Here is a 72,089-nt window from a genome sequence, read left to right as displayed (position 1 = left end):
ATGCATCGAGGGCTGAAATCTATCAAGTGGACGTCTGTCTCTAGCAGACCGTCTCACGGCAGGCTCTGTTGCCTGTTCAGTTACCTGTCTAACACCCTGACCATGAGCATCTGCAGCTGTAGGCTGTCCAACTGGCTGTGCGGATCCCTCAGCTCCTCCTGAAATATGACCCTGTGGATCTCAACAACTCTCTCAGGCTGCCTATGCATCTTGTCTTCATGGAAAACTACATCATGACTGCATATGACTTTCCGCGCCTCTGGATCCCAAAGACGGTAACCCATCTTGCATACATCCCCATAACCAAGGAAAATGCATTTGACACTCTTAGGATCCAGCTTACTTCACTTGTCCCTGGGCACATGGCAAAATGCCTCACATCCAAAGACACGAAGATGCACATATAAGCGGGAGGTTTTCCAGTCCATACCTCCTCTGCAACCTGGAAATCCAAACCACTAGAAGGTGATCTGTTTATGATATGCACAGCTGTACTAACTGCCTCAGCCCAAAAGCTTTGTGGTAGGCTTGCATGGCTGAGCATACTGCGTACACGCTCTTGGATGGTTCTATTCATCCGCTCAACCAAACCATTCTGGGGGGGTGTAAGGGGCGGTCAACTGACGCTTAATACCCCTCTCATACTCACCCCCATTATCTGTCGTCCTTAGGCATTTTAGCCTATACCTAGACTGGTTCTCAACCAATGCAAGCCATCTCTGAAACACAGCCAAGACATCGAATTTCAGCTGAAAATGGGAAAAACCCAAACTTTCCGTGAAAAATCATCTATGAAAGTAACAAAATACTTTGCACCACCCATAGATGGACAAGGCATGGGCCCACAAACATCCGAATGTACCAATGCCAAGGGCTCGCTCATGCGGGGCCTACCAGACTTCTTGTGCATAGCATAGACCTAGTCTACCTGCCATAAAGACAATGCTCACATGAATCAAAACATGCATAATCAAGGGGCGATAAGTATTGCAAAGCAGAAAGCATTTTCATTCCCTTCAAAGACATATGGCCCAAACGGGCATGCCAAAGAGATACATGTGGGATAGAACCCACAGACAAAACATGATCAAGGGAAGAAGCAGATACAATTAAGGGATAGAGGCTGCCAGCCTTGGCACCTCTCGCAATCACAAGTCTGCCACCAGTGATCTTCCATGTAGAGTCTCCAAAAGATACATGATAACCTGCGTCATCAAGCTGTCCAACTCACATGAGACTATGTCAAAGCAGGTACATGACGTACATCCTACATAACAAAACTACTGCCAGAAGGAAATTGCAGCCTAACATCACCAATGCCCACAATATCAAGAGAGCTGTCATCACCCAAGCACACAGAACCCGAAACAGTACGTTATGAATGAAACCACTCTCGGTAAGGTGTCACATGAAAGGATGCACCTGAGTCCAAGAGCCAACACTGTGCATACATAGAGTGTATCTCCATCATCTGCGAAGCACTAGAAGAAGCTGCAAGGATATAATCATCATCAACATCCTCAGGCTGCATAACATTGATCTCTTCAATTTTAACACTGGACTTTGTAGGCACTATGCTGCAATCAAAAGACTTATCCTGCACTTTGTCTTTTCCCTTATCTTTGCGCCTTTCGTTGCGCAGTTCATGGCATTGTGGCCTAATATGGCCCTTTCTTCCACAGTGGTGACAAGTAACATCTGCATTCCTGCCACAGGATTTGCTATGTGACTTCCCACGAGACTTGGACCGAGATTTCTGAGAATCTTGTCCACGGCCATTGCCATTATCGTGCTTTCTATACCCATCATTCCTGCCTCTAACTGTCATAGCATGCGACACACGAGAGGCATCCAAATTCTTACGATTAACCTCTTCCTACAGCAGAAGAGCACTCTCAACATCAGATAATTTCAAGGTAGCAGTAGAGGCACATAATGCAATGCGGAATACATCTTAAGAGTACCAACCAAGAAAAGAGGAGTGACATTCTCTGTAAAAGTGATGTCCTGCGGAGTCAAGTTCTTGAATATAGCATGAAACTACCTCAAGTGAGCAGACATAGTCACATTCTCCTTCATGCGCAGATCCATAAGCTGCTTCAACCAATACATCTGACTCGCTGGACTTTTCTTGTCATAGAGATTCTTGATTTTATCCCACAACTGCCATGCACTCTGTTCTTCCTCAAATACATTGTAATGAACATGTTCTGTGAGAGATAATACAATAGTGGACTTGCATAACTCATCAAGCTCAAGACATTCCTCATCTGGCATAGTTGCAGGCGAATGCCCGCTCAACCTCAATGGTTTGATCTGCGATTTCTGCACCAACACCTGCCAAATCTAGCTCTTCCAATAAGAGTAATTTGTACCATCAAGCTTAGTGATTTTGAAAATAGCATGATCAGTGGACGAACTTGCCATAATGCAGGCTAGAAGACTATAGACAGTTCAAAACTGCTTGCTGTTTACTGTAGAAAATGACCAAAAATCACCAAAATCGAGAGAAAATGGCGAGAAAAGTATAACCAAAACTGTTGTCCACCAAGTACTAGTGAAAATACATCATTTCAGAATATTTTAGCATGAAAAGTCCATGTCAATCCGGAGTTATATGCTTGCTGTAATAAATGACAGCAGGGTACTGTGAGAGGCAATTGATGACCAAATCACTGCACCAAGTCAATAAATGACAACCAAGACATGACCAGCCATAAGCGGGCATAAATCAGCACCAAACTGTCATCAAGACCTTGAGCAAACACCCAAACATGTCACCAAAGCATCCATCGGTGAGAGTAGGCGTACCCCCTGGACAGTAGGGCAAAGTATACATAACACCGGCAAGACCTGACACTAGTAAGTGTATACTCACTAGAGTGCAAAGCCCAAGCTCAGGTCAAAAGCAATTCCAAGATATGAATGCATGATTCATGCAACATGTAAGTGTAAGAGATCCCAAAGTCTCAAGTATCTACAAAATGCTCAAATAGCATAAACCTCCTACTTAATGTCGGTCAACCATACAAGATGCTCCCACTAACTCAAAAGGTGGATAAACGAGCCCAACAACTCAAGCAAACCAAGTCAAAGTACCAAAGACATGTAACCAAGACAATGCCTCAATAGCATCCAAGGTCATAATGGAAAAAGCCAAGTCGTAACGGAAAAATCCAAGTCAATGTCCAACTGTTCAAGGGAATACTCAAATGAATGTCAAGACGAGCTCAAACAACTGCCATCCACAGCCAAAGCATAAAGCATTCACCAAGACATCATAACCCGTACTGGGTAGCCTAGGCATAAACCATGTCATAGATGAAATGCCAGCTGCAAAGAAGTGGCAGTCAAACCCAAATCAAGCTCTGATCTCAGCTCAAAAGTATTCCGAAGCATAAACAAGACATGCGGCATAGTCCAAATACATCATGACATCATACCGAGTAGCCGAGAGCACCCCGTGACCAATAGGCATAACCCAACTGTAGCATAAATAGCTTCAGCCCTGAAGTTTCTAGTAGCATATAACCTCTGTAAACTGAGCAAATCAGTGCTCAATCCAAGCTCAAATCCATAGGCAAACTATAGGCATACATTCCCCTATGTATAGGCACCAACCGGGCATAATGGGGTATCAAATGCCAAGACCTATAAGCATAAAATTGAAGTAATAGGTGGCTACCCTATTTTGGACGGATTTGGGATTGTTCAAAGCAGTCAATGGCTGAGCTAAATCAGCTCCAAATGCATCTCACATAAGAGGCATAACATCCACAAGTGATCCGATATCAATAGACATCAGTAGAAGCATCACATAAGCCATAGGCATACAAATACATGTCGTCTCAGACCTGAAATCTATTGCAGAATATTCTATCCTTAGAATTTGGCAAATCTGACATCACCATCACGCCCAGAGTGTGACAAAACCCCAACTTAGAATCTTACCTTGCCTGAATCGGGTTTCGAATGCCCGAGATATGACAAAAAGAGTGATTTTTGGGCCACATTTTGAAACAGACGCGAAAAAAAAGTGAGCTGGCTAGGGGGGTCTGCTGTCCCACGTGTCAACAATGGGGCCCAAAGGGGGCACAAATGGGGGCACAAATGGGGGCTAAAGAAGACCTACACCAAGCCTCAGTAAGCCTTGATAGGCTGGAAGCAAGATCCACGTGAAGGAAGCTCCAAGAGGTGTGAGCTATGGCTGCCCACAACCTGTGAAAACCCTGTTTACCTAGACCTATGGATTGAAGTAAAACTCTGAAATAATGAAGCAATACCTCAATGACAATGCCTTGATGATGCCTCAATAGGCCAGGAAGAAGCTCAGGAAGTCGGGGAGTGATGGGAGCTCAAGAGAATGAGCTATGGCTACCGGGAAGGAGACCCAATGCGAGTGGGGAGTCGATGGGAAGCTGAGAATACCACAAGCCAAGCTCAAGAGTCGGAAGCCGTGCTCTGATACTAGTTGAAAGGTGAGAAGGATCAAAGCTTGCACTCGAGAGCTATGGCGAGAGAGCAAGAGAAAAGAAGAGAGAGACAAGAAATGAGAACTCCAACAGTCACAATGTGTGACCGAGCCTTCCTTTATTCAAACTGTCACTAAAAGAATAAAGAATAAAGTGACAGCGACGGGCGCCCGTCACCTGCAGTGTGCAGTGACGGTGACTGTCAGTGTAGTAATACACGGGCGGCTAGGCGGAGGCATCTTTACCCCCAACACGAAAAGGACAGGTGTCCCTGTCAACTTCTCGCACAAGGAATCCACCTTGTGTACGAGCCCTGGCAAATAAATATAATTTTGCGAAATCCACCATAAAACCTCACGGAATCCACCATGGAATAAAAACCTCACGGAATCCACCGTGGTCTCACTAAATCTACCATGTAATATGCCTCCTAGCATTATTTCTAGAAGGTGCAATGCTCCAAAAGTATTGGCATGTCCTAATAGGACATCAATATAGTACACTTGTTTCTACTAAGTTTGTGCCAACTATAATTCCTAGGTTTCAACCTTGGAGTTTGTTATCAACCTTGATGGATATCAAATTATAAAGGGATGCAAGTTGAAGAGGGTGGCTCTTACATTGATGAATTATGCCATGGCCTATATGAAAGATAGCATGCTTGTCTGACCATTTAGTGCACAATTGAAAAAGGACATTTGGTAGCTACTAGCATTCAAAGTGCCCAAGAAGATCCATAATGTTCTCTCTTGGATCTTCCAATGTACTCCATATCCAAATATAATTTCCAGGTAAACAAATAGCGAGAAGCTCATATAATTGAACATTAATTGGCACTTGGGCAACAATCTCAAGACTCTAAAGTATATGTTCAATTGTGACATTAAGGCATCAACTTCATTGCCTTGTTTATTTTGCATGAAAATAAACAATTCTTTTGAGGCCATAGATAATGTTGCATGGAAGGGAGGAGCACTAGCCTACAATAGAAAGGCACCAGCAAATAGGTCATGCCTTGATGAGAATGGAAATTCCATATTTTTAATTAACATTAAGAATTTCCATTCTTTCACTTTACATTGCCTCATGCACATATTTGACAAGCTGTTGAAATTGCATATTAATTATATATACACAATGAAGTCTCCCATCTAACATGAATCAACTATTAAGAAATTCGAGGAGTTATTAGATTCATTAGGTGTACATCGAGGCAAGGTTAAGATAAAAAGGACCAAAAAATGTTAGGCTTATGACATAGTACAAAAAATATCCATGAGTGGGATGAAGACATTGAGCAATATGACTAGCAAGTTATTGAAGTGAAATTGGGAGCCGCGAAAAGATGTATTCAAATATAGTACAGATTTGAAAAGAGGCCCTAGTCTTAAGAATATTCGAGTGAAAGTTTGCTATTCTTTTGATAAGCTAGTGTTTATAATGCTAAGATTGTCAATAGATCGTACCACTCAAGTTGAATTTTATATAGTATTCAATGATTTTACAAAGCTAGTTGTCAATGCATGAGCAGAAACAAACATCCTCTACTACATGTTACCCCTTCAACTCTACTACTTGTATGTTCTTTTATATTTGTACAATTTTATTTTCCAAATCTAATACCAATGCTTCATACCTTTGCAGCACATATTATATACTCATGGATAATATTTTTTGGAGAAGTATAGGCCTTTGGAATTATGAAGCATCCAAGGTATGGAAAAGTCTCATTACCAAGCTTGTGGTGCATATTTCAAGCATGCTTCCCACATGAAGGTGGTTGCATCAAGAAAAGCTACCTCGTAGAAATGTTTGATTGGTTTTATAGACGTACCTTTGATCACTCCATCACATTGAAGAATGATAAGGCTACTAGATTTGTCCAATATCTCAAGCAAGAAATTCAAGCACATAATGAAGGAAAAGTGGCAAAACACATTTGCGGTGAATACACATGCAGCATGGTGCATGACAAGGTAAAGAGAAGGGTTAAATAAGACATGTATTTAAAATCGTGTGTGAATCCACCCTAAGACTAGGTTTCGTATAAATAGAGATCTTTTAGTTCACTTTTTATTTCATACTTCTATTTTTTTCTTCTATTCTCCTCTTCTAATCGACCTCATGGCCTACACTAAGCAAGTTTTATAATGGCATCCCCACTAGGCAGGCCAAGACTAAGGGCAAGTATTCACTTGTCTATCATGGCAAGGCAAAGGGATCCCTAATTTTAGTTAGTGGGATGACTACAATAGCACTACAACCTTATCATCCGGTAGTCCCCCCTCCCTAATCCATCCAAAGGCTCAAAGACCCTCCCAATTTGGCTCTTGGAAACCTAGAAAATAGCTTACGAGCAAGGAGACCATTTTGAAGAGAAAAAAGCAAGCAAACATGTGGAAGGCAACAACAACCAAAAGAGAACAATGAGAGTAGTGTATCTACAAATGAAAAAGGTGGTAACAATGATATTGAGGGCAACATTGACAATGATATCAATAGGCCCCATGTCCCAAGGCTTGTGCAAATGTAACTAAGGGACACGCAACTAGTGGGGCAAAGGTCCCATCATGTGACCAATCAAGTGACCAAGAGCACATTTTCCTTCTCCTTTAGTACCCTCCTCCCTGCTCCATAACCAGCCCCCACTGAGCGACATGCATATAAGCCCAAACCTCAACCCCAACCAAGCATAGAGATGGCAAACATGGCAAGGTTCAACCGGATGAGTCCTAGGGAAAAAGTGAAAGTGGAGGAAGAACTATGATCTAGTAGCTCTCAAAGAGATCCACAAATACTAGAAAAGCACAAACTTACTAATCAAGAAAGTGCCCTTTGCGCACTTAGTGAAGGAAATGATTCACTCTTACATATATTAATTCTTGTTGCAAGGGATTGCAATGAACACTATCTAGAAGTCGCAAAATTATATCTTGTTGCCCTTTTTGAGGATGCATATCTATGTGCAATTCATGCCAAGCATGTGACTATCATGTAGAGAGACATGCAATTAGCTAGAAGGATAAGAGGGGAGAGAGATTAGCGATGCCAAGGGCCTAGAGTTTTTGTAATACACATTGTAATGCAATGTACTTTTTGTAAACTTTGATATGTAATGAAAAATATTTATGATAAGCAAAGTCCTGCTTCATAGATATATTGGTTGAAAAAGCTCATGGATCTTCACATGAAGGAAGAGACTAGTGTGTTCACACAGTTGAATGAGTTTCACTCAATTTTCAACCAATTAATTTCACAAGGCATTGATTTTAAGGATAATCTTCCTCCATTGTTTTGCTTGTGATACTTTTTGAGTCATGGGACACTTTCTATATTGCCATGCACACTAATATGCCTAAGGATGGTTTGAAACAACAAGATATTGAGGATGCCTTACTCATAAAGGAGATAAGCAAAAAGAATGTAGATGCAACTCATACTTCTCATGCATTAACAGGTAGGAACAAACATGATGATAAGAGTGGTAATATCACCATGGTAGAGGCTCATAGAGGTCTCAGTCTCACGGGCAGTCTGGTAGTAAGTATTGTGGTTGTAAGGCCTCTTTTACATGTTATTACTGTGGGAGAGACAGAGTTATATTAGACCATAATGCTATAAGATACATGATGATAAGTGCAAGGGAAAAGGCAAAGGCAAAGTGCAAGATAAGTCTAATGATTGTAGCATTGTTCTTAAACAAATCTTGCATGAAAATTGAGGAGAAAAATGTCTTGGAGCCTAAGTCTAATGATGATTACATCTTAACATCTTCTTCTCTTGATACTACTCAGTTGGTTGATGCCTCATCCAGTTTTTCTTAGCCTTGGATGCTTGATTCGGGGGCTTCTTTTCATGTTACCTTGCATAAGGATCAGCTTTATTCCTATCACAACATGATAGGTCCTGTGAGGCTAGAAAATAACTTTCCTTTAGATATTATTGGAATTGGTGATGTTAGACTGGACAAAGCAACACTTTTGTTTTGAATGATGTATGCCATGATCCAGCTTTGGATAAAAGCCTACTCTCTATTGCATAGTTGGATGATGCAAGGTATCATTCTAGTGATTCCACGTGGAAAATTCCCCATAAAAATCTTATCTTTGCTCGAGGTGCCAAGATTGGTAGCCTCTATTCCTTACTTGTATATGGATCTATTGACCGTGTTTTGGCTATGGTGGCTAATATACCATATGTATCTTTATGGCATCATCACCTTGGGTACATGTTCTTAAAAGAAATGAAAATATTTTCTCATTTGCAATATCTTCTGCCCCCCTTGATTACAAATGTTTTGATTCATGTGATCATTATCTTTATGGCGATCAGACATGTAGTTCTCATAAGAAGTCTAGTATCACGTGCATGGGTGAGCCTTTAGCTCTTGTTCATTTTGATGTATGTGGTCCCATGCCCTATCAATCTCTAGATGGCATGAAGTGCTTTGTGACTTTCATTTTTTATTATTTACATAAGGTCTAGGCATATCCTATAAAGCATAAATCTAATATAGTGGCGATCTTTCAGCATTGTCTTGCTCTTGTTGAGAACCAGTCTCAATATAGGCTGAAATACCTAAGGTTAGATAATTGGGATGAATATGTCTTTGAAGCATTTGAGCAGTTTTGTGATGAGTGGGGAATTAAGCATCAGTTGATCACCCCTTACACCCTACCCCAAAATGGTATTACAAAGCATATGAATAGGACAATTCAAGAGAGAGTCTATATTATGCTTAGCCATGTAGGCTTACCATATCATTTTTGGATTGAGGCACTTACTATTGTTGTACACTTGATAAACAAATCCCCATACATTGCTATTGGTTATCAAGTTGCAAAGGTGGTATGTTTCAGAAAACCTCCATCATATGCTCATTTACGTGTCTTTGGATGTAAGGCTTTTTACCATGTTTCCAAGAATAAATGAAGTAAGCTAAATTCTAAATCAGGGAATGGTACCACATATTTGATACTTTCTTGCATTCAAAAGAATATACACATAGTGAGATGGATCTATGTCTCTATACAAAGGAGGCTCGTGATGGCAGCCTTATTATCTTGGCAATTTATATGGATGATATGTTGATTGCTAGGAGAGCTCATGATGAGTTGGATGCCTTGAAAATTTAGCTCAAGAAGGGCTTTGAGATGAAGAATTATGAGACAAACCTCACATATTCTTTGCATGTGCATCATGCGTGATTGCTCTAAGGGGCTCCTTTACTTGTCATTGAAGGATTACATATAAAAGGTTCTTGAGCGCTTCCATATGCAGGATGTTAGGCCTATTGTCTGTCCCTTACCTTTCCATGTGAAGGTCAGCCAAGTAGATTATTCCCTGTCAAATGAGTAGAAGGCCAAGATGGCCAAGGTCCCTTATACATCTACAGTGGGCAGTTTGATATATGCTATGATAGCCACTCGTCCAGACATATCATTTGCAGTGAGAGTTATAGCATGATATATGGCTACACCTAACTGGCAACATTGGGATGTCGTGAAGGATATCATGAGGTACTTGAAAGGCACTATAGATATGAGTATTTGCTATGGTATTTAGGATACTATAATCATGGGTTACACTGACTCCAACTATGAAAGGACATGCATATAGTAGGAAGTCCACCTCTGGGTATGTCTTAACTTTTAATGGAGGTACTATTTCTTGGATGTCATGGGTGAAAAAATTTAGGGCCTTGTCTACTACTAAGGTAGAGTATGCCGCATCAACTAAGGCTTGCAAAAGAGGCCTTGTGGTTAGGCTATCTAGTGATAGACCTTGGTATTACTATTACTCTACACCACATTTGGATTTCTATGAGTGCCATTCAACTAGCCTAGAATCCATTTTTCCATGTGAAGGTGAAGCACATTAAGGTGCACTATCACTTCATCAAGAAACACGAAGAAAGAAAGAGTATTAGATGTTTAGATGAAGTGAAAGACAATTATAGAGGCACAATCCAATGATTCCATTCCATATATAGTCTAATAGTGCAAATAAAAATAACCATATAAGATGCCTTGATCCTAGGCATGCAAACACACTTGGGATGATTTCCCAACACAAAATTTGAGAGTATAGCTCAAAAAACCTCTAATCTGCATCAAGAACTCTGTTATAAATAGAAACTATACAATACATAGGCCGATTTCCTTAGGTAACACCTCAAATTCTCATCCATACATCAAGATGTTGATGGTAGATGATTAATAACATTGACTATACACAAAATCAATCAATGGATTGCTTCAAAACCGATGTTTAACCTCTATGGGTCTTCAAAGTCCACTTTATCCCTATAAAACAATTTTATTACAACAAGAAGAAAACATAGTCTTGTTTTCATAAATCCGATAAAAACTCAATCTTTGATGTCTATATAATGTTTATCAATGGTAGGGAGCAGGAATCAAGCATTTGAGCACTTGGGATCCCTATTTGAGCCTCCAAAAGCCATGAAAGGCTTACTACCATGTTTCTTCCTACTTACACCTCTCTTCTTCCTCTAATGCATGAATCACAATACCCCTTACTACTATCCCTAGATGTTGGAGTCCTTTTCCCTCTTGTCTTTCTCTAGTTGCATGCTCCCCATATCTAGCAAATAGGCCATGATTTGTAGTAGACCAATCATCCCTAGTTTGCACAAAAAATGCATTGCCTCCTCCTCTTGCACCACACACTTCATTCCCCTTCACACTCTTCATTTAGTCACAACTCAACTCATTATTCCAACTCTCACACAAAGATGACTTCCCAGACTCTGTCTTGCTTGACTTACATAACTCTTCCCAGTTCTCAAGAAGATCAACACCACGTGTCCTATAGTGTATTCAAGTACAACTATCATGCTAAACAAACCAAAACATATAGAAGTGACACTAACTTTATTATTCCAATAAACATGCTCCTTGAAATATTTTTCAAGAGTGAACGTGCAATGTCACGACATCCACCCCCTCCAAACTTGTGCATCCTTTGGATGTGCCAACATTTAGTCATCCACATGTTTAGAGTCTTCATTTCCATCCTCTATTTCAACCTCATTATCAATACTATCATGGGTGGCCATCTCTAGATCCTCCACCTCATATATGTCAGATTCACACTCATAAAGAGCTTGATCTGCTTGCCTTCTATAGGAATCCATAATGTAGTCCTATCCAACTCATTGAGTTGAGAGGTAGCCTCTTCTCCCCTTTATTGTTATGATCCATCTATGCACATTAAAGGAAATATGAACTCAAAAAGGACCTCGTAAGAAATTAATTAGAAATCCTTAATATTGGACTAGTCTGTCTTTAATGGTTATCATTACATGCCTTTTTGTCCCCTAGCCCCCCTACATTACTAGGCTCCAATTACTTATTGTGGTGGACCCTATCTAGAAAGGAGAGGGATCTCCCTTTCTTTTCACCCTACTAACTAGTCTTTTTCATCCTCCAAGATTGCACCACCACTCTTCCAAAAGTGCCACATCAACAACTTGCCCCATAAGATGACTTTTATTTTTTTTAATGGATTTTTTTCAAAAGGTACCCAATCATATTGCAAGTTGAAATACTTATTTTTTATACATTTTTTATTGTTAAATGTACCCCAAATTAGTTAGTCGTCCACAATGGGACCACCAATCTTCCACAAGTACCACATCAATAACTCGTTTTTTTTTTTCAATTTTTGTCCCTTCTACCTTACATTTTCTAATGCAACCACTTAGAGACATAAGCAATTGTAAGAGGAAGGTGGATTTGCATGTTCATGTAGATAAAGAGTATGTTATTACAAAGTCCGCTTATAGCAAGTGTGGCTTAGATATAAAAATTGTTTTCCAATATTTTTTAGAGAGAAATAAAAACATTGATATTTGGGTAGTTAGTTCCTTGTATCCTAATGACCCTAGCACTAGGCTAAAAAGGTGTGTTGCAAAAAGCCACAAGGTCAAGAAATCAAAGTGTAGAAGCTTGAGGAAGAACTAAAGCAATGTAAAGACAAGGGACAAGAGATGATAGAGCACACACAAAAAAATTGAACCTTGAAGGAAGGATGCTTCACTAAAATCATTTTTGGAGCAAATGGAGAAGAATAAGAATATTGTAGAAACAAAGTTTCAAAGGTGCAAGAAAACTCCCATGGGTTTTAAGGAAAAGATTTCTTATGGCTATGATAACTTTAACAATATTTTTTTAGACTTGGTTAAGTTGCAACGTGCCATGGCTCATTTCTAGAAGGCACGATGCTCGAAAGGTATTGACTTGTCCTAATATGACATCAATATAGTACACTCAAAGTTTGTGCCAACTATAATTCCTAGGTTTCAACCTTCGAGTTTGTTTATCAACCTTGATAGATGACAAATTGTAAAGGGATGCAAGTTGGAGAGAGTGGCTCTTACATTGATGAATTATGCCATGGCCTATATGAAAGATAGCATGCTTGTTTCTACTTTGTTCCAACTATCGTAGGTTTCAACCTTGGAGTTTGTTATCAACATTAATAGATGACAAATTGTAAAGGGATGAAAGTTGAAGAGGGTGTTTCTTACATTGATGAATTATGCCATGGCCTATATGAAAGATAGCATGCTTGTTTGACCATTTAGTGTGCAGTCGAAAAAGGACATTTGGTACTCCTAACAATCAAAGTGCCCAAGAAGATCCATAATGTTCTCTCTTGGATCTTCCAATGTACTCCATATTCAAATATAATTTCTAGGCAAACAAATGATGAGAAGCTTAGATAATTCAATATTAATTGGCACTTGGGTGGCAATCTCAAGACTCTGAAGTATATGTTCAATCGTGACACTAAGGCATCAACTTCATTCCCCCCCCCCCCCCCGGTGCTTCCTCATCTTCGTCCACAATATCTATAACTGTGGCAACTCATACATTCAGGGGATTCTAGCATCATCAGAGGCTCATGTAGTGGATGTGTGGGAGGGTAGTACTTCTTTATGTGGCTACTATTGAAGAAGTCTATGCCCTCTCCGTCTAGGGTCTCAAGCTTTACATTGCAGATTTGACTGATGATGCAGACTCTGAAAGTCCCTAGTCCCCTAAACTTCATCTTTTGTTTATGGCCTTTCACTAAATATAACAATATTAGGTTACCCTGGTTGAAGTCTCACTGCTTGACATGCTTGTCAAACTAGCTCTTACGTCGTGCCTTTTCGCAAATTAGCACATGGGTAGCCAGAAGTCCAAATCTCCAATAGGCATTCTAGCTCAACTAAGCATTCCATCCATGCCTTCTTTCCATCCCATCTCTCTTCAACAACAACTACTCTCAGGCTAGGGACAAAGAATTTCACTTGTAAAATGGCTTCAGTGCCATAGGTTAGCTTAAAGGGAGTCTGCCCCACATCTGTTTTATAGGCTATTCGATAGGCCCATAAGGCTACCATCAACTTGTTGTCCCAGTCACTATGCGAAGCAATGACTACCTTGGTTAGAACGTTCACTAAGATCTTATTTGTGGATTCATCCAAGCCATTTTCCTGAGGGTAGTAGGGTGAAGATTTCATATGGATGATCAGGAAGGTAGACAGGAGGTGGGCAATCACTTCATTGATGAAGTGCGTGCCTTGGTCACTAACTAGTTCAATGGGGCAACCAAATCGTGAGATCACCTGCTCCCAAAGGAACTTGGGCCATAGTTCTAGCGTCATTTTTTCTAGTGCCTTGTGCTTCTACCCACTTTGTGAGATAGTCTATGGTGACTATGATATACTTGGCTTTGTGAGTACTATGCTGTAGGACTAATCGGCCGAATGAAGTCAATCCCCCATTTTTCGAATGGTTTCTTTGCGATGATTTGGGGTTAACTCCATCCTATCCTTGTTGCAAACAGAGACCTCAGTCCGTTGGCACTCATCACAGTGCTTCACAAATTCTACATCATAGAAAAGTGTGGGCCACCACAGTTGAGACTACAACACCTTGCGCACCGTCATGTCTCCACTGCTGAAGTGTCCTCCAGTGATTTTGTCATGTGCCTCCACAAGTACGTCATGCACCTCATGTTCACACACACATTATCGTAGCAAGCCATCTTTCCCTAATCTATAGAGTTGATCAGTTCTATCAATTGATAGGGTTGTATCTTGAGGATAAGTCGCCTAAGCTAGGCCTTCTCTCAATAGGTCTTTCAAGTAGTCCATGCTCTAGCACTTGGACTATGTCATTTGCCCACCAGTAGTATGGCATCAAGTTGGCTCTAAATAAATCCTTCTCGCTAGACAAGTTCAAAAGATGTGTGTCTGGTAAGTCACCTACGATACCCTATTCAGTGGCTTCTCCTGTGGATATGCGGGACATGTGATTGGCTATGAAGTGCTGCTTTCCTCTGTGTACAACCACGGAGAAGTCGAATTCTAGCAAAAGTAGTAGCCACTTGGCTATGCATCCAATAGCGCAAGGTTTTTTTACGAGATACAACAGAGCTTGATGGTTTACGAAGAAAGTGAAAGGCATAGCTAAAAGATAATGCCGAAATTTCTTCACAGCAAACACCATGGGTAGCCCTTCTCTCTCAGTTATGGAATAGTTCATCTTGGTATCTATGAGTTGTTTGCTAGCAAATCTTACTAGATGGTCTAGGTTGTGTTCACCAGACTGGCACAAAACAACTCCCATCAAAAACTTCGAGGCGTCAATATATACATGGAAGATCGTCAATATATACATGGAAGATTATGGTCCAGTTTAGGGCTCTTAGGGGATTGGCGTGGTTGTCAGAACCTTCTTTAACTCTTCATATGCGCATTGGCATTCCTTACTATCAACAGTTTGTAGAGTGCGATTAGTGCATAGTTCAACACAAATCGTCGATAGTACCCTGTATGTCCTAGGAAAGCACTGAACTCCCTTGTAGTTGGTTGGTGGTGGAAGATCGACAATAACCTTGACTTTTGAGAAGTTGGTGGCAATGCCATTCTTGGACACCACATGCCCCAAGATGTATCCATGTTTTACCCATAATAACTGGTACTTAAGGGGGTTCAATGAGAGACGATACAATCTGCATCATTCAAAGACTGCGCGGAGTTTGTCTAGGTGTTTCCTCCAACTTAAGTAGATGCACGAATCATCAACGAACACTTCTAGCTCGTGCCTAAGCATGTCCTTGAAGATGGCACATATGAGCCATTGGAATGTGGCCGATACGTTCATCAGCCTGAAGGGCATGACTATGTAGGCAAAGACCCCCCACTCAATAGCAAACACAGTCTTATGCCTATCATCAGGATGCACTTGCACCTGATTGTAACTTGAGAAGCCATCCAGGAAACTGTAGGCTTATTTTCCAACCACTCTCTCCAGCATATGCTCACTGTACAGTAGTGGACAGTTGTCTCTCTTCATTAGCAACATTGACTTTCTTATAATTGACGCACACTTTGATTTTTTTATTCTTCTTCAAGACAATTATGATGGGTGAAACCCAATCCGTGTGCTCAATTTCAAATATGAATCTAGCTCTTAACAGCTTGTCTATCTCCCCTCCTTAACTACATGAGCATGCTTGGGATTCATCAGATATGGTCGCTACTTGACTGGCGTTGCATCTGGTGTCATGGAAATATTATGAGTCACTACACTCGGATCTACCCCTTTCAGCTCATCAAGGTTGTATTTTCTCAATTATGTGTCTATCAATGTCATAATCTATTGTGTTAATTTTTCTTTGCTTTCTCTACTGAGAGAATAGCAGTCTTTGTACTCATCATCCGAATCATCCTCTTCCTTGTATCCCCTTTTGTGGTTTCCCCTTCTCCCATTACCTCTATTTTTCTCCCTAGATATGAAAAAATCCACTTTCTTTCTTCCCATGTTTCCTTGTTCCCTAGTTATCCCCCACAGAGTTATCTTTTTCCTTATTTCTCCAACCTTAGCGCCTCAAATCTGATACAAAACACACAACTCCTTTTCTACCAATGCACAGAAAGCTTCTTACACCTAAATAATCTGCAAAAGAGATTAAATGGCCTCTGACTCCCTTGTTTCCTACTTAAAACCAAGTGTCATTTCAAAGTTGAACTCCTACTTCGTCACCCGATTTGAAGCACACAAGAACGCAAGCTTAAATTCGTTGGTCACGGCACAACAGAACCAAAATGTGGGAGCTCACACTTGATTGCGAAGACCCATAGACCGCTTATTGTTTCAAGTGTTTTAAGCCAAATGCTATGGCTACCTCTCACATGGCCATATGCTCTTTCAACCCTACGAGTGTAGCGAGCTTACATTGATGCCCGATTAAGTAGCCTCCTCCCTCAAGCACTCCGATAGCTCCATGATCCGAGATGCGAGCTCAAGCAAGCTCAATCCTCTACCTCCAAGCTCCATCCTCCATAGCCGCACGCACGAAACAAGAGAAGAGAATAGAAGAGAAAAGAGAGGAGAAGATGGAGAGCTTCTCCATGATGGTTTCTCACCCTCACACTCTCACACTCCCTCTCTCAAACACAAGCATAAGCACAAGCAAGGAGAAGAGAAATAGAGAGCCACTTTTGCCACACATCAAGAATTAGCTTTATTCTTTTTTTGCCTTTTATACATGCCCTCATCCCCTTGGGCCCCCAACCCCTTTTTTACATGACCAGTCGTTTTAGCCAAGGTCTTCTTTCCTAATGTATTTCTTCTTCTCACTGTTCTTTTGTTCGTTCCCTTCTACATTTACAATTTGCATAGGAGGGAGCTTGGCGCTTTTACAAAATGAATTACATTATGCCCTCCACTTTCTTTGCTAGAATATTCAGTGCGCCTTGCTAGAATATTCGATGCACCCTTGCTAGAATATTTGATGCACTCATTGTTTGCACTTCTTACATTTTTTCTAAGCTTGCCTTCTTTTCCATCATTCTCGCCTCCGAGGTGGTCTTTCATTTCCAACTTGGGCTTCCTTTGTCTTCCTTTTTGGGTTGTATGGGCTGTAACACTTGCAGTGTACAAGTGTGTAGATATGCAAGTACTATCAATGTAACTAATACACGTGCAGTTAGGCACAGGTATCTTTACCCCCAACAACCTCCCATTTAAAGAGAAATGTGTCCCTAGTGAGAAGAGAACAAGAAAAAAGTGACAAAGTATAAATGTGTGTAAGTACAACATGATGAGGAAAGACGTCATCTCATCCAACACCCATCAACTTTCTAAGGAAGAAAAAATGCTCCGCTGAGAGACTTTTAGTGAGCAGATCTGTAGGATTTTGATAAGTTGAGAACTTGACAAGCTCAATGGACTTGTCCTCAACGACCTCTCGAATAAAGTGATAATGCACCTCAATGTGCTTCATCTTTGCATGAAAGATCAGATTATTGGCCAACTAAATAGCATTCATAGAATCTGGATGTAGTATAGGAACCAATCAGTAATATCCAGACGAGCTAACACCAGAGAGCCTCCTTACAAGCCTCAGTGGTGGCTGCAACATACTCTGCCTCTGTGTAGTAGATATGGTCGTGTATTTCTACACCCTGGACATCCCAAAAGAAACAGCACCTCCAACAAAGGTGAAGACACATCCAAAGGTGGACTTTCTATTGTCTGCATGTCTTGTATAATCAAAGTCAGTGTATCCCACAACTCCTATATCCTAGCCACCATAACATATGCACATAGCTGTTATATCCTTCAGGTACCTCATGATACCCTTGGTGGTATCCCAATGCCATCTGCCAAGTGTAGCCATATAGGGTGCCACAACTCCCATTGCAAATGCCATGGTAGGACGAGTGGCTATCATGGCATACATTAAACTATCCATTGCGGATGCATAAGGGATCTTGGACATCTCATCCTTCTGCTCATTAGACTCTAGAAAATCATTATGACTAACCTTCACATGAGAAGGTAAAGGATAGCCAATAGGCTTAACATCCTGCAAATGAAACCGCTCAAAGACCTTCTGAATGTACTTCTTATGTGATAAGTAGAGGAGCCCCTTAAAGTGATCGCGCGTAATGCACATTCCAAGAATATGTGAGGCCTATCCGGTGTCATTCATCTCAAAGCTCTTTTTCAGCTAACCTTTCAAGGTATCCAGCTCATCATGAGTACTCCCAACAATCAATATATCATCCACATAGAGGATCAAAATCATGAGGTTTCCATCACCAGCCTTCTTCCTGTATAAAGTTGAATCCATATCACTACGTGAATATCCTTATGAATGTATAAATGTATTAAACTTGTAGTACCATTCCCTAGGTGCCTCCTTAAGGCCATAAAGACTTTTCCTCAATCTGTACACCAAGTCTTCCCTACCATATTCTACAAGGCCCTTAGGTTGCTCCATGTAAATCTCATCATGCAAGTATCCATAAAGAAAAGCCATCTTAACATTAATAATCAAAGTCAAATTGAGCAACCAAAGTCAGTACTAAGTATAGGGTAGTCATCTTCACAACACGAGAAAAGACATCATCAAAGTCCACACCATGTTCATTCTTGAAGCCCTTAGCAACCAATCTGACCTTGTATCTTGGCTTGGGGCATCCAGGATTACTTTTCAACTTGTACACCCACTTGCATGGCAAAGCACGCTTTCCACTAGGTAAAGGAATCAAATCCCACGTATGATTTTTTTGCAATGAGTCATACGCTAACTACATGGCCCTCTCCCAAAAAGTGACGATCACCTTTGCACATTGTCTCATCATAAGTAGGAGGCTCACCGGCATCTATCACTATAACATAATCCATAGAAGGCTCAAACTGCACATGTTGTCATTTATCTCTAGAAGGCTCCTCTTAAAATATCACCATGTGTACCTCAAAGATATGCTCAGGCTGCTTATGTATTTTCTCCTCATGGAAAACAACATCATGGCTATGGATAACCTTTCGAGCCTGCAGATCCCATAAGCGATAGCCCCTCACATGCATCCTTAGCATTTCCTAGACTTAAGATCCAGCTTATTGTGCTGGTCCTTAAGTACATGGTAGAAAACCTCACAACCAAAGACACGCAAATGAGCATATGAGAGAGGTTTTCCATACCATACCTCCTCTACAACCTGATAGTCAAGAGTAGTACCATGGGGACTGATTTATCAAGTGTAGAAAAGTAGTAATTGCCTTAGCCCAAAAATACTGTAGTAAGCCTGCCTAGCTAAGCATACTATGAACTCGCTTATGAATTGTCATATTCATGTGCTCAGCCATACAATTCTAGAATGGGATGTACGAGACATTCAATTGACGCTTAATACCCCTCTCGTCACAAAACTAGCCAAATGCTATAGAGACATACTCACCCCCATTATCTGACCTTAGACATTTCAACCTATATGCATATTGGTTCTTAACCAAAGCGAGCGAACATTGAAATATAGCACAAAGAATTTTGATTTTTGCTTATTCAGATATGGTCAGGAGACCTTATGCGTAATGTCATCAATGAAAGTAATGAAATATTCCACACCACCTAATGACGTGCAGGGCATAGGACCACATACACCCCAATGAACAAGAGCCAAAGGCTCACCCATGCATGCCATACCAGACTTTTTATGTGTATCGTGTGTTTTTCTACCATATAAACAATGATCACAAGACTCAAAATATATATAGTCAAGGGGTGGAAGATATTGCAAACGAGTAAGCATTTCATTCCTTTCAAGGATATATACCTAAGGCAACGATGCCACAGAGATACATGTGGAACTGCATCCACTGCCAAAACATGGTCAATTGACCTAGATACAAGCAAGACATAGAGAGTATTGGACTTAGCACCACGTGCAATGACAAGATTCCCATGGGTAATCTTCCATGAGGAATCACCAAAAAAAACGGCACAACCTAAATCACCCAAAGTGCTAGTAGAGATAAGGCTCTTCTTCGTAAAAGCCAATACATGATGTATATCACGAAATGTAAACATGCAACCTGAACCAAATTGCAACTAGACATCATCAATACCAACTACTTCCAATGCGAGGTCATTACCCAAACAAACAGATCTAGTCAAACCATGATAGGAGTGAAACCACTCTCTATGAGAGGTCACATGAAAGGAAGCCCTTGAATCTATGAACCAACACTAATATACTCTGACAAAACATCAGTCAACTGTAAAGTTTCAAGAGAAGAAGCTACAAGTATAAAATCATCATCAGAGTTAGTCTTCATAACATTAATCTCTTCAATCTTAACACTAGACTTGCTAGGAACAATGTTACAGTCATCATTTTTGTCATGTACTTTACCCTTGCTCTTTTCTTTGTACTTGTCCTCGCGCATCTTATGGCATTGTGGCCAAATATGCCATGCTTTCCCATAGTAATGACAAGTCAATAGAGGACTTACGGCCGTGGAACTTACTACGAAACTATCCACGTGATTGAGAGCAAGACTGTTGAGAGTCTCTCCCCCCCACGACGGTCATTACCACCCACCATTATTGGCTCTTAACTGTCAAAGCATGAGATGTGTGGGAAGCATCAATCTTTTTTTGTTAACCTCTTTAGTAAATAGTGCACCCTCTATATCTTGTAACTATAACCCATCAATAGGTATGTTGATACACATAGTAGTACAAAAGGTATCCCATGATTCAGGCAGTGTAACTAAGAGGAACAAGGAAAAAAGAGTGCTCTTGAATTCAATCCCCCGTGAAGACAAATGACTGATAATGGAAAGAAACTCATTTAAGTGAGCTAACATAAAATTGCCCTCTTTCATGTAAAGGTCCATGAGTTGCTTCAACCCCAATACATCTAAGAAGTGGGGCTCTGCTTGTCATAGACATTGTGAATCTTTTTCCATAATTCCCATGCGATGGAGGCAACATTATAGAATACCTACTTAGAGATGGATAATATGATGGTGGACTTACATAAGTCATCTAATTTAGCCCAATCCTCTACATCAATAAGTTCGAGGTTAACACCCTTATGTTTCAAAGGCCTAACTTTCATTTTCTATACTAAAACTTGCCAGATTTGGGCCTTCTATTAGCTGTAGTTGGTGCCATCCAACTTATCAATATTAAAGATAGCAATGTCAATCAAGCCACTAGCCATAATGAAAGCAAACAAGTGCACAAACTATCAAAGAAGTTGTTACAATTACTACAAACATCCTTAAAACCACTACCAAATCGAGCGGGTAAAGAATCCATGGCTGCCATTGAAACTATGAACTAAAGCTTTTCTCCACAAGCTAATGCAATGTTGAGTCGAGCTCAAGCTCTCATGCAAGATGACTCTAATACCAATTGAAGAGAGTGAGTCCTGAAGTGAAAGCAAGAGCTATGGTGAAAAAAACAAGAGCGAGAGAGAGAGAGAGAGAGAGAGAGAGAGAGACATGAAAACTTTAACAGTCACAAAAAATGGCTTGCCTTCCTTGTATTCAAATGTCACTGAAAAAGTAAAGAATAAAGTGACTGTGATGAACACCTACCAACTGTAGTGTAAATGTATGTAAGTATACGAGTACTTTTAATGTAACTAATACACGAGTGGCTAGACACATGTGCCTTTACCCCCAACAATGTTTTCTTATCAATTTACCAACATTTGTTCTACTAGTCACACACACACACAATATGTTTTCTTCCATCTTAAACACATGCTCCCACCAACACGAGCACATAATCCATTACTGCAACTCTTTGAACAAATATACTCAACCCTTCTTGACACAATATGTGTATTCAAGTACTTGTTTGGTTGCGATATAAGAACAACTATGCATGTGTTATTTGTTGCATTTGGTTTAGATACGTAACCAACCTTGCCTAAGCCTAGAAATGTGCACAACTTGCCCGTAACAAGGATTAGATATATATTGCACTTCATATATGTTACATAAGCATGAATGCTTGAATACTAACCAATGTACAACTATGAACCTAAGAGAAGCCAATAGTAAAATTTACATTTATCCGCTTGGACATATAAGATACATTTTGCCATCTTATGACGCCTAGACACTAATACAAAAATGGTACAAATATCCCCTTAATGAAGGAAAATACTGAGTGTTCTCTAATAACTAGTTAGCTATCCAATCCATTGCAAGAAAGTTGCTGAAACCACTTGGCTACAACTATAGGAGCTAGTAACAATCATGGATTCCAATAAGGTAATCCATAATATGAATGAACCTGGATGACAACTGTGATAGGTTATTGACACCTACAATATGCATCAATATGGCTTCTTCCTGAGTATTGTTGTATGAATGCATGTAACACATGTACCACCTACTATTGTGGCGTATTAATTGTGCACACACACACACACACACACACACACACATATTTATAGAGAGAGAGAGAGAGAGAAAGAGAAGAGATATGGCAAACTTATTAACTACTACTCCACACCATCGAAGAGTACTTTATTACTACAAGCTTCAACGTAAGAAACCACACCATAATAGACACGCACACACACACTCATGGTTTAAAGCATACTGCATAGGATACCCTTTATGATAAGTCAAGTGAAAAAGTAACCATGCTATATTCTTGTTATCCTTAAATGGAACATCTCAAGAAAAGGAATCCAAACTACTGTTCAACAAGTTTTGCATCTACTTGTATTCAAAACTATAAAGTTCACCAAGTTTTGAGTCTACTCATATAAATTTCAACAAGTGACCTTTTTAGTTTTGGTTGTAGTTAGAAGTCGTAAAAGTAGTGCATAGTTTATCAACAAGGTGTTCAATATCCATATCTTTTTTATTATGCCATACTTTGTAGGTTTGATTGCTTGTGGTTACTATTCATTATAACATTGCAACAAGTTCACAAGGGTTGCTTTAGAGACTCAATGGCACGTATATGTTGTATTTAATTTGTATTAGCACTTTACGTAGATGTATGCTTAGAAAGGATCTTTCAATAAAGTTCACTTCTAAAGAAGATAAAAATCTGCATGCTTGGAACAGAGATAAAAGACATCTCACTGCCATGTCTAAATGCTTTGATGCCAGTGAGTGCAGCTTGCAGAGGATTTTCATTGTTACATAGTTGGTGATTTTCAATCCCTCAAGCTAACTTGTCAGAAGGATTAGTGTGATTATAGAGATAGGCCAAAAAACTTCAGGTTACGAAAAATCCTGAACATTCTCAGCACATTGCAGTCTCAAATGAGGACATTCATTATTAAACCATCAATCATTTCGGCACAACAATAAATACAGTCTGCTTAAAACCGCTGCTCTTGCTAGTCCTTGACGATCATTGCATCACGTCCAGGTCCAACACCAATGAAGCGAACGGGTATCCCAATAAGTGACTCTACTTTTTCGACGTAGAGCCTGGCAGCTGCAGGTAGGTCTTTATACTTTCTCACTGAAGAAATATCAACTTGCCATCCTGGAAGTTCTTCATACACAACCTGTGAGTTCAGACACATAATACATAAACCTTAACAAGCCAATTACATGCACCACAACCATAAAACATGTCTATGCAGCTATTATCCAAGTACAAACAACAAGAGAGCTCACCAGACTCGAAGTGTTCTCCAGAGCCACTGTCTCCTGGAATACTGTGTGTTTTTGCTCATGCAGTACTTATGTGTGCGTACTCACATGATGCAACTCTTTATGTGAGAGAGAGAGAGAGAGAGAGAGAGAGAGTACTCACATGATGCAACTCTTTATGTGAGAGAGAGAGAGAGAGAGAGTACTATTTTGTAATGAATACAATTACCTTGTACGAAAAAAGAGAGAGAAAGAAGGGGGATTGCATACCTTAACATCTCCAAGAACCTGCAAATCAGCAGGAAAAGAAGGCAGGACTTTCCCATCCTTGACACAGTACCCTACTCCAAGCTTCAGGGATTTCAGACTTGATAGAACATCCAACTTAGTCATGTTCAGGCATGAAAACCCATTAATCTGGCTGGAAAACTTCAGCGCAACAATGTCAAGCCATCCGCAGCGGCGAGGTCTTCCTGTAGTAGTGCCATACTCATAACCAGCAGCTCGGATTGTCTCCCCAAGTTCCCCAAATAATTCGGTAGGGTAAGGTCCTTGCCCCACCCTTGTGGAGTACGCTTTTACCTACAGTTCAATTGCACATTCAGGCTAAAAAGCTACCTAGCTCATAATGAATTTGCATTTCCATAGAAGTCCAGCACCATAATCAATTCCAAAGAAACACATACCACACCAACTATATCCCCAATAACTCTAGGGGCAATGCCTAGCCCTGTGCAAATTCCACCCGCTGATGGATTTGATGAAGTCACAAAAGGGTAAGTGCCAAAATCCACATCCAGCATGGTGGCCTGGCCACCCTCTACCAACACTCTCTTCTCATTTCGGTAAGCATCGTTGACATATTGTACAGTATCTGTGATGAAAGGCTCCAGGCGTTCAGCAAATTTCTTGTATCTATCTACCTCTTTGTTAATCAATTTCTCATCATATTCAAAGCCTTTGAACCGAGATGATGCATCCCAGTGAAGTAAAGCCAACTTTTCCCTAAAAGTGTCCATATGCCTTAGGTCGGTCACTCTCACACCATTCCGGATAGCTTTGCTTGCATAGCATGGTCCGATTCCACGCTTGGTTGTTCCAATCATAGACCCTTGAAGTTCAGCTTCCCGTAAGCCATCAATTGTTTGATGCAAATCAAACAGCAGATGGGCCCGATCAGAAATCAGAAGCCTTCCTTTGCAATTAATACCGCTGGACTCAAGCCTGTCTACCTCATCGAAGAAGGTCGGTAAATGAGCAACAACTCCATTGCCAATTACACACACAGTGTTCTCATTTAGTATTCCTGATGGTATAAGATGAAGAGCAAACTTCTTTCCCTCATTATTGTATATAGTATGGCCAGCATTTGATCCCCCCTGCAAATCAAACCACTTACTCAAAAACTGTTTTCCCTAAACCACACTTCAAGCAAACCCGAAACATTGCAAAACACATTTGGGGTGTAATTAAACCAAAGAAAGGAAGAAATCTTCTATGCCATAAAATTGTTTGCTTCAGAACATGTAGGTTTATATGTATCGATGCTAGGACAAATCAGTGAACAAAGAGGTGGAACTGAACCAGAATAATACAGCACTAACATGACCTCCTGCTCTACTGCCCAATCCAGTAAAGCACTCCTGAGTAGCTCCATTCCCATCCTCCATCCTGCAGTTAAGCGGCAGCAATCAGCCTGTGACATGTTTGGAGAGGACAACCACTGTCTGTGAGGTGCAGATTGAGGGTCTTTCCTTGGAGGATATGCAGCAGTTAGCACAGCAGATCTGAGAAGAGTTCGTGCCCTGTTCATCAGCACCCTGTCTTGGCTGCTGTCTGCCACATCACACCTAGTTGCTGCCCATCAAGACTGAAATCCAGTTATCTTTGCTGTCTTGCACATCCAGCATATTTGTCCACACTTCAGTACAAATTGGTATATAGCTATTACGCTTTGCTTGTTGAGACTGCAAGAGTGGAGCAGGGTCATTTGGATTCATTTATGATTCATGAGAACCTTAGTCCTAAAGCATGGTAGCATGCTAAGCCAATGATGCAAGCGGTGCAATAATCCATGAAGAGTTTCAATCAGAACAGGACTATAGAAACCACCGAGAGGTGGAACGAATCAAGTGGTGCATCCTCCATTTTAGGGAGGTGGAAATGTGATTGTGGACTGATCTTTGAAGCATTGATCAGAGCCCTAATTGACATGTTCCTTGCCTATTTAAAGTCACCTCGTTAATGAAGAATGAATCAAGTGTGCAGTTCTTCATCTCTCTCATGGCACCCACTTACTCTAATGATTGTGTTTTAAAACTTGCATTTTGAACATTCTATCAAAGTCTATTGCATTCTCTCTTTTACTATCGAACATCTCCATAGCTAAACGCTAGGCATTTCAAACTAGTCTTTGCAACTCATGCCTCTTGTATACACCTTACAAAATCTCTCAATCCTTGCATCCAATTGTTACATGCACATTATGTCCCTTTTAGTTGCTTTGGGGTGTGAACAAGCCTCTTAGGTGGTGAGCCTGGTGGCACTTTGTACCTTCGGGTTTTCTTTTCTTCTCTTACTTTCATGTTCTCATCTAATGAAGAGAATGTTTCACCACACACAAATACACACACACACTCTCTCTCTCTTGATTGTGTGGCTACAAAGTTGTGTAAGCTATGCATCAAACACAACAGTGGTATCTTTCGGTGTGAAATTTTGATGCTTTGCTTAGCATTTGATAAAGTGTTAATCAAATGTGCAAATGTGAAGTGCACATGTTTGAAGACAAGTGTGCGCGCAAAGATCAAGACGGAGTATAGCTGAGATATGCACAGTGAGAGGAGTGAGTGCAGAGTTCACAGTAGAGAGTGAGAGCATGACACTCAATGTGTGGATACAATGACGAATGTACCACTTTAGGTTTTTGATAATATATAGAAAGTACAAGTGCAAGGGTGCGTGCACACCCGAACACCGTAAAAGGCACGGTGAGCCTTTATTCCCAACAATCTCCCACCTAAAGACAACGTGCCTGAAGGTAGAGAAAGAATCAACTAAGTCTATGTATGTACAAAGCTGAAATACACACATACTATCCAACCCCCATCATCTGGTGGCAATGAGCAAACCACTCCATTGGAAGACCCTTCTGTCTGCAATCGAAGTGTACCAATTCTAAGGGTGAAGACTTTAGAGGAAGAGATTTTTTATGTGACATTTGAGCATGCTTACCATAAATACAATTATCACATTGTTCAAAATCAGCATACCTCAAAGACAACAAATAACCCAAACAAGCAAGCACTTTCATTCCAGTTTGACTCATGTGTCCCAACCAGCTATGCCACAAAGAAACACTTGGCAACTCGATTATGGTGACTATGCATGTTAGATACATGCAAAGGATAGAAAGTATCACTTTTGGAGCCCTTTGCAACAATGCAAGAGCCCTTACAAATTTTCCATTTGTTATCCCCAAAGATGATGTGATAGCCTTCATCATCTAGCTGCCCTATACTTATAAATGGTGAGATGCTTCAAAGCAAAACATAACGGAGAGAAAATCTAACTAAAAAGACAATGCAATGAATATGTATGTGTGTGAGTAAATGCAGCGAAAGACTTAAGAATGGAAAAGCTAAGGACAATGAATCCTATTGGCTTGCGACTCTAAGAGTGCAAAAAATGGATGCCAGACTAACCTAGGGTATCCTAAATGACCTAGAGACATGCGAGTCTAAAAAGGTGTCCACCATCACATACGTCCAGTAGCATGGCTCTGCTAAGGGAACGCCTGGTGAGGTGGAGAGGAAGGTGAGATGGATGCACGAAATGCAATGGGATCGGGACCTACAGACCAATCAACCAATCCCTCAGGGGTAGTGAAAGAGACTATTTGCTGAGGCTATGCTCGGGCCACATGTCGAACAGCAACAATGGGTACTAAAGGAGTAGATGAAGCAAGAGCGGAAGGCGTAGCCCCACTAGACTGTGCAGTCGCAATGGTCTGCTGAGGCTTTTTAGGTGGAAGACCTTGGGCCTTGGAGTAACACTCCTCGTCCACATGGCCTGCTCTCTGACAGTATGTGTAAAACCGGTTTTTCCTAGAGAGTTGCTACCAGATAGGTCTAGATTCTTTAGTTCCATCTGAGAAAGAGGAGTTACCCTTTGATTGGCTTACCTTCGCATCTTGCGAGTTTTTGCCAATATTGGTTTTCCCTCCCAAAGAAGAGGCAACCAACCCCCTCTGCTCAAAGTAAGGCTGTGATGAGGATTTCTTGTAGACTTGATCATGCAGCCTCGCGTAACGCAATAACTGGCACTCAAACTCGTAGAAGGTTAGCAATCGAGGCTATGAGATGATGTGCTGAATAAAATTAAAGTATTTTTCGAGTAACTTATTCAAGAAGAGCGTAACCCGATCGCCGTCTGACTTTGGAGAGCCAATAGTGGTGAACTCGGCGAGTAACCGCCTATATTCGGCCAGCTTGACTTTCAGGTCATCCCCTTAATAGAGAACTCTTGAAGCTTAAAGTCAAGATTTATGTGCCAAGTATAATCTCGAGCCGCATAGCAATCGAAAAGATGACTCCAACGCTCTAACGTGAGCGAGAAGTGTTGTAACTGAGAGTGAAACGTAGGAAGCAATCTCTGTATCGGCTCAACATTGGTTATGGCATTGCGGGCTCTCCATTGACGGATGGAGTCAAGGTGAGCTAGCCGAGGGTCCGACATAGGCTCTAGACCAATGAGGCGGTCCCAAAGACCCTGAGACTCAAGCACTTGTTGCATGAAATTCAACCAAGTGAAGAAATTTGACCCATTAAACCGAGTCTTATCCATGAAGGCATTCTTGGCCGTTGCAACAAGAGTGGTAGTACTCGGAGATGGATAGTGTGAAAAAGTGTAATTGGGGTAAGATAGGGGAGTTGAGTGTACTTGGAAATGGGCCCCAAAGTGCCCACCAAGCATTCGAGTAGTGTGCAAGGTGGATCCATAGATAGGGATGGGTTGAGTAGGCATGGGCATGGTAGCCATATGAGTAGCCCATGGTCGAGGTGGGATGGAAACATATGAAGCAAAAGATGGAAATCCCTACATAGGTGCCACCCAAGATGAGTGGGATGACGCACCATAAGCCAAGGATGAAATCCCCTGTAAAGAAATGCCCTAATACAAAAATATAAACGAAAACCATACGACAAAGCACAGATTGATAAAAGAACGCAATTAGGGTTAGGGTAACTTAGAGACAATGAGCATAGTAAATAAATGAAGTGATATAACTACTGAATAGTACAATGCTCATGCAACAAACACACTATGCAGTGAATGAATACTGTACCTCGAACTTCAGTATCTCAAGGATCAAGGCAAGGATAATGAACTGGAGAGTGTATCGTACTTTGAACGGATCCCGAATCGCAGCAAGACAGCCTCCGGATATCGAACACTAGCAAACACAGTAGTGAGAAGCTGGATCTAATACAGACAGCAGTGAGGAGAGAGAAAAACTAAAAACGTAAACAGCAGATGAGAGAAATACTAAAAACGCAGGCAGGACAGCTTCCAAGAGAGAAAGACTAAAAACGTAGGCAACAGGTGAGAGAAAGACTAAAAATGCAAGCACTAAAAACGTAGGCAGGGCAGCTTGTAAGAGAGAGAAAGACTAAAACGGTAGGCAGCATGTGAGAGAAAGACTAAAAACGCAAGTAGAACAGCTTGCAAGAGAGAAAGATTAAAAACATAAGCAAAACAACCTGCAAGAGAAAGAAAGACTAAAAGCGTAGGTAACAGGACTGTGATGATGTGGCACGCTATACAGCAACAGGTTTGCACAAGAACAGTAGTCGCCTGGCTAGAATCAACTCCAAACTGCATGAAGAGGACTGGAAATCAAGCGCCAACTGATAAAGACAACAATGGACAGCTTTGGCTGAGATGTCCTCCGCGAACGAGATGCGGACAGCAAGCTGAAACACGTGAAATTTGCAAAAACGAGATTAAAGAAGAGTGAAGGATTGGCTACCTACTTATAGAATATGAGGGTTCTAGATCCTCTCCCACTTAACTCTCTTGATCTGCTCCCTATTTTAGGATTTTGGCTAAAATAAGCCTAAAATAAGCATGTTTTGGGACTGTTTAAGTGGCTAAGTGCATTTCTTAGCACAATACCCCCTCTCAAGGCCAAAATAGGGCTAGAAAAGTAGGCCAGTCTAAATTTTAATTTACCCCAAGGCGTCCCACCCCAAAGCAACCACGGCATCGGACAAAGGGTGTACATCGACTGCCCACTGGCCTACCAAGACTACAGAGGCGATCGTTATCTTACCAAGGGAGCCCAAGTGATCACCCCAGAGAGGCCAAGGCATCGGACCAAGGATGCTCAGCGGCTGCCCAAGGGCCTACCAAGTCCTACAAAGGCCGATGGAAACAACAATGGACTTTTTTTTTAAATGGTTGTTTGAAAAGTGTGTTGAAAATGACTACTCGTCCCAAACGGCAAAGCTGCTGAACAAATAACAAGTTCACCCCAAGCTGAGAAACATAATATACAATGTCCAACAAGGATCCTTGTCAATGGCAAAACTAACGCAACCTTGAGTCTGAATCTTGACCGAGGAGTTATTTCCTACGTGGACCCGTCCGGCTGCAAGGACTCGAGAACGGAAAATGTCCGCCATAGAAGTCATATGATATGTAGCTCCACTGTCCACAATCCAAACAAGAGTTGAAGTGCTCGGCTATGACGAATGGATTTTGCTTTTGATTTTGATTTTGAGTGGAGGTTTAGTTTTATTTTCCCTTCCCTTGTTGTCCTTTCTAAGAATGAGCAACAAGAGCCCCTTCTGAAGAGGAATTCATATGAAACTGATGGAACAACCGTGCGTAACACAACAGGTGACACTCAAATTCATAAAATGTAGGCATGGTAGGCTTTGAGACTATACCTTCCACAAAATTGAAGTATTTCCTGGGGAGTTTATTTAGAAACAATGTGACCTGATCGTCGGAGACTTGGGAGTCTCCGTAGTGGAGAATTCAACGAGAAGACGCCGATACTCAGTCAACTTGACTTTCAAGTCATCCCGATCAGTGATTTTAAAAAGCTTTAGCTTATGGTCAAGATTAATACGACGGGTCCTATCCCAAGCCACATAGCGGTCAGTCAAGTATGCCCATCGCTCTAACGCTAAGTCAAAATGCAGAAGCTGAGAATGAAACTCAAGCATTGAGCCCTGCATCAGCTCGACAATAGCAAAGACATTCCTAGCCTTCCATGAGCGGACAACCTCATATGGAACAAGTATGGGATCGGGTTGGGATTCCAACCCCTATACAAGATCCCATATGTTCTGGGAGTGAATAGCATGTCTCATCAAGTTCGATCAAGTAGTAAAGTTTGACCTGTTAAAACGAGTATTGTCAATAAATGCATGCTTGGCAAAAAATGAGCTAAAACCATGAGGTGTCCAGTAGATAGGGTAAGATGGATGTGGGGGATAAGATTGTGGAGGATAAGATGGTGGAGGTGAATGTGTCTGATAAGAAGGAGAAGGGAAAAAAGATGGTTAGGCAGAAGTAGGCTGTGAGTATTCCATGAGTGCCGATTGAGACGGAGACACTGGAACATGAACGTTCCATAAGGTACCGGTGTAGGTGGAGGCACTCGGACACGAAAGCCCTGTCCAAAGTAAGACTGGGGCACAGCAGTATGACCAGAAGGTCTACTAGGTAAAGCCATGGAAGCAAACTATGGAGTCAACTAATCCACACTCGAAGAGGCTGGGGGGGATACCCAGACTACAATAATCCCGAAAGTGTGTATAAAGTAGGTGGAACACCACCCCGCAGAGGTAAGAATAAGGTTCTAAAGGATGTGCCTATGTTTCCATAACCCCCCGGTATGATGTGCGGTGCAACATAAGGTGTCTGAAATGAAAAAGTAAATGGTGTGAATGGAAGTGGAGAAGTAGTGAATGAATGTGGTAGGATAGGTGGGTTTTGAAAATGAGGTGTATGAGATGCAAATGCATTTTGTTCATTTTTATCATTTAATGATTGAAAATGAAAATGTGAAGATGATGCACCATACAATGAAGAAAAAAGAAACACTGAATCATTCTGGTTTTGTGAAGTAGACGAAAAAGAAGAAAGGGTAAAAGAAGAGGTACCTAGCTTTTTCTTATAATCCCCACGACGTGTGTTAACATACAAGAATTCGTCCTCAAGAGGACCTTTTTTGTAGTCAACACAACGCACTCTTTCTTCCACATGATCTCTACCATAATATTGCAAAGTAGAAGAGGTAAAAAAAGAAGGAACAAAAGACGAATCTAAAGTACCTTGCACTGGAGTGGACAGAAGAGGATGAAAAAACGGAGCATACTCCGGGTCTTATTCTCCAAGAGGTAAAAGAAGAAGGAACAAAAGACGAATCTAAAGCACCTTGCATCGGAGTGGATGGAAGAGAATGAAAGAATGGAACATACTCCGGGTCATGTTTTTCAAGAGGAAGGACCATCCCTAATGGAGGTCTCGACGGCCCTGCAACATCATCAAATTTACGCACAATATCTGAAGAGAGAAATTTATGCATACCTTCATTTAAAAGCTTTTCTTGAAGGGCAATCCTTGGATCAAGCTCCTCAATCTTCTTTCGTTTATAAGCTATGATCGGTTTATATTTGAAACCAGCCTTCCTTCTTGAAATGGGTGATGCCCCAAACAGATGCACCAACAATAATAGGAGCATCAGAGACCGTGATCTTCCGGAGAAAGTGCATCAGTAGCAATTGTCAGCTTTCCAAGGTCAAGAATATGCAATCTCCATCACCAAAATGGTCTCCAATGGCTGGGAATTGGCCCCAAAACTGGCAGCAACAGTCCAACATCTCTTTCCAACAGCTCCAAAATAAAAAAACGAGATTTCCCTCTCTCTTCAGCCCTATTTAGCCTTTCCCCCACTTGCATGGGAAAGTTTTGCCAAGTGGCAGCTTTCTTAATCCATTTTCAGCAATTTCCAGCCATTTAATTAATTTTCAGAATTAATTAATTCTGAAAATTAATTCAACCCTTAATCCATGCCCAGAAAATTGACCTTGCCCATCCAAAAATTAATTGGCTAGGCCATTTGCAACCCAAAGTGGTCCCATCCATTAATTGACCCTTGGACAAGCATTAATCCATTAATTAATGCCTAGTCCCCAATATCACCACTGCCACTTAATGGCCAATTAATGGTCCTAGGGGCAAACTGACACCAAAATTCACCTAGAATCTAACAAGTGTAACTTGTTACAACTTTTGCCTTTGACACCCATCTTTTTCACAGGGTCCTTCGGTCTTCAACTGTGAGAAAGTAGCTTGCACCTCACATGTGCAACACGTGTATCTTTTAATTGCACATTTGATTAATCCTTTAATCAAATGTCAATTAAACATAAGCAAAGCATTAAATTTTCACATCCTCGTGACAGACCACCCCCTTCAAATCCTTGCAATCGTCCTCGATTGCACTATAATGTGTCAAAGCAAACAATACTACACTGGAATTTTCACAAGGCATCATAGTCAACACAACATTGGCCACTGCTGACTAACTATCTCATATGCCCACCATTTGCTGAAAATTTTCAGCCAACATAAACATAGCATAAAGCTCAACAATAGTCCAGAACTGTTGCCAGAAACTCATCGGATGCATCCCAAACTTTTGTTTCTCAACAGTGCTGACTACACAATCATAGTAAAGCATAAACCGAGCCGAAACTATGGCTGAATTGTCAATGACATTCATTTACATGCGGCTGTCCATGGAATCAGCTGTAAAACTATTAAAAACTGAGCATGACCTGATCATAAACTGATGATATGAGAACTGATCACAAATGGCTACAAATGTGACTCCAAACTAATCACAAGCTGATGGTAAAAAAAACTGATCAGAAACTTATGCAAAACTAATCCCAAAGTGATCATAAACAGTTCTCAAACTGATCAAAAACTGAGCTGACGCTAATCAGAAATTGATCTCAAAACTGAGGCAAAAACTCATGCCAAACTCAAAAACCAAAAACTCATGCCAAACTGGTCCAAAAACTCATGCATAAGCATAGTCTCAGAGCCGCGGAGACAACCATACTCATATACATGTATCTCACAGTGACTAGTACACCGAGTAGTGACCTCATGGCAGACATACTGTCAGCACAGTACCTTGGATGCATGCTGAATACATCTGAGATCCACTACATACAAGAGCTGTCCAAAACCGGTGGAGTGGAAGTGCTACCTCCCCCTTGAGCATCAGGAAATGCTCCGAACGCTTGCTCTGCTGAACCTCAATAAGCCCAATCCAAAGTCGGCTCTAACTGAAAGGCATCGAGATAAAGTTGCAACAACTGAGGATGGTCTGCCAAGTCATCCTCTTCCATCCATTGGTTAATAATTTTGAAACTTCACCAAATATCTTCTAGAAACTTTACCTCAGACCTTCCTTTCCTTATGTGCCAAAATCTACTCGGGTACCAAAATCTCATCCAGTTCCTCAACCTCTGGCTGAATTTCAGCAGATACATCTTCTGGCACATCACCACAAAAAGATCTCAACAAACTGACATGAAAGGCATTGTGTATCCGCCAATGTGGAGGTAATTTCAGCCGATATGCAACATCGCTGACCTTTTCCAACACTTGAAAGGGCCCATAGTATCTCATGCTTAACTTCGGATACAACCTCTCTCTTCCCTTCATCTTTTTCAGCCTTGCCTTTTCAAAACGCAGCAATACATAATCGTCCTCTGCAAACTACAAAGCACGTCTATGGCGATCAGCTGCCCGCTTTTGCTTGTCATGTGATTCTCTGAAGTGCATACTTTATCTTTGCATAGGCTGCATCCAAGCTTTCCACAAAGCAATCAATCTCAAAGATCTTACCCTTAGTGTGCAAAATAGGTGGAACCTTCTTGCCACCCTCAACCACCTCAAATGGAGCCTTGCCAGTGCAACTATGCACCGTATTATTGTATGCAAACTCAACCAATGGCAAATACTGCTCCCACTGTGTCTTATGGTCTGAAATATAGCACCTCAAAAGATTCAACACTGTGGAATTTACTTCCTCAGACTGACCATCTGTCTGTGGATGGAAGGATGATGAGAATTTCAGCATGGTACCCATATTTTCAAACAACCCCTTCCAGAATAGACTGGTCATCCGAGGGTCTCGATCACTGATGATTGACTCAGGCATACATAGTGGTACATCCTCCACAACAAGTGCTCCAAGTGGCTCTTCTCCAACGCCTTTGCCAACTCTTTTTGAAGCTGGTCGAAGTCCACGACTCTCACAATGATCTCCCAAGGAAGCCCAAGAAAGGAAATATGCCTATCAGATGACCGCACGTATGCGGGTAAAAGATGTTTACCTTAGAAATTCCATTCTCTCACAACGAAAAAAATCATGTTTCCATCAATTGCTAGGTTGTCATAATTGTGGTGAGTGTTTTGCAAACAAAGTGAAGGCCCTTCCGGAAAGTCCTCGTCTCCAAATTATCAAATTTCTCTCTCTTTGGCCTAATCCACATCAAAGGAGGACAACTATGCATGAACGGTGTGGAGTTTTATAGAGGTGCAAAGTATAGAGACTACCTTCAACTGTTACTAGCTCGAAGGTTGGGTGTGGTTGAAAAGGTGGCCATCACACCTAATGAAATATATGTCGCCGAGGATAGACACACTAAGGCAAGAATAATCACTAGTAAGCAAATTCTCTGTATAGCAAAGTTGGTGGGTTCCAAAAAGAAACACTCTGGGGAAAAATTCTTTATAATTCAAGAAAGTGCATTCCCTCTACTTCCTTAAGTAGTCTCCACTTATGAATAATAATAATGACCCGAATTTCTACACCTTCCACTCTGTACAAAACATCCGAGTTAATGTATGCATCAGTAGGAAGATTTTCTTCCAGCAGCATCTTGTCATGTACTTTGGGACTAAAAGATTAAGGGAGATTATTGTATCATCAGAACCTATAATCTTCCCAATGCTAGACTACAATGCATCCTTCAATGTACATGTCTTTATTTTATTATAATATTTCTCATCAATCACACCGAGTTGTATGGACCAATCCAACCTCTTGCTATGCAAACTGTGCATATTGTAGCCAGCACAAAGCTTAGATTCCAAGGCATTATTAGAAGCATACTGGGGCCTAGACGTCTTGTTGAAATCAATGCATCTGTGAACCCATTCATCTTTCCCCTCATAAAATACAACTTAAGTCTAGACGTATCCATCTTTGTACTCTACTAAGGCAACGTGGCATTTACAAGCTTCTTTGGGCGCAATGGGAAAAATGCAATGGATTTTTTGGATAACCTTGAGATGGCATTCCTTGTCTCTGGCAGGGATGATGAAGCATTTAAGTTTAGGGCTTTTCCTTTGGTGCTCAAGGAAGAAGCTAGAATATGGTTTCAAACTCTAAATCCGGCCCAAAGAGCTGAATGGAAGGAATTGAAGAAAGCTTTCTTGTAGAGATTTCATCAAACTAACTCAGCTGAAGAGTTATGGCAACGGCTTTTGGCCCTCCATTAAAGTGATCCTTATTTTTTAAGCTTTGCGGATAGTGGTCAAACTCACTGAATCCTGGTGAGAGAGCTTCAAACTACCTTCAAAAGGATCAATTTATTTCAGGGTTGTACCCCTTGCTCAGAGAGAAGGTAAAAATGAAATTTCCAAACACTTTTGAAGATGCTTTGAGAATCACTAGGAAAAAGAATCAAAATATTTTCTACCAAGCCCAAGCTAGCCAAGCAGTTTTAGGAAACATCACAACTATGGAGACCTCTCAAGTTCCCCCAAATGTATCTAATGCATCAGGCCTTGTTAGAGGTCAAGAAGACATGATCCAACAAATAAACAATCTTACTAATCAACTAGAGGGTTTGAGAGTGAATCTTGTGCAAGGTGCAAGAAGACCTATCGAGGGGAATGGTGGGAATCGACCACAAATGCAGCGACAAGCAAGAGAGATGTTGTGTTACAACTGTGGAGAAAATGGACATGGTATATACAATTGTCCTCACCCTAGAAGATATGATCACCCTGCAAGAGGACCTCGACAACAAGTAAGCCCTTCTCATGCTAGGACTCAAGAGCAAGAGCAGTCACGACTTGCAATTTAACAACCACCTTATGTTCAAACTAAAACCCCTGCTATTCAACCAAATGTTAATGTCATAAAAATAGAAAAAGTGGTCAGAGATAGAAGGCTCCAAGAAGAAATAGCGCGAGGTAAGATGAAGGTAGATGTAGTAGAGACCATGCCTATCAAGCGGGTACGTGTCCAAACTAAGGCAAGCAAGGAAGCAATCAATGAGGCAAGTACATCACGGGTACCTAGAGATGAAGGAAAGAAGAGAAAGACTCGAACTAGGTCTAAAATTGATATCTCCGACTTCCCTTTAGATTCTCGGACACAACCTTATGATCTGATAGCAGATGTGAGCTCTCAAGGGCCAAAAATTACTTGGCAACAACTACTTCATACCTCTCTAAAGCAACGATGACAATGGTCAAAAATGGTAAGCACAAGGGCAAGGCAAGGTAAAATGGTTAGTACAATCAAGGCATATGGCCTCAAAGATATAATGTCTTTAGTAAAAGCTCAAATCAAAGATCAACGGATTCGAAAAACATACATCGATAGTGGAGCAGAGGTTTGTGTCATGACAGAAAAGCTTATGCATCAATTAGGTTTAGGAGTAATGGAATCCTCAATCTTTAGGGCAAAGATGGCCAACAATGATGCGGTCACATATGTGGGTGTAGTGAAGGCTTTGAGAGTTTCTGTTTTTAGAATCACTACAACAGTGGATATTTATGTGATGCCAATAAAGGGAGAAGGATATCCCCTCATCCTAGGGAGATCTTGACTTATGGGTATCGGAGCTAGACAAGATTGGGCAACAAGGGATCTGGAGTTGAGGCCACATAAGGTGGGTGGCCACGATCAAAAGGTGGTTTACAACTTGAAGAGTGAGCGTCAAGAGAACCTTGAACTAGAAACGTCTACCGATGAGTAGAGCTCAAGTGAATGTTCCTCATCGGTAGAAGAGGAAGAGAGTTCAAGTGGAGAGAGTGATAGCACTCTCAAAGTTATAGGCGTCACCTTAAAGGAACCTATATCATCAGAAGACAACCCAAGAATCCAAGAAGAAGATGTGTGGGATACTAGCCTAGATAATATGATATCCAAGGATATAAAGGATGAAGAAAGGAAGGGTTATGTGTATGTTCTCAAGAAGCATGCATCATTGTTTATTTCTGATTATACTCACATTACAGGTGTCACTGCAGTGAAGCATCACATCCAACTCAAAGAAGGAAGCAAACCTGTAGTACAAAGATTGAGAAGATTGGGAGTTGTACAACAGGATGCACTGTTGACGGAGGTGAAGAGACTCTTGAATGCAGGATTCATATATCCAGTGGAAGATTCAGAATGGGTCTCTCCAGTAGTAGTGAGGCCAAAGAAAAATGGTAAGTAGCGAGTATACATAGATTACAAGCCACTAAATGCTGCAACAAAGAGGAACCACTTCCCTCTCCCATTTCAGGATGAAATCTTGAATGAAGTAGAGGGACATGAGCGGTATACAGTGTGTGATGGCTACTCTGGCTACTTCTAGATTCGCATTGCAGAGGAGGATCAAAAGAAGACCACTTTCATCACACCATGGGGCTGTTTTGCCTTTCGGGTCATGCCCTTTGGTCTCACAAATGCCCCAGCAACCTTTCAATGATTCATGAATATGATCTTCCAACCTTACTTTGGTAAGTCCATAAGGGTTTTCATAGATGACTTTTGTATTTGCAGCTCAAGGAACATACATCTATGCAAGGTTGATGAAGGATTTACTCGATTAGCTCGGTTCGGTGGACAACTAAATAAGCATAAATGTCACATTGGGGAAAGCAAGGTTGCACTACTAGAACATGTAGTGTCAATTGAAGGAATTGAGGTAGATCCAAAAAAGGTAAAAACGTTGCTAGCTCTACCTTCCCCAACCTCCATCAAGCAATTAGTCTCCTTCTTACAAAAGCTAAGATATTTGGATAGATTTATACACTTACTCTCTCACGCCATATATCCCCTGCAGCAACTGACACGCCAAGAAACACTTATATGGAGTGAACAAAGCGAAGGACATTTTAAGGAGATAAAGAAAATGTTAGGATCACTTCCTATAATCCTCCAGCCTTGTTGAGAAGAAACATTCTTTGTAAACCCTAGCGTGGGAATGGGAAAAGAGGCCATTCATGCTGCTCTCCTACAAAAAGATCCAAAAACATCCTTCATGAGGCCTGTGTATTTTGCCAGCCGCCTCATGAAAGCCTCAGAGAAGGCTTACACCTCTGTGGAACAACTAGTGTTGGCCCTCATGTTTACAGTAACCAAATTTCGGCCATATTTGCTTCCAAAGAGGTTTGTGATCATCACTGTGGAGGATATATTTCCCTATGCACTACAACATATGGAAATCTCTAACAAAATAGCAAAGTGGGTTGTCTGACTTCAAGAGTTTGATTATACAATGCAGGTTGAAAAAACAACTCGAGCATGCCTGGCTGATATTTTGACAAACAGATGCTATGAGAAAAATCTCAGGGTGAAAAGAAAGGACCTTCCACCACCCCCATCCATAAAGACTCTTATAGATGCTTATAACCTCTACTTTGATGGTGCATACAAGAGAACTAAGGATTAGGCGACCGCAAGCATTGTTGTTTTCTCTCCTTTAGGAGAGAAAATCTATGGTGAAGGAATCATCTTGGAAGGTGTCCACTCTAACAATGAGGCAGAATATCAAGCTTTAATTCATGGTCTTTGTTGGTGTCTTAGTAATTCATTCGAGAGGTTGAATGCTTTTGAAGACTCCATGCTATTGGTAAGGCAGATGCAAGGTACATGGACATGCAAAAATACAAACCTCTCTAGTAAAATGAGAGAGGCCAAATCTCTTATCAGAAGATTTAGGGAGGCACAAGTACATCATGTGCCAAAAGACCAGAACAAGGATGCCGACCATCTAGCATCATCAAAGCTGAATGAGTCAATGGTGGAAGCAGTGGCTAACAAACTCCCACTTCAGCAAGGCAAGGAAGACTTAGAAGATAGTCTACACCTCTTAGAGCAAGGAGAAGCTCCCAAACACCTGACTAAGGGAGAAAGACAGTGGCTAGCTGGGAAGGCTACAAGATATCGCATGGTAAATGATAGTTTGTATTGTCTTGGTAAGGATGGTGTGCTTAGGAAAGTGCTTTCGAAGTGGGAAATTGAAGAAATCTTAAAAGCTTGCAATCATGATGTGTGTGGAGGCCACTTTGCACACGACATCACAAGTAGAAAGGTTCTACAAGCCGGCTTTACTTGGCCCAGTCTACACCGAGATGTCAAATATTGGTGTCAAACATGTGAAGAATATCAAAAATCAAGACCACGACGGCTCATAGCAGAACCCCAAACCCCAATCAAGGTCTATGGACCCTTTGAGAAGTGGGGAATTGATGCCATAGGGCCTCCACCACGCACTCCATCAGAAAAAGAGTATATTATCATGGGGGTAGATTACATGACTAGATTGGCCGAGGCTATACCAACTAGAAGAATCATTGCTAAGCAAGTGAGTAAATTCATCTTTGACCACATTTGTTGTAGGTTTGGTACCCCTCTTTAAATACTGTCAGATAGAGGACCAGGGTTTAGAGCTAATGTCGTGGGTGAACTCATGCAAAAGCTAAATATTCAACGACGACACTCTACCCCTTACTACCCTCAATGCAATGGATTGGTGGAGAAGGTAAATGGAATGATTTGTAAAATCATCAGCAAACAGGTACATTCAAGGCCCCGGGATTGGGACAAGCACCTTAGTGGAGCTCTATGGGCTTACAGAACCTCCTTCAAAACCATGTTAGGATTCACACCTTTTCATCTAGTTTATGGACAGGCTCTTTTGCCTATTGAGGTGAAATTAGCTAGCCTTCGGGTATTAGGTGGCACAGTAGGCTCTCAAAAGGAGAAGTTACATCAAAGATTACTGGACCTAGAAAGTTGTAGCCATGAGCTGAAGTTTCGGCTGGTATTTTTTTATAATTTTTTGCAGCTACGAGTCGGGAGATATGGCCAAAATGGTAGACGTCAACTTTTTCCAACTGCGGTGGAGACCACCTCCCAATTTTATACACATCCACACTTTCTTCCCCACACTTAACACTTCCATAAAACATCATTCATTAGACTCCCAACCCTTTCTCCTCTCTTCTCCTCTCTCTTAAGCTAATAAACCATTAGAATTCCCCTCCTAAATCACCCTTAAATCACCCTTAATTGTAGTAGTAATGTATGAATTCTCACTACTCTCTCTCCATTATTGCTAGATATGATCTTATTTCATAAAGATTCTCTATATTTTTTTATAGGAGAGCTCTTGGACTCAAGCTATGAAAGGGAGAATGGAGACAACTCACCTATGATGGAACTTGATTAAGTATAAAATTGGTCAACAAAACATCTAGATGGAGCTTCCACATTGGTGGAACCGCCTTAATGCAGCTTTGGTAGTGTTACTTCCTATTCTATCTTAACCTCCTCCCTAAACACCCTCAAGGCCTATATAAAGAGGCCTTTTCCTTTGTAATTTGCAAGAGAGAGCCAAGAGGCCTTCTTCAGCCCTATTGAGTCTTTCCCATTCTCTCTCATGAGCTTATGCAGTTCATTCCCTTACTATAGCTTATGCATGCTCTATAGTGTAATAAGCACATGCTATTGGTGTTCATATTGTGTATATTAGTTGTCTTGAGGGTTCTCCATCTCTTGTGCCCTCTTAAGTTTTATTGATTTATCTATTTTTTGTAGTTCTCTCTCTCTCTCTCTCTCTCTCTCTCAGTTTTCCTCTCCTCCCTCACAAGCTCCTCTCCCTCTTGCATAGCGTCCTAGTCCGCTCTTCCATTACTAGGTAGTGCCCTTACCTCATTCACTTTGTGGGAGAAGGGAGTTTGACATAGTATAGAGGCTGCCATACCGAATTTCCTTCGTCAGCACCTTTTGAGTATGAATGCACATTAACAACCCTAAGGTTTAAGGGTTGTACTTTGTACTTATCATTACACTCTTCGTAATTACATTGGGAGTTGTAATATCTTTACTCTCTCACTCTCCACTGTCAACTGTGTATTCTCAACTAAGCTTCCATCCTCCATATCTCACAAAGGAGTGTAAGAGATGAGAGCAGAAGAAGCAGAAAGGCCCTGCATTTAATGCAAAACTGAACCCTCTTTTTTCTTTTTGGCAAGCAAGAGAAAAATTCTAGTCGAGGAATCAGAGAGATCTATAATCAAAATGTTTTTAAAAAGAAAGATTTTAAACCTTTATTTGATTATTCTTTCCTTTCAAAAAAATATGTGGCTAAAAGAGAGCTTATCCACACTTATTAAAAGCATGACCTCTCCTCCACGTTCTTTGATCCAAAAGGAAATCAACTCCCTCAAACCGAGGACATGACGGTTTGAACATCAAACATCCCCTGCCAACTTTGTCAACTTTGCCAATCCATTTGGCAGACTTTCTAGCTCTCATACAGATTGGGGCAACTCGCGTCGATTCCTCCCCTAACTATCTACCAGCTTGGGAGACGACTCTGTGTGTCTGTGTGTGTGTGTGTGTGCGCGCGCGTGTATAGGGGCATTCCTATTCGTCTACACACCGCCAACACCCCCCCTAACCAAACAATTACACACACACACACACATCTTTTCAATTGATTACAAAGAAGCATTCGTAAGCATTTCACTGTCCACAAGAGAATTACTTATCTCTAATTTACAATAATCTTTATCTTAACATTTGATCCTAATCTTAAGATTAATAACAATGCTAATATTAAGGTAAGCATTAACTATTAAAGTGACAATAATATTTAATGTCACATTAGCATTAAAATTAATAATAACATTAACATTAAATATCAAATGGACAAAAATTAATGTCAACTTGCCCACAAGGTTTCAACTTCCAACATCAGTCTACCATAGCCGTGGAGTGGCAACCCCTCAAACTCCAATTGTCGAAACCGCCGAAAATGCTTGCACACAAGCATCACAACAATACAAAATCTAAGTATGAGTACAAAACAAGAACACACTTTGCTTTCATACCTACCACCTGTTAGCAGAGTATTTGTCAGCTCATGTGTGAGTCTGAGCTTGATCTGGGCTGGGCATTTTTCTTAGGTTTTTTAGGTTTTTTTCTGGTGTGGCATTTTATGCCAGTGGAGCATTTTTATGCACCAGTCGGCCAGCATTAATGCTGTCCGACCAGCATTATTGCTCCCCACTTTTTCAGCCTATTTATACTCAGTGGCTCCTCCTCAATCATCATCATCATCTTCACCATCTGCAGACTCTGTGGAGAGAGGAGCCAGTGCCAGTGCCAATGCCCACGCAGCCAGTGACTCACTGTTGTATGCGACTGTCTCGTATTCAGACATATGGATTCCATTTCCCGTGCATACATCTGAGTTCTCATCTGTATCGTGTTCTTTTCTTTTCTCTTTTTGTCTTGTGTTTCAGCAGTTTATTTCAGCACATGTTTATGCTTCCACCACTGCTCCACTTCTGACATGGTATCACTTTTCAGGATTTGTGCTCCTGCTGTGTTTTCTTGCTGATTTCAGGACTGTTTTGTTCCCCTGCTAATCAGACGACTGCTGTCGCAGCCAGGAGACCTGTTGGCTGTTTTCAGCCTGCATTTCTTTCAGTCTTGCCATCGCCTGCTGCCTACGCACCCTCTGCTGCCTGCGTTTTTCATCTGCAGCTGCTGGCGACAGTTTTCTACCTGTTTTTCTCCAATTTACAGCCTGCATTTTGCTGATTCAGCGTCTCTCATGGCTGGGCAGGCCTTTTTTTGCTGTTTTTGGCAGTTTTTGACTGATTTTTTGACTTTCTGCAGCAGATTTTGTCTTCTATTGATCAGATTTTGGGTTATATTGCATGTGAACTCTCCTTTTCTGCAGTCTGTGCTTGTGTTTTGGCTGTGTTTCCTCTCTCATTTCCATCTCTTCTCTACTTCTCTTCTTATCCTCTCCATATGGCTCATCCGTGCACTTCCACTGATGATAAGTTACATGGACCTGATTATCTCACATGGAGTGCTGTCATGAAAGCTTGGTTTGTGCAGAAGCGGCTATGGTACATCGTCTGTGGAGCTATTGCTCGACCTCTCCGTCCTTTTCCTCTTCCTGAAGACTTTGATGAGGACAACCATGAGGAAGCGGTGCTCACATGGGACTCGGACGATGCCCGTGCTTACTCGGCGTTGCTTCGATGTATTTCTAAAGCGGTCTTACTGGCGGTTACCTCCTGTAAGACATCTCCTGAAGTATGGCAGAAGTTGCAGCAGATGTACGAGGCACCTTCCACCATGCGCGCCGTCACACTTTATGGCCAGCTCCAACAGATGAAGTTTGAGCCGAAAGATACTATTCAGTCTTTTCTTCTTCGTGTTACGCAGGTACAGGACCAGCTTCGGCACATGCAATCTGCTCTTCCCGAGGCGCATCTCGTCGGGACGGTCCTCTACAAGCTCCCCCCGAAGTTTGATGGAGTGGCCAATGCTTTGCGGGCGCAAACATCATCGACTCCTGTCAGTTTTACACATATGACCTCGATGCTTCTTGAGCATGAGACATCCTTGAGATTACAGGGGCGGCTTCCGGCACATTATGGAGGCGAGGCTTATGTCGCTTCAGAGAGGGGTAACGGGAAGAAGAAGTCGAAGGCCCAATGTTACCACTGTGGCAAGAAGGGACATTTGCGGAAGGACTGCAAGACGTTAGCGGCTTCCAGGAAGAAGAAGCAGAAGAAGAAGCGGGATGTTGACTCTACCGATGAGTCCTCTCCTTCATCAGACTCTGACTCCGATCCTCCAACCAAGGTGAAGTCCAAGGCGCGGAAGGGATCCTCTTCTTCGGATCGTGAGAAGGGCTTGGTGGCCCCTTCCTCGGCTGCTTTCTAGTGGTGGTGATAAGGTCATCCCTCACGCCTCTCTTGAGCCAGAGAGGGAGTGTGAGCGGGTGTTCAGATGGGGCCGCCGCGCCTCATCTATACTTTTATACAGGTGCACAGGTTCCAGAGAGGAACGTCCCTGACGTATCGACTTCAGTCTGGCAGAATCACATCCTGGAGCTGGGATTGACATCCAGGTTCATGATGAGCTGGTTATCTGACAGAGAGCGGGAGAGGCTTTCGTCTGGAGCTCACATGAGGGGACACTTTGGCGGTCTGGCCAAAGGCGGGGAATCCATGGTCACCTATGTTCAGGGGCATTTTTGATAGGATGGTCTTGTATGCTACTGCAAGACATTGATGATGGACACAGAGACATGCTATGATCTTCTCTATTTTCAGGTGTTTGGTACGATCGACATCGACATCAGGTTCTCTCCGAGGCACCTTGGTGGTGGCTTGATCACCCACTGCTTGGGTATCCATGGTTCTACTTAGTAATTCTATGTTGTATAGTTTATGATCCCTTTTTATTGTACTATTGTCTTGTATCAAATCACTCATGATCTGAGAGAGGATGTTAGCAGAGTATCTGTCAGCTCATGTGTGAGTCTGAGCTTGATCTGGGCTGGGCATTTTTATTAGGTTTTTTAGGTTTTTTTCTAGTGTGGCATTTTATGCCAGTAGAGCATTTTTATGCACCAATCGGCCAGCATTAATGCTGTCCGACCAGCATTATTGCTCCCCACTTTTTCAGCCTATTTATACTCAGTGGCTCCTCCTCAATCATCATCATCTTCACCATCTGCAGACTCTGTGGAGAGAGGAGCCAGTGCCAGTGCCAGTGCCAGTGCCCACGCAGCCAGTGACTCACTGTTGTATGCGACTGTCTCGTATTCAGATATATGGATTCCATTTCCCGTGCATACATCTGAGTTCTCATCTGTATCGTGTTCTTTTCTTTTCTCTTTTTGTCTTGTGTTTCAGCAGTTTATTTCAGCACATGTTTATGCTTCCACCGCTGCTCCACTTCTGACACCACCTGCAACACATACTCCCCAAGAATGCTTCTCTTGCCAGCAATGTCCCATACCACCCTTAATGAGATAAAGATGTACCTATTAAGTGTGAACCATCACAATTCCATGAGCAAAAGTGGTCTTGTACACATTGTCAGGTGTATTTAGTTGAAGGCCTTAATCATGGGGATTCAAAGAGAAGAGATACAAAGAATAGAGAGATGAAATTTTAAGAAAGAAAAGAGACTTAATTTAAGATCCAAGAATCACCACAAGAATTTGCAGAGAAGACCTAGATTGAATCCTTAGTTAGCAAATAAAAATCAGTGCATGAACTTGAGACAATAACTCAAACCTTGTGTTTTGGGGCAATAGCCCAATCTATCTAAGATTATGGCTTAGAAGAAACCCTAATTATGACAAAATCTCTGCTGTACATAAGCTTCAATCCAATGCATAAACTTCATATGCCATGAAAAACACCCAAGATACATGTAGCAATTGTCAAATACCATCAAGGGAAACCCTCTGTTATCTTCCATCTCTGATTTTAGCCCTGTTTCTCTATGTATTTACAACAGTAAAAAACACCCTTTCACTATCCAAGATGCATTCAAAATCAATCCTTTACATGCTCCAAGCATACACCCAAAGGATACACTGATACAGTTCTTGTAAGTGGTTCATATAGAGATTAAGGGAAAATGATTTACAGCAGTAATATACTGTTTATAACAGCATAAAACTCTGTTCCAAATCAATCTCAGATTCACTCCTTTACTCCTATTGATAAGCACCAAGCATATCCGAGAAGAGGCTGCTTGTACATGGCCCGAAAGCACTCAAAAGTAGGCTGAATTTTATTACAGCAGTTGTTCAGTGCTGTGGACAACATGCATGCCTTGTTCTTGCCTGTGAGATCAAGCCATGAACTCCTCCAAAAACTCCAATTGTACTTGTTCCTTCTTATGCTCTATGCCTTTCCTAAGTATAGCTCTTCCCTTTTCTTCTTCAAGCCTTGCTTGTTCATGCATAAGCTTCTCCCTTCTCTCCCATGTGTTTGTGATGTCTTGCTTCTCCCTTTCCTCCTGTTTTTAGTCCATACGACCAACTCCCAGTTGTTGGGAATAAAGGCCCTCGTGCCTTTAAATGTGCTTGGATGTGAACACACCCTTAGCACTTGTACTTACACATATGTATCTATCTAAAAACCTAAAGGTACACACTCGTCATTGTACCTAAAATCGAGCACACTATCTGCTCTACTCTCTCTCTCTCTCACTCTCTCTCTCTCCGCGACTAAGGAACACCTATTGTCTCAATCTTCGTGCCTGACCCGTCACTACGAACTGGTATCAAAGCGGGCAAGAGACAGCTCGGGTGTTGCAAGAGTCCCAAGTGGACTCGACGAGCATCAATAGCAGTCAAGTGTGAGGAGTCGTCGCTGGCGGGCAATAGTCGGCAGACTTAACGGGCTGCAGGCAAACGCAGCCTGCCTGACAGGACCAGTTGACAAGTAAATCATGAGGCATTGTGGACAGCTGCAGGAATCGTAGACAATCGCAGGCATTGTGGACAGTCACAGGCGCCACATGAGGCTCCAGCTGACGAACGATGGGCAACCAATACACGACGACTGTAGTTCTGACAACAAACGTGACTGCAGGAGACTGGCGGGAGCTGTAGGTGTGACAGCGTGGCGCTGACGACAAACAAGGCATGGACCAGCCGGGCTCACGGATGGCGACCAACGGGCGCCTTCAGCGGAGCACGCGACGGGACAGGGTGTCAGCCTGCACGGACAATGGGCAGCAAGTCAACGGCCCATTTTCCTATTTTTTTTCTTCATCTTATTTTCCCCCTACCGGGTGTTCACACCTACAAGCACAAAGTGCAAATCTGTGTCTTGAAATTTGGGGCTTTTCCCAAATTTGGTTCCTAACACACATTGCAGTGATCTTTGGACCAAAAATTGTAGACATTGAATGCATAGGCCTCATAAATTTTTAAGGATTCTCAAATGCAAGTGAGATTTTTTCTTGGATGAGTCAATTTCACTGAAATCTGTGCAAACTTGGCCTGAAAATTTGGGGATTTTCTCGGATTTGGGGATTGTAAAGCAGGACAATACAAGTTGTCTCAAAAATTGCAAGAATTTGACACATTTTGCCTCCGAAAATTTGGGGCTTTTCATGTACATGCACAAATCGGGCTGAAATTTAATCAATTTCTCGACATTGATGCACATTGGACCCCGTGCAATTTGGGGCTTTTGCAGTTTGGGCAAAATTTGTGCACCATTTGATCATTCTATGTACATGCAGGTTCAATTCCATATAATTTGGACATCCAACACTTGAAAATTTTGGGGGTTTTGCTGAAATTGGTCTATTTTGGCAAAATTGGCTTGTTCTATACATGACAGAGAAAATGCAGATGTGTAATTGATGCTTTGGGCACAAAAATTTTGGGGCCTTTGACCGTGCGTGTCAAATTTTATGCCCGTGGGTACATGTACAACAGAAATTGCAGCTAAAATTTTGGGATTTCTCATGTAATATGATGCATATGCCCTTGGAACAGCTGTAATCAGTTGTGGAATGCTGTAGCACATGGTTTGGTGCTTCTGAAAATTTAATTACAGATCTGAAATCTGCGCTTCTACGTGGTCATTTATTGCTGGTTGGTACTTGTTTGTACCTTGGTCACTTGGGTGACAGTTTTGGGCCTACATTTGCTGTTTTTTGGTCACATTTGGGCTGAAAATCATGGCTGGCAGTAGTGACAGCAGTAATCTCATGCACATAAAGAAGCTTGAAAAAGCACATAACTTTACAGTTTGGCAAAAACAGTGCTACAATATCCTGTTACAAAAGAAGCAGGCAAAGCCGATTAAAACCAAAGGGGTAAAGCCCGCGGACATGGAACAGGAAAATTGGGATGAATTAAATGAGCTTGCACGCTCAACCATCGAGCTATCGATTTCTGATGCCTTGTTGTTTAACATTGAAGGTTTGGATTCTGCATATCCTATATGGACCTGACTGGAAGAACTGTATGCACAGAAAAGTGCTGCAAGTAAAGTGTATTGGCTGAAAAAGCTTATGGATTTGCATATGAAAGAGGGTACAGCAATGTCTACTCACTTGAGTGAGTTTAACTCCATTTTCAACCAGCTACTTGCCTTGAAATTCATGATTGATGAGGAATTTAAGGCTACTTTCTTACTTTGAACTCTACCAAAGAGTTGGGATACATTCAAGACTGCTATGAGCAATTCTAATGTGATCCTTTTGTATGCTGATGTAGAGAGTGCTTTACTCATGGAAGAAATGAATCGGCAGAACAGTGCATCCAGTAAGTTTTTAGTGCTTTGCATACTAGGGGCAAATCATAGCAGAAAGGCAAATATCATAACAAGAAACGCAGTAAATCACGTGGCAAAGATGTTGAATGCCACCATTGTGGTAAGAAGGGTCACTTTAAACGTGATTGCTACAAATGGAAGAAAGAGAAAGGAAAGGGCAAGAAGATAGATGATAGCAAGGAAGAGAAGAAAGACAGTCAATCTAAGAAAAGCAGTGTCAAAATTAAAGAGGTAAATGTAGTCACTCGTGACAGTGATAGTGGAAGTGACATACTCTTTGTCTCTTCACACTTTGGTGCACATGCTCTACTTGCAAATACAGATGATGACATGCATACCTGGATTCTCAATTCGGGTGCTTCCTTTCATGTCACCCCTAATCGAGAGTGGTTCTCTGACTATACAAGGGATCGACATGGTGCTGTCCATTTTGGGGACAACTATACATGTGACATTGCAGGTATTGACAGTGTGCAGTTGCAGTTTCAGCATGGCTCTATCTTCACACTTCAATATGTACAACATGTACCTCAGCTCAAGAAGAGCTTAATAAGCACAGGGCAGCTAGATGATGATGGTTTTCATACCACCTTTGGTAATGGAAAATGGAAGATCTGTAAGGGATCTAGAGTGATTGCCAAAGGTTGTAAAAGTGATACTTTGTATCCTCTCCATATATATAGTGTGAGTCATCATGTTGTTGCCGTGACCGAGCAGCTAAGTGTTTCTTTGTGGCATGGCCGGTTGGGACACATGAGTCAAATAGGAATGAAAGTGCTTTCTTATTTGGGTTACTTGCCTTGTCTTCTTTATGCTGATTTTGAACATTGTGATCATTGTATTTATGGTAAACATGCACAGACGTCTCATAAAAAGTCTCTTTCACTGAAATCTTCTCCTCTAGAGTTATTACATTCAGATGTATGTCAGATGCCAGGATTATCTTAAGGGGGAAAGAAATATTTTGTCACCTTTGTCAATGATGCTACACGGAAGGTATGGGTTTACCCTATTCGTAGCAAGGATGAAGTGCTTGACAAATTTAAAAAATTCTTGGCATTGGCTGAAAATCAAACCGATAAGACACTTAAGTGTCTTCTCTCTGACAATAGTGGAGAATATGTGTCCAAGGCCTTTCAGGCATTTTGTGACAGCAAAGGGATCAAGAGGAAGCTCACTGCCCCTCATAATCCACCCCAAAATGGAGTTGCAAAGCGTATGAATCAGACCATACAGAATAAGGTCCGTGCGATGCTGTCTCATGTTGCATTACCCCATGGTTTTTGGGTAGAGGCTGTTATGACAGCCGTACACTTAATTAATCAGTCACCAAACGGGGGGGAGGATTCTCCAAGAAGCGTGGTTGGGCAAGCCACCTTCATATGCTCACCTGAAAGTGTTTGGCTGCAAGGCTTTTGTGCACATTCATAAAGAAAAACGCAGCAACCTTGAGCCAAAGTCCTGTAAATGTATTTTCCTAGGATATGGTGACGAGGGTGAAATGGGGTATAGACTGTGGGATCTCGAGAAAAGAAAAGTAGTGCGCAACAATGATGTTATCTTCTGAGAAGATCGCATGCATAAACAGCCCGAAAAGACTGAGGAGGTCTGTAAGGTTGTATTCCGGGAAGAAATACCTTTTGGACAGCAAAATGTGCCAGCTGTAAAGCAACAAATACCTGCTGTAAATGAACCTGTAAATGCAGAAAATAATGCTGAAAATGATCAACCAACTATTGCCCATGATAATGAGCCACTACATGTGCAGGAACAGCCAGGACAGCAAGCTGTTAATGTTGATTTCCAGGCTGCAATGCGAGGACAACAAGCTGAAAATGCTCAACAATCAGCAAACAATGATCATTGGGTTAGGAGATCGTCTAGGGCTACTAGACAACCCGATAAATTCATTCTTGGTGTAAATAATGTGGCTGATTATGTCATGTTGACAAACTGTGGTAAACCGGCTTGCTTCAAAGAAGCATTGGACAGACAAAACAGCAAGAAATTGTATAAAGCCATGTTGTCAAAAATGGAATCTCTTGAGAAAAATGGCACTTGGGACTTGGTGCAATTGCCTAAAGGGCAGAAAACACTTCCATGCAAATGGGTTTACAAGATGGTCACTTCTGATTCCTCACCAAAGTACAAAGCAAGATTGGTTGCAAAGGAATACAAGCAGGAGCATGGAATTGACTTTGATGAGATTTTCTCTCCTGTAGTAAAAATGACTACTTTGAGAACCAAGAAGGCAGCAGATGGCAGTCTCAAGGCTTTCATAGAAGTCAAGTGAATCACTGCTTTTACACCAAGAAGGCAGCAGATGGCAGCCTGATTATCTTGGTTTTGTATGTTGATGACATGCTAATTGCTGGCAGGGATACTCATGCCTTGGATTCACTGAAGCAAAGTCTTCATGGCAGCTTTGACATGAAGGATCTTGGTGATGCAAATCACATTCTTGGCATCCGAATACTCAGAGATAGGTCAAAAGGATTGCTCTATCTATCTCAATAGGAGTATATCTCCAAAGTTTTGCAGCGTTTCAATATGGAGGGGGGGGGGGGGAAACAATTGGGGTTCAATTGCCTCCATATGTGAAACTTAGTGTAGAGGACAGCCCTACATCTGATGATGAGAAGGCTGAAATGGCCAAGATACCATATGCTTCAACTGTCGGCAATTTGATATATGCTATGGTTGCTACACGTCCTGACATTGCCTTTGTAGCGGGAGTGGTTAGCAAATACATGGCAAACCCTAGCAAGAAGCTTTGGGATGCAATGAAAGGTATTATGAGATACCTCAAAGGCACAAAAGAGTTGTGCATCTGCTTTGGAAAGCAAAAGGCATCTGTTGTTGGCTTTACGGATGCAGACTATGTTGATCATGCAGATTGCAGAAAGACCACTTCTGGGTATGTGTTTACTTTCATAGGAGGAGTAGTCTCTTGGATCCCCAAACTACAAGTGTGTTGCATTGTCTACTACAGAGGCAAAGTATGTGGCTGTCACTGAGGCATGCAAGGAGGCTTTATGGCTTTCACGTCTGGTGGGAGAGCTTGGCATCACAGAGTTACCTGTTCTCCATTCTGATAGTCAAAGTGCTATCATGCTAGCACAGGATCCTGTCTTTCATGCAAAACAAAGCACATCTAGGTGAAGTACCACTTCATTAGAGATGTACTTGACAGCAAGAGCATTGAGCTTGTCAAAGTGCATACAGATAATAGTCTTGCAAACCTTCTCACAAAGGGTCTTCCAACAGAGTGGTTTGCTCATTGCCGACGACAGATGATGGGAGTTGGATAGATATATGTATTTCAACTTTGTACATACCTAGACTTAGCTGATTCTTTTCTCCTCTTAAGGCACATTACCTTTAGGTGGGAGGTTGTTGGGAATAAATGTGCTCGGGTGTGAACACACCCTTAGCACTTGTACTTACACATATATCTATCTAAAAACCTAAAGGTACACACTCATCATTGTACCTAAAATTGTGCACACACTCTGCTCTGCTCTCTCTCACTCTGTCTCTCCGTGACTAAGGAATACCTACTATCTCAATCTTCGTGCCTGACCCGTCACTACACCAATCACAAGTAGACTTTAATTTCTCCAAGTTCCAATATGACTTGCCACTTTTCTTCTTCATGAGAAGCAAAACACTTGTTAGTTCATGCACATGTAAGCCACTGCAATCGGTATAACCTCTTGCAAAACACATCATACCATCATCCATTTGCATACCACTAAAGTCTTTGAGATGTGACTTTTCTTATGCTTTTATATCCTAGATATAATGTCATATGACAACATCATCAAATCTCCCGTCCAATTGTAGATTGACGCTCTAGTACCAATGAAACATCCCTAGGGGACGGGACGTTAGACTCAACTATCAGTTAGAGCCAAATGGGCTTATCCTCGAGCCTGGGTGCTAGCAACACTTTGAGTCACAACCACAAGCCAAGGGTTGGCATCCCATACCACCATCCCACACCATCCTAGTATACGGATGCGTTAGCTAACAAGCCAAGAGTCCCAAGAGTGATAATCACACGATGAATGTACACAATAGAGCCTTGAGTCCTATAATAAACAAGACTTGGCTCCCCTAACCCCGAAGTGCCCTTAGTGCCTTTACATAAAGTCACTTTACGACCACTATGACCACCCATCCAAATGTCCAGGGGAACAAAGATGGATGAGGGGAACAACATTGATGCATAGTTGTCACATATCAAAGATTTGGAGCAACTTAATGAAATAGCTCCAAACGGTTACCTTGTGTCCACTATGCTAAATGGACTACTTGACTCTTATCAAGGCTTTGCCACTACATTGAGATCAGTTCATAGTTACCTGGAATGGGAAACGCGAACGGGAACGGGACCCCTTGGAACGGAGAGAACGTCCAAGGTCGAGGAACGGAAACGGGAACGGGAATGGGGGGGAAACGGCACGTCTTATGTTACATTAATAAATGTAACTTATGGGGAGACAAGTGCGAGGGATGACCGTCCAGGGGCCTTGGGCACCCGAACGAGGTCAAGGGGAGCCTAGAGAGTAAGTGATTCTAATGATAGTATGACTCACCTGAAGCTGACGGGGCTGGCAGTCGGATCAGAATGAGGAAGCCAGCAACCTTCTAGGCAAGGCTAGGTGGTGAATGGAACAGAATCTCTCGTGTTGTGGGGACTATGGAGAAGAGGGTGCACTTAGCTGAATCTCCGATTAACACAGGCGATCAACACAGGCGTTATCTAACACTGGTATAAAGACAGAAATAAAGACACTATCTTTAATTTTCTCCAAAAATGGGAGGATTTGCACAAACTTAATAATACTCCACCACATCTCCAAGCACTAGAGGCCAGTCTAACCTTGGGGCCAAAGGCATATAAATGGTGGAAAACTTTAAAGGAGGCAAATAAAATACCTGAAACTTGGGCTCAATTTGAATCGGTCTTTTTGAAAGAATTCCTTCCTAAAAATGAAATGGAAAGAAATTGGGAAGATTGGGATTATGTTAGACAAAAGGGAAGACCTTTGATAACATATCTCGAGAAGTATCGTGAGATAATCCTCAAATTGGAAGGAATAGATGAGGACATCCTTGACTATGTGGTCAAATGTAATAAATGCCAGGTTAATAAAGCTGAAAGATTGAAAATGGGAGGACTTCTCCATCCATTAGAGATTCCTTCGGGAAAATGGGAGAGTATCTCCATGTACTTTATTGTCGCGTTACCCAGAACACAGAGGGGGCACGACTCTGTGTGGGTGATTGTGGATAGGTTAACCAAAATGGCTAGGTTTATTCCAACTTCAACTGATGTTAAAACACCAGAATTAGCTAGATTGTTCATAGAGAACATATATCGATTGTATGGCCTTCTGGTAAATATAGTTTCTGATCGGGATAGAAAATTTGATTGTCAATTTTGGCGGGCTGTATTTAGGAAGTTGGATACTAAACTTAGCATAAGTACGGCAGAGCACCCGTAAACTAATGGGCAAACTGAAAGAGTTAACCAAATCCTTGAATATATGCTCAGATCATATGTAAGTAAAAGGCAAACTAATTGGGAAGAGTATTTACCGATAGCAGAGTTTGTATATAATAGTGCCAATCACTCTTCCACTGGATATAGTCCATTTATGCTAAAGTATGGGTTTCAGCCCAGAGCTCCTCATGCAGTAGGACTGCATAAGGAAAAGGTTCAGGCAGCCAAGGACTTTTTGGAGGATATGAATAATATATTAAATTTTGCTCAAGAAAATATTAAGAAAGCTCAAAATCGAGCTAGAGCTTATACAGATCCTCACTAAAGAGACATCTCCTTTGAAGAAGGAGAATTGGTCTATCTTAAAGTGCCTGAACAAACTAAAACCATGAAAACGGGACGATGTCCAAAGCTGTCACCCAGGTATTGTGGTCCTTTCACAATACTTAAAAGGATGGGAGAACAAGCTTACAAGCTCCAACTACCTGCTGGTAGTAAAACACATCCAGTTTTTCATGTAAGTAAGCTAAGAAAGAAGCTGGGTGATATGGATAATCTAATCTTAAATGATAATATTGAGGAGCTATTAGATGACCAATCTAATCCACATGAACCAAAAAGAATTTTAAATGTTCGTAACAGACGAACAAGGAATACTATTTATCAAGAATACCTGGTCAAATGGAAAGATTGTTCCAAAGAAAGCTCAACATGGGAGCGAGTAAGTACTTTAAGGAAAAGGTTTCCCAATTAACAGTTGGACCTTCCAAGTATCGTTTTCGAGGACAAAACCGATTCTTAAGGGGAAGGAAATGTTACATTAAATAAATGTAACTTATGGGGAGACAAGCGCGAGGGATGACCATCCGAGGGCCTTGGGCATCCGAACCGGGTCAAGGGGAGCCTAGAGAGTAAGTGAGTCTAATGATAGTATGACTCACTTGAAGCTAACGGCTGGCAGTCGGATCAGGATGAGGAAGCCAGCAACCTTCTAGGCGAGGCTGGGTGGTGAATGAAATAGAATCTCTCATGCTGTGGAGACTGTGGAGGAGAGGGGGCACTTAGTTGAATCTCCGATTAACACAAGCGATCTACACAGGTGTTATCTAACATCTTAAGTGCCCCAAATATGCTTTGCATGACCCAAATTGCCCCAAAGAATGTCCCTCTAATTGCCCCAATACCCCTCAATGCTCTAAATTGACCCAAACGTCCCAAATTGACTTGATTTACCCCATAGCTCCAAATTGCACTGAATTGCCCCAATTATCCCAATTTTCTTTGAAATTAGACAATATAAATGGATGATTACCTTGGAATTGAGGATAGGCTTAAATTTGATTGTGATTTGCAAGAGTTGATAATGCATCAAATTTGAACTTTGCATGGACTCCTGATTGGCTTGTGAGTTGTCTTGATACTTTGAATCTTCAACCCGAGAGAGAGAGAGAGAGAGAGAGAGAGAGAGAGAGAGAGATTAGTGTGTGTACATTAGGCAATGAAGATTGGTGAACATGTGGTAGAAGGAGTGTGACACAAGCAAAAAGAAAAAACTAGAAAAAACGTCAATTTTTTGTCAATGGGCCTAGAACGGCCGTTCCAAAAAGGGAACCTCAAGGGGAGTGGCAGGGAACGGGCCGTTTTACCTCCTCAGAGGGTTTGGAACGCGTTAAGCCGTTCCTATAGGCCAAAACGGCCATTCCCTGTTTCTATGGATCAATTGCTATGGGCAAAGCCAATCGTTACACTTTTGATTAGCTAGTTACATCATTACTTCAAGGGGAGCAAAGTCATTGGAATCAACAAGCCCCTCTTAAATGAAAACATGCTTTTGCCAACAATCATGAAGATAAAGGCATAGCTCAAAAGTTTTCTAGTAAGCCAAAGAGTAATGATGGGGCTTCATCAGATGCAAGTGCAAGTGATTGGAAAAAGACGCAAAGATGTAATTATTGCAAGGAAGAAAGGAGAAAAAACACGTGTAGTAAGACATGAAAATGCAGCAAGAAGAGTACATGTCACAACACACATGGGTATGATACCCTATGAGTGTGCAGGAGAAAGTAAAGAATGTTTTGTGTGCGTGTGTGTGTAAGAGAGACAAACCACAAAAATGAAGAGAACTAAAACTAATCTGAATGAGGGTTACATACAAGGCAAAGCCCCTAAAAAGCCTCAAACTCAAAAGTAGAGGCTAGAATGACAATGTCGAAGCTCAAAAATATTTTTCTAACTCAAACTAGGACTAAAAGCACGAGATGACTAGTAGAAATGTCATAAATGCTAACATAATCATACTTGGCAACATTTAAGTCTCAAAGCATGTGGTTTTTTGAAGAAAAAGAAGGTGAATTGAAAGATGTTATGGTATTTTATTGCATAGCTTCTTAGGACTAAAATTTGTTAGATATCATAGAAACATGCAGAACATTTCTTTAATTTTACTTGAGAAAATATGAAAAAACGTTTGATGTGTGAATTAGGCTTGGTATATAATATACATATATAACATAGGGAAACGCCACTAATCCTCTTCATAATAAAATTGCAATCAGTTTGTCGTCTATGATAAGTTGAAGCATCTTTGAAAGGTCATTAAAGAAAGATATGAGAAGACTTCCAATGAATCAAATGCATATCAAACAAAGTTCAAAGTGAAGTGATAATGCCTCCAAAAAGCTAGATGAGATCATTTCTCAAAGCACACCACTGTGTCTTGATCAAGAGATGAGTTTGAAGTACTTGCAATTAACAATCGCTTGTTGCCATTGATAAACCCTACCCTAAGCAAGGGATGATTTTAAAGACAAACTTCTTCTCTCAAAGTCCAATTTAGGTGGCCAATCTACTTCCAAGAAAAAAGGAGAAAGCGTCGGCTTGACATGGCAACTTCAACAACAATCAAAAGAATTCCAAGGCTAATTTTGATGACAACAATTCTAAACTTAAGATATTCGCCTTTGAAGAAGCAAACTTATCCACCCCACAAGTTTCCAAAATTCTAGTGGGCAACAAAGCAACCAACCACTAGTCATCCATGGTGAACAAGAAGGGATACCATCATACCAAAAGTCAATTCACATTGTAAGCAATAAGACCATGCAATCTCAAAAGATCAATAACGTTGACACACTTGAAACTTCTTGCCTACAAGTGTTTTCAAGAAATGTTTATTCTCTTTTTCTCGCTCCAATTTGTCTATCTCAAATCTTTTAAAAATGCCTCTTATTATTATATGGATGTATTCAAATCTTAGGGAAAAGTATTTTATCTCCATTATTTTGAATATATTGTTTCTCAACCAAATGAAGCTTCAAATATCCATGGTGTGAAGATAATCCTAATGCTCCTGTTGTGATACAAATTCAGCAGACCATTCTTGAGCTCATAAAAAAGTAGTAAACCTTGCAGCACCTAAACAACCTGACTACTGTTGAAACCAATAGTCTCGAGGACAAATCCTAATCAGAGCACAGCAACTATCGCAAATAGCTCACACAAGTAACTCAAATCTGGCAATGCCACCATTACTAGGAGTATGCAACAATTGTCCTTGAAGAGACCTCCACAAGTCAATCTATTTGCCTGCCGTGTTCTTGTGGATGTTGTTTATGGCTGTGGTAAATGCGTTAGCTGAATTCACAAAACGTTATTTGATGTTCGTAAAATCCGAGCCTTGATTCCAAAGCATAAAGAGCAACAAATTGACTGAGTAACAACAAAATCCAGCAAATTTAGATGGCAGTAAAGAAGAGCTTCACATACCTGACACCTAGCAACAACGTCATACCGCTCTGCAAGAATGTCGACAAGTTTGCCCTTTCCTTCATCACCCCACTGGGTTCCAAGCACGGCACAGACTTGACTCAGAGATTTGTACGGGTCGACAACAGTCGTCTTCTCCTCCACCAGGGCTTGAGAGCTGGTGGTGCTGGCATGGACCGCAGGAACCTTCCTTCTGTGCTGCCACAGGGGCTTTGTCAGAAGCTTCCGATCGACGTCGCAAGGCCTACGACGAGGGCAGCCTGCAGCTGCAGCTTTGAGCTGCGTGGCCTCTAAGAAGCATTGGGAGGCGGGAGCACACGCAGAGGACCGTATAACCTCGCTCATCGACATAGAGGCAGCCATGGCTAAAATGCTGCACAAAGTCTGTCAGCGAAACATCATATTTTCTTTACGTTTTTTCTCTTTTTTTTACTTCAACCCGCTTTTTCATTCTCGTTTTTTTTTTTTAATGAAGACGTGAAATGTATTAAAAAGGTAAGTAAGGTAAGTATGTACAATTGGGGATTTGCCCCTATAAACCAATCCATGACTTACAAGTCTACCCCTTTGCCAAAAACTTATACAAAAGGACTTGGTGGAGTTATTCTAACCGGATAAAACGAGGTGAGTTTGTTTGTTTATTTGGCTGAGGCGCAGCCTGCGATTCATTATCAATGTCCAACATGGAAGGGGCCTGAGGCTGAGCTACTAGGAGGAGCTACACAGGTTGGTTCAGAAGTGGCAAAGAGAGAGGGCTATCATGGGAGCTATTGGGTACGCTGGCATGAGGGTTACTAGCCATTTGACCCGTCGTGTTATCCATTGTAGAGGGATTTCCAGTGGCCCGAGAAATTGTTGACGGTGAAACCCAATCAAGCGAGGTAGAAAAGACATCGGCTGGAATTCTGATGGTGTAGCCCCTAGTCGTTGCAGTATTTATAATGCTCTAGAACAATTCAGCAATCTCCTTCTTGATTTTAGCTTCTCTTTCCTCTTTCGGGCATCTAATATCCGAACGTTTGATAGAGGTCTACACGTCATGCGTCGCTAATTTTGATGCCAAGAGGCATATTCTACGGTGGATTCTGTGAGTTTTTATTCCACTATGGATTCCGTGAGGTTTCGCGATGGATTCCGTAAAACTATATTTATTTGTCGGGGCTCATACACAATGTAGATTCCTTGTGTGAAAAGTTAACGGGGATGCGTGCCCTTTTCAGGTGTCACGTTAATTTAATTTGCAAGTGGGTGATTTCATAGCGGGTGATTTCGCAAAATACATATTTAAATTAATTGACATTTATGAGTTTAGAGTGCGCACTCATATTAAATTAAGGTTAGGATAGAGTTCCAACCTATTTATTTATTTTGTAGATGAAGACTGCTAGGTATTCACTTTTGTTGGTTTAATTTTATTATATTCTAACAATTGTGAATGCTTCAGTTGATGTGTAGAGTAGGCGGCGATGGCATTGGGAAGCACTAGGCGATAGTGTGTATTCAAGTTATTTAGAAGAAATTATCATTTTTTATGGGCGTGCGTCTTATCATTAAAGGCGTGGTGCTAATATTTATTTAGGCGCGCTTATTTATTGAAGTGCTTGACATATATCTATTATTTTGTATGCGCATAGGTGCACAATTTAAATATTCATTATTGGACATTGTATTTGGGCACTGCCCAACTTTTGGGTCGCCCAACCACTTTATTCTCTATTTGGACAAAAGCAAATACAAAAGCTAAAGCATGCTAATTGTAAAATTGGGCTATTTTTTAGCTTTGAGATGAATAAATTAATAAATACATGCTTTGTGGAGCGCTCACACAAGGCATGGGGGGAGATTGTACCCAATGGGTATTTTCGTCCCCTGGCAGAAAACACCTAGTGTGCAAGCTAAAGAAGAGTCTATATGGCTTGAAGCAGGCACCTAGGGAATGGTACCATAAGTTTGATACATTCATACAGTCACAGGGTACCATAAGTTTGATGCATTCATACAGTCACAGGGCTACAGCTGCAGTGCTATGGATTTGTGCTTGTACACGAAGAAAGCCCGTGACGATTCTTTACTGATTTTGGTACTCTATGTGGATGACATGCTTTTAGCAGGGACATCTCATGAGGATCTAGATGCTCTTAAGGCTCAGCTCAAGAAGAGCTTTGAGATGAAAGATCTGGGACATGCCTCTCATATACTTGGTATGCGCATTACATGCGACAGATCTCAGGGACTACTCTATCTGTCACATAGGGAGTACATTCATAAAGTCCTTAAGTGCTTTCGTATGCAGGATGTTAAGCCTATTGGTTGTCCATTACCTTCTCATGTGAAGGTTTCACAGGCTGATTGTCCACAGATAGATGAGTAGAGGGCCGAGATGGCCAAGATTCCCTATGCATCAGCCGTGGACAGTCTTATGTATGCCATGATAGCTACCCGTCTAGATATTGCTTTTGCAGTTGGGGTTGTGGCACGTTATATGGCTACACCTGGCAAGAAACATTGGGATGCCATGAAGGGTATCATGAGGTACCTAAAGGGCACAACATATATGTGTATTTGCTATGGCAGCCAAGATACATGCGTCGTGGGGTACACTAACTTTGATTATGCAGGACATGCAAATAGTATAAAGTCCACTTTTGGCTATGTGTTCACTTATGTTGGAGGGGCTATCTCTTGGATGTCTAGGGCACAGAAGTGTATGGCTCTTTCTACTATAGAGGCTGAGTATATTGTAGCCACTGAGGCTTGCAAAGAGGCTATCTGGTTAGGCCATTTGATTGCAGACCTTGGTATGACAGATGCTATGCCTATACTGCATTCGGATTCTATGAGTGCCATTCAGTTGGCCAAGAATCCGGTTTTCCATACGAAGAAATATACTGAGGTGAGGTATCACTTCATTCGCGAGGTCGTTGAGGACAGGTCTGTTGACCTTGTCAAGATTTTGACTAAGCAGAATCCTGCAAACTTGCTCACGAAGAGCCTCACTACAGAGCACTTTGCCTTCCTCAGGAGATTGATGGGAGTTGGATGAGATGACGTCTTTTTCCTCATCATGTTGTACATGTGTACATGTTGTACTGTCTTTTCTTTTCTTTTCTCTCTCACTGGGGCAGATTCACCTTTAAGTGGGAGGCTGTTGGGGGTAAAGGTGCCTCCGCCTAGCTGCTCGTGTATTACTATAATGACAGTACACGCCATTGCACATTGCAGGTGGCGAGCGCTCGTCATAGTCACTTATTCTTTATTCTTTTAGTGACAGTTTGAATAAAGGAATGCCCAGCCACACATTGTGATTGTTGGAGTTCCCACTTTTGAGTCTTGCTCTCTCTTGCTCTTGCTCTCCATCTGCAATAGCTCTCATCGCCAAGCTTTTTCATCCTGGATTCTACTTCCCTTTCAGACTGGAAAATCCTTATGCTCAGTCAAGTTCAAGATTTTAATGTCAATCAACACTTCCATTTTAAAGACCTACCAATCCACACCATAGTATTCTTCCTAGACAAGTATAAATCTCGCACTGTATCCCCACTGGTCAAACGTGTTTGGGAAGCATGGCAGCAATATAAAAGGCTGGTAACCATCCCTGAGGCCTTGGTGCACAAATTGGATGCTGTATACGTACGTAGTGAGCGCTGGAAGATCCCCGAGAACAAAGAACTCTACTTTAAGCTCAAAATTCAAGAGAATAGCCCTTAGGATGCTTCATGTAAATCTCATCATGCAAGTCCCCGTGTAAAGAAGCCATCTTGACATCCATCTAGTACAAGTCCAGGTCAAGCTATGCAATCAAAGCCAAGACTAAGTGTAGGGTGATCATCTTGACCACAAGAGAAAAGACATCATCAAAGTCAACACCATGCTCCTGCTTAAAGCCCTTAGCAACCAATCGAGCCAGGGGTGCTTTTCAGCTTGTACACCCACTTGCATGGCAAAGCCTTCTTACCTTGAGGCAAGGAAACCAAATCCCAAGTCTGATTCTTATGCAATGAGTCAAGCTCAGACTCCATAACCCTCTCCCAAGAGTGACAATCACCCATGTGCATAGCCTCATCATAAGTGAGAGGCTCTCCTACATCTGTAACCAATACATAATCCATAGAGGGCGCAAAACGTGGTCAGGAGGTTGTCTATCTCTAGTAGAATGCCTCAACCTAGACTTTGCTGCCTAACCAATATCTTGTCTAACATCAGCATGTCTAACATCTGGGCCATGAGCATCAGGTGTGTTAGGGCTTGAATTCCATCATCTACTTAGTACTATTTTATACCTTAGTACTAGCATACATGTAGAACTAGCATATGGAAAGTGACCTAAGATATCATATGAAGCATTCAGGTTTTTACTTGACATTCAGGCACCTTCCTGACAGTCAGGAGTTCGTGTCTTTTGTATTCTTGCGTGATGAGAAATGAGATATTCTTCAGGACAGCGCCAGATTCTGGTCGCTTACGTCTGGTTCTAACACTGTGTATCTGTGTCCTAAATATTCGTGATGTCTATTTCAAGTTATTTGATCAGGAGTGAATATGATGATGATAAACTGTGTGATAGTTTTTAGGACAGTGGTTCAGCATTGATGTTTACGATATGTAGATCATGTTTGCATGGCATTCTTGAAGATTAGGTATGTGTAATGGCTATAAAATGTGTCAAGAAGTTCCCTGCAGTGCTAATTTCCTGCATTTCCTGTTATGGTCCTGATGGTCCAAAACAAGGTGATATTGCACATTGTCTAGCTGGCCGTGGAGCGGGCTGTACGGGAGCAGGTAGCTCCTCCTGAAAGATAACTCTGCGTACCTCAACCACTTTCTCAAGCTGCATATGCATATTGTCCTCATGAAAGATGGCATCATGGCTGGGATCACTTTCCACGCCTGTGGATCCCATAAATGGTAACCCATCTCTCCTGTATCTCCATAGCCAATGAAAATGCATTTGACACTTTTAGGATCCAGCTTATTGCGTTTGTCTTTGGGCACATGGTAGAATGCCTCACATCCAAAGACACGCAAATGATCATAAGAGGGGGATTTGCCTGCCCATACCTCCTCTACAACCTGAAATTCAATGCCACTGCTAGGTGACCTGTTAATAAGATGCACTGCAGTAGTAACTGCCTTAGCCTAGAAGTGTTGCAGTAAGCCAGCTTGGCTAAGCATGCTACGGACCCTTTCCTGAATGGTTCTACTCATGCGGTAAGGGGCGGTAAACTGACACTTAATACCCCGCTCATCACAAAACTGCTCAAAAGCATGTGATACATACTCACCCCCATTATGTGACCTTAGGCATTTCAGCGTATTCCCAAACTGGTTCTTTGCTAATGCAAGCCAACGCTGAAATGTGTCTAAGACATCGGATTTTCTCTTTATGGGATAAGCCCAAACCTTACACGAGTAATCATCTATGAAAGTAACAATATACTTTGCCCCACCTAGTGACTGATAGGGCATGGGCCCACATGCATTTGAGTGCACAAGAGCCAAGGGCTCACCCATGCATTTCTTACCTAACTTTTTATGCGTATTACTAGTCTGCCTACCATACAAATAATGATCACAAGAATCAAAATGCGAAGAGTCAAAAGGCTGAAGTTACTACAAAGCACAAAGCATTTTCATTCCTTTAAGGGACATATGCCCCAAACGAGCATGCCAAAGGGATACATGGGGGATAGAACCCACAGACAAAACATGATTCAAGGTAGCTCCAAATACTAGTAAGGGATAGAGGCTGCCAGACTTGGCACCTCTTGCAAGCACAAGCCTACCATGAGTAATCTTCCATGTAGAGTCTCCAAAAGACACAAAATACCATGTATCATCATGCATTATCAAGCTATCCAGTTGGCATAAAGCTACGCGTCAACGTAGGTACATGGCATACATCATGCAAAACAAAAGAACTACCAGAAGAAAATTGCAGCCTAACATCTCTTATGCCCATAGTGTAAAGAGACATGTCATCACCAAGACGCATAGAACTAGAGATGGTATGATAGGTATAAAACCAATCTTTATAGAGTGCCACATGAAATGACACACCCGAATCCAAAAGCCAGCACTGCGCATACATAGAATGTGTCTCAGAAGCCTGTAAGGCATTGCATGAAGAAGCTGCAAGTATATAATCCTCATCTGAATCAGTGGCCTCCATGACATTAACCTCTTCTATCTTCACACTAGACTTTGCAGGTACAATAATGTACTTAGAAGACCTTTCCTGCACTTTCTCTTTTCCCTTTTTCTTGGGCTTATCATCACGTATCTTATGGCACTACGGCCTAATATGTCTTACTTTCTCACAATAATGACAAGTAAGATCAGACTTCCGTCCACGGGACTTGCTGCGGCCACATGACTTTGACCTGGAATTCTAAGAGTCCTTGCCCTTATGATCATTATCATGCATGCCATGTCTGCCACCTCTAACGGTCAATGCATGTGAAGAGTGGGAAGCATCATTGTTTTTCTTGTTGATTTCTCGAGTCAATAAAGCACTCTCAACATCTTTGATTTTCAGCCCATCAAGCTTGTTTGTGCATATGGCAGTACGGAAGACATTCCATGATTCAAGCAAGGTGCCAAGTAGAAACAGTGGGTGCAATTTGTCTTTGAACTCAATACCCTGTGATAACAGATTCTTCACGATAGCATGAAACTGACTAAAATGAGATGATAGGGATGTCCCCTCGTTCATGTGAAGGTCCATTAACTGCTTCAACCAATACATCTATGACGCAGGACTCTGCTGCACATAAAGCTCCTGAATCTTCTCCCATAAGTCCCATGCACTTTGATTCTCATATTCAACAACATTATGATGGACCTCTTCTAAGAGTGACAAGATAATGGTAGACTTGCATAGCTCATCAACTTCCATCCAAACATCATCATCCATACCCTAGGGATTAACACCCTTGAAACGCATGGGTTTAATCTGCAACTTTCGTACCAAAACATGCCATATCTAGGACTTCCAATACCAATAGTTGGACCATCCAACTTGGAAATGTTAAAGAGAGCTGTGTCTTTCAAATGACCAATCATACTATCCCAAATCAAAGCAAAAGTGTAAAATTGCAGGTTGCCGTAACTAGTAGAAAATACATTAAAACCATTGCTAAAACTAGCTGAAAGAGTGGATATCACCAAGAGAACCACCTGTCCATCAAATATGACCAAGATAACATCAAACAGTAAGCATTATCCTCATAGAAGTGCTCGAAATTTGCAGATTTATACTTGTTGGAATAAATGATAGTAGCATGTAAAGCTATCCCAAAGTGAAGCAACCACTAATACATATGTCACTGCAACTGCCAGGTAGCAAGATACATCTAACAGTGAGTGTCAAGGGACAAGAAGGTACCAAGAATTGTCAAACCAATAACCTATCAGGCAAGAGACATCTCATAGGACTAGAAGTCATGCATGTAATGGGTCTCAGCGTAAGAGAAGAGACCAAGCACAAGCACAATTGATAGAGCAAGAAGCTCAATGCATAACCATCCAAGATGCATACAAAACTAACAAACATGTGACAGAGATAGGTGCCTATCCCAATAGGTGTGTCAAATCAGCCCACTACAGACTAACTGCAGACATAAAGCTCTCAAGTGAGCAAATGCATGTAACTTTCCCACAAGCTCAAGCTCAAGTGTAAGTAAAACTCTGTGTACATCCGAATATGCCAAGAGGCTCCCTGTTAACCCCAATACGAAGAAAGCAAAAGAAAGTGGAAAAGACGCAGGGCAAAGGCGGAAAAAAGGTAGCCCGACTGAAGAAAGAAAAGGAGAAACGGCCAAAAGCGCAAGGACAATCTTAAAAGTCTAAGGCAAACACAAAAAGGAAAAGGCGCATTTTGGCGCACCCTAAAATCTTGTAAAAGAGCGTCGGGCTCTCACCCGTGCAACTTGTAAATGTAGAAGGGCGGTGAAAAGGAAGCTAGGAAGATAAAAGGACAAGGGAAAACAGGGCCTAGGCTATGACCGGCCATGTAAAAAAGGGAAAAGGGGATGACCGCCCAAAAGGGAAGTAGGGTTTTGTATATAAAGTTGAAAAGTGAATGAGAAGCTCATTCTTTGGTGTGTGGCAAAACTAGTCTTCTTCTTTCTCTCTTCTTCTCCCCTTCTTGCTTGTGTGTGCTCTTGACAGAGGGAGTGTGAGAGTGTGAGGGAGAGTGTGTGTGAGAGTGAGGGATCAAGAGGGTGAAGCTCTTCACCATCTCCTTTTCTCTACTTCTCTTCTATTCTCTTCTCTCCTCTTGCGCGCGCGGCTATGGAGGATGGAGGTTGGAGATGGAGGAGGCTTGAGGATGCTTGAGCTAGCATCTAGAATCGTGGAGCTACCGAAGTGCAAGAGAGAGGAGGGTACTCGATCAAGCATCAAGGTAAGTTCACTGCATTTGTAGGATCGACGGCTCGTCGGCTAGGTGAGAGATAGCCATTAGAGCTCGCTTGGAACGCTTGAAACAATAAGCGGTTCGTGGGTCTTGGCGGTTGAGTGAAAGCTCCTACATTTTGGTTCCATTGCCAGGACCGACGGATTCAAGCTTGAGCACTTGCGCGCCTCATATCGAGCATCGAAGTAGGGTATTCATCCCCGAAACGGAGCTTGAGATAGGTAGGAAGTTGGGTGTTTTTGATCTTCAGAACAGGTAAGTATTTTGGAATATTCTGGTTATTGATGATTGGAAAACATGGAGAAACTAGTTTAGTGTTTTGCTTTCGATTCAGGTTGTGTTTAGGATAGATTAGTAGTAGGAAATCACACACGAAGAGGCAGAGGGCTGCTGCTGTGAAATAGGGGGAAAACCACAGGAAACAAAAGGAAAAATGGAGTAAATGCAAAGGTAACTGCATAGGAAACGCTGGGGAAGGAATCTGTAGTGTTCAGGGAAGAACTAGCAGGGTATAAACTCTGGGAGGGCAAGAGAACCCCATTTCCAACCAACAGAGAGTGAGAGAGAGAGCGAGCTTGGCAACCGTCTGATCGACCAGGGCATGGAGAACATCGCATTCGGCAACTCCCAGGTAACCATCTCCTCCTCACCACTTCAACTCCGTCGCTGGTTAATCGCATGGTCAATAGGATAAAACATCTGGAGAAAGTCCAGCAAATCCGTGTGCGCAAGCTCATTGGACCGGTGGACTCGGACGTCCGACCCAGTGTCCGATTCCCAGAATCGGACACTCGGACAATCGTCCAATCGGAACAACCTGTCCGACTACTAGGATCGGACCAACTAGTCCGATCGAACGTGCCACGTGGCACTCGGACCAACCTGTCCGACTCGGACGCTCGGACCACTCGGAGGCTTTGACTCAGACCCACCCTGTCCGATCGAACGAATTAATACACGTCACCAATCAGACCACCTGCCCGGTCCGATTCCCAGGATCGGACCCATCCATAATCAGGCCACTAGGATCGGACACTCGGACCAGTCTGAATGATTCTAGGAATCGGACTACTCGGTCCGATCGGACCAGTCGGACAAGTCGGACCGCCCAAAATCGGACCAGCCCAAAATCGAACCCCTTGGCCGATTCTTCGAACACTTGCCCGTCCGATTTTTAAGAATCGGACACGCGGACCTGATACACCTGGTCCGATTCACACAATCGGACCACTGGTAAATCGGACGTCCGATTCCCAGAGTCGAACCAAAACAAAACCTGACCCATCCAGGGACACACTAGGGCACTCCCCCAGCGACCCACCCCTGCGTGAACAACAGGAAGCAGCATAGGACCCTAGAACCCTTAGAACGGCCAGAACTAGAGTAGCAAAGCCTGTCAGGCCCAAAACGAGCAAGAGTGAGTGAGACACCGGGGAATTGCTCACAGCACTCAGGTTGAATTTTCGCACTTGAAGTACACTAAGGAAAGCCGAAAGCCTGATTGAGCACAAGTGCACGAGGAACAACACACTCACGAGTGACCATAAGTTGAGCATTGCATTCAAAAATTAAAGGAACTCACTCAGATAAATCGCCCAAACAAACCCACCAATAGGAGAAGACCCAAGATGTATGCAAACGCGCGGAGCGCAGGGTAGGATCAAGCAAGGAGCGTCAACGACAAGGATCTGACTTACGACTAGGCGCAAGAATTCAACCATGATAGAGGGAGGCTCAGACCATCGGTTTACAGGGCAGCTAGATGTCAGCGCATTCCTAAACGCCATACAACAGATGGTGAGCAGTTACGATGCACATGCCAGGTACGAGCACCGTGGCAGGACGACAGATGCAATCATTGCGGACCTAGAGGAGGAGAGAAGGCTAGCCCGCAAGGCATTGCAGGGCATAGCCGAGTACAATAGGGACCAACAAGCTAGGAGCCTAAGGCAAAGCATGGAGCTGCATGAGGTGCAGCGAGTGCTGAACTTGGCTGGCCAGAACCGGACAGACCAAGAAAGAGCACTAGAGGAAGACCTGACGCTGGGCGAGCTCCTCATGAAACGGCTGCTCGATAACACCACGGTAGAACAGAATGCCACTGCGCTAGCAACCTCGCTACTTGCAGGGCTGGGGGCAAACCAGGGCTCAAAGAGCCAAGCCAAAATACCTATTGTCGCCAAGCAACTCGACAAGTACCAGCCATCGGATGACCCGTACAGCTTTGTCGAGCAGTTTGAGCAAGTCTGCGAAGCCAATGGCCTCAACGACCAGGCCCAACGTTCGCAAGCATTCGGACTTTGCTTAAGCGATAAGGGTAGGACGTGGTATACAAGCCTAGATGCCATAAAACGAGCCAACTTCAATAACCTTAAGGACCTTTTTGTCAAGAGGTTTGCCGAACCCGGATACTCTGACAACCTGCTAGTACGCCTGATGAACGTCAAGCAGAAGGAGAAGGAGGGCATCCGCGACTATGTGACCCACGTGAGAAGCCTCCTTAAAAGAATTCCCTTAGGCGAAAGACCGACTGACAGGGCAGTGTCGACCGTATTCATCAGCGGGATTCGGGATGAGGAATTATACAAGGCACTAGCAGGCAACTCAAGCTTGCAACGAGACGTGGTGGCTAGGGTTTTTGAGGAAGCCATTAGGGTTGATGACCAGCTGAAAGAGCGGAGCTCCAGGAGCTCAAACCTAGAAGAAACAAACCCACGGAGTTTAGAGCGAACGCCAACCTCTAGCGAGTGATCAAACCCATCATCCCAAGATAAGGGAAAGGCCACCGAGACGGACCACGGCTTGGCCGAGGTCAAGACGGAATTGGCGAAAATACAAGACATGTTGAGGCAACCGACGTGTCCGCACGTCCAGTGCGTGTATTGTGGAGGAAACCACCTGCCAACAGAGTGTCAGGACCCTAGGTCAAGACCCTGCGCTAACTGCGGTAGGTTCGTCCACGATGCCGCACACTGTAGACTACCACGAAGACTACCATACACACAACCCTACGGCCAGCTTTACCCGGCTAACAGGCCATAACCATTCTTCGGAAGGGGAGCCCCGCTAGCCCTACTGGCGCCTAACGATATGAAACCAGCGGTCCCTAGGCTGGACATAAATCGTACCCGTATTCCTAGACCTCCTGGTCCCTATGTGACCCACCCACCGAGCGATGCTCCCGTACACTACGTAGAGGAGCCCAGTGATGAAGAAACCTACATATACCCTTACGTCTTGTATGACGACGAGGGCAATGCAATCCTCATGGATTACTGACCCGTGCCGGTAATGGCATCAGGATGAGGACGGGGTAGAGGCCTAGGAGGGCAGCCACAGGATCCAGTCACTTGTTGGACTTGTGGACATCCCGGTCACGTCTCATCACGCTGCCCCGAGAGAGAGCAGCAAAACAGGGACAAAGCTGACCAAAGGTGCGCAGAGTGCGGAATCACCCGCCTTTTCATAGATTGCCCAAAACAGAAGTCGCCTTCTGGTTCAGCTAATTTGCCATCCGTCCCTTTGGGGCTGTTTGGTGTTGAAAACCCCGATGGGGAGGCCACACCTATTCCCTTGCGAGTTATGACCCGAGCACAAACGAAGTAGGCCGGCGCCTCTCTGCCAGGACCTAGCAATCTTGACGCGACCTTAGTAGGAAAGAAGAGCCGTAGGCGGAAAAAGAAGAGATCAGAGGCTAAGGTCGCACTAAAAACCGACAGTGTTACGACCTTACCCCAAGGGAAGAAAGTCTCAGACGCAGAGGCAGAGACTTCAGCCCCTAAAACAGCCCAAAAGGGAAGCGCTAAGGTAAGGGAATACCCACACCCCAAGCGGCAATTGGAAGCCATAGAAAAGGTGAAGGAATGGGTGAGGGAGGCTCAACAGCACCTCAAGGATGTTGAACCCATCACGGAGGACGAGATTGAGGATCTCTCCAAGCATGAGCACGCCACTATCACCACTCCAACCTAAGTCTGTTGACGCTGCTACGCCACAAGCAATGCCATCAAGGCCAAGCCTAGACACAACAGACCCGCAGATCAGTCGCGGCCATTGGCCCGGATAGTCTGGGCTAAGGGAAGGACGAGTGTTTAGCAATCTCCTGACCACACTAGTGACCACCCCTGTAACGGTTGGTCTGGGAGATCTACTTAGGCAGCACTCTGCCCTATGGCAGGACCTCAAGCATTGGGTCGAGAGACCGCAAGAGTGAGCCCCGGCAGATACTCAAGACCAGGATGTGGAAACGCACTTGCCAAGTTTGACGCTACACTCCGGGCCTAAATCCTTGCACGTCAACGCCTTCTGGGAGGGCTCGGAGATGCATGCAGTCCTGCCAGTCCTAGCCCTGGGAGACGCAACGAGGAAGGGGATTGTAGACACAGGAGCTGGGGTTAGTGTGCTTAGCCACGCAGTGTTACAGAAGTGGGGAAACCCGCCTGTCAAAACTGCTCGATTTAACGTCATGCTAGCAAACGGTATGCGAGTGAAGCCATTCGGGGTCTTGAAGAATTGGCCAGTGAAGATTGCAGGAGTCTAGTTCTCTGTCGACTTTATCGTCATGAAGGGAGTGGACAATGATATCTTATTGGGTCGACCTTGGATACGCAATGCTAGATTTATCGAAGACTGGGGTAATAGTCTGATCTTCCTGGGCAACAGAACTGATGCTATGAGAATAGAGATGGACACTTGGAAGACCTCGCCAATCGACCTAGACGCCATCTCTACTCTGCTCAAGGGAAACACCCAGGACAAGGAACCCTATGGGTACTTAACTAAGTATATCCCATGCCCAGAGGATGAGCAGGATTGGATGCACGTTCTCACTACACTCGACCTGCCGTTCTCAGATCATGAGGCATACGAGCAGGTTGTCAAAACAATTGGCAAGCCAAAAGAAACACTTCCCACACCTGTCTACATGATGGCAGCAAGCCTCCATGAAGGGCCTAAGCCTGTCATTTTCCAAGTGCCTACCAACAGGAGGGAACTCCAGGGAATACTGG

At 42.3% G+C, this 72,089-nt stretch overlaps 1 protein-coding gene across 1 annotated transcript; it reads right to left on the bottom strand.

Annotated features, from left to right (window-relative positions):
* Window positions 1-23,319: 23,319 nt before the first annotated feature.
* LOC148027756 (adenylosuccinate synthetase, chloroplastic-like) lies at window positions 23,320-59,078 on the bottom strand. The gene is made up of 4 exons (XM_087689462.1): window positions 58,665-59,078; window positions 24,613-25,305; window positions 24,197-24,508; window positions 23,320-23,838 (listed from the first exon to the last, which is right to left on the bottom strand). The coding sequence occupies exons 1-4, from the start codon at window positions 59,025-59,027 to the stop codon at window positions 23,665-23,667; spliced, it is 1,542 nt and encodes a 513-aa protein (XP_087545588.1). The 5' UTR covers window positions 59,028-59,078; the 3' UTR covers window positions 23,320-23,664.
* Between the last annotated feature and the right edge of the window lie 13,011 nt (window positions 59,079-72,089).

Source organism: Lygodium microphyllum, chromosome 12 (genome assembly GCF_053477565.2).
Source record: "Lygodium microphyllum isolate KBCC chromosome 12, Lygodium_microphyllum_v1.1.10, whole genome shotgun sequence".
NCBI lineage: Eukaryota > Viridiplantae > Streptophyta > Polypodiopsida > Schizaeales > Lygodiaceae > Lygodium > Lygodium microphyllum.
This window is presented reverse-complemented; position numbering and strand designations above follow the sequence as displayed.

Excerpts from the sequence above, each read along its gene's own strand:
- LOC148027756 (XM_087689462.1), bottom strand. The coding sequence starts at position 59,027 with ATGGCTGCCTCTATGTCGATGAGCGAGGTTATACGGTCCTCTGCGTGT. Across the intron at positions 25,306-58,664 it reads ACGTTGTTGCTAGGTGTCAG|GGGGGATCAAATGCTGGCCA; the intron begins GTATGTGAAGCT and ends TTTGATTTGCAG. Across the intron at positions 23,839-24,196 it reads AGGTTCTTGGAGATGTTAAG|GTTGTGTATGAAGAACTTCC; the intron begins GTATGCAATCCC and ends CTGAACTCACAG.